At 42.1% G+C, this 67,627-nt stretch overlaps 11 protein-coding genes across 22 annotated transcripts in view; 6 read left to right on the top strand and 5 right to left on the bottom strand.

The window, feature by feature from the left end:
• Nucleotides 1–4,051, top strand: part of LOC109523422 (breakpoint cluster region protein-like) — a 64,107-nt gene extending 60,056 nt beyond the window's left edge. The window contains exon 23 of the mRNA XM_019882562.1: nt 2,452–4,051. Coding sequence (XP_019738121.1) covers nt 2,452–2,541 — 90 coding nt within the window. The 3' untranslated portion in view covers nt 2,542–4,051. The remainder of the gene's footprint in view (nt 1–2,451) is intronic.
• Nucleotides 4,052–6,958: 2,907 nt separating this feature from the next.
• LOC109523434 (adenosine receptor A2a-like) lies at nt 6,959–12,325 on the top strand. Of its 2 annotated transcripts, none has more exons than XM_019882588.1 (5): nt 6,959–7,354; nt 8,712–9,061; nt 9,360–9,491; nt 10,541–10,644; nt 11,200–12,325. In XM_019882588.1, the coding sequence occupies exons 2-5, from the start codon at nt 8,862–8,864 to the stop codon at nt 12,039–12,041; spliced, it is 1,278 nt and encodes a 425-aa protein (XP_019738147.1). In that variant the 5' UTR covers nt 6,959–7,354; nt 8,712–8,861; the 3' UTR covers nt 12,042–12,325. The 2 variants fall into 2 exon arrangements, with proteins under 2 accessions (XP_019738147.1, XP_019738148.1); XM_019882589.1 differs by having other exon boundaries at nt 8,676–9,061.
• A 2,229-nt stretch (nt 12,326–14,554) lies between these two features.
• On the top strand, nt 14,555–16,869 carry LOC109523435 (small nuclear ribonucleoprotein Sm D3). 3 transcript variants are annotated; one of them, XM_019882590.1, is made up of 4 exons: nt 14,555–14,683; nt 15,523–15,662; nt 16,062–16,254; nt 16,644–16,869. In XM_019882590.1, the coding sequence occupies exons 2-4, from the start codon at nt 15,537–15,539 to the stop codon at nt 16,706–16,708; spliced, it is 384 nt and encodes a 127-aa protein (XP_019738149.1). In that variant the 5' UTR covers nt 14,555–14,683; nt 15,523–15,536; the 3' UTR covers nt 16,709–16,869. The 3 variants fall into 3 exon arrangements, with proteins under 3 accessions (XP_019738149.1, XP_019738150.1, XP_019738151.1); XM_019882591.1 differs by having other exon boundaries at nt 14,556–14,680; nt 15,521–15,662; XM_019882592.1 differs by having other exon boundaries at nt 14,563–14,601.
• A 774-nt stretch (nt 16,870–17,643) lies between these two features.
• Nucleotides 17,644–29,253, top strand: LOC109523431 (calcium/calmodulin-dependent protein kinase kinase 2-like). Of its 7 annotated transcripts, none has more exons than XM_019882580.1 (18): nt 17,647–17,730; nt 17,825–17,953; nt 20,247–20,541; nt 20,816–21,133; nt 22,296–22,343; nt 22,972–23,025; nt 23,193–23,244; nt 23,334–23,467; nt 23,837–23,873; nt 24,016–24,037; nt 24,132–24,220; nt 24,433–24,632; nt 24,799–24,852; nt 24,925–24,998; nt 25,096–25,183; nt 25,318–25,449; nt 25,748–25,845; nt 26,755–29,253. In XM_019882580.1, the coding sequence occupies exons 3-18, from the start codon at nt 20,308–20,310 to the stop codon at nt 26,825–26,827; spliced, it is 1,707 nt and encodes a 568-aa protein (XP_019738139.1). In that variant the 5' UTR covers nt 17,647–17,730; nt 17,825–17,953; nt 20,247–20,307; the 3' UTR covers nt 26,828–29,253. The 7 variants fall into 7 exon arrangements, with proteins under 7 accessions (XP_019738138.1, XP_019738139.1, XP_019738141.1 ...); XM_019882585.1 differs by lacking the exon at nt 17,825–17,953 and having other exon boundaries at nt 17,652–17,730; nt 20,247–20,322; nt 20,418–20,541; XM_019882584.1 differs by lacking the exons at nt 17,647–17,730; nt 17,825–17,953 and adding an exon at nt 18,301–18,357 and having other exon boundaries at nt 20,247–20,322; nt 20,418–20,541.
• A 1,956-nt stretch (nt 29,254–31,209) lies between these two features.
• LOC109523443 (oocyte zinc finger protein XlCOF6-like) lies at nt 31,210–35,516 on the bottom strand. 3 transcript variants are annotated; one of them, XM_019882612.1, is made up of 4 exons: nt 34,810–35,516; nt 34,246–34,304; nt 32,470–34,146; nt 31,210–31,469 (listed from the first exon to the last, which is right to left on the bottom strand). In XM_019882612.1, the coding sequence occupies exons 1-4, from the start codon at nt 34,928–34,930 to the stop codon at nt 31,407–31,409; spliced, it is 1,920 nt and encodes a 639-aa protein (XP_019738171.1). In that variant the 5' UTR covers nt 34,931–35,516; the 3' UTR covers nt 31,210–31,406. The 3 variants fall into 3 exon arrangements, with proteins under 3 accessions (XP_019738171.1, XP_019738172.1, XP_019738170.1); XM_019882613.1 differs by lacking the exon at nt 31,210–31,469 and having other exon boundaries at nt 31,484–32,557; nt 32,810–34,146; nt 34,810–35,513; XM_019882611.1 differs by lacking the exon at nt 31,210–31,469 and having other exon boundaries at nt 31,484–34,146; nt 34,810–35,515.
• Nucleotides 35,517–35,938: 422 nt separating this feature from the next.
• Nucleotides 35,939–38,734, top strand: LOC109523444 (gastrula zinc finger protein XlCGF57.1-like). Its single transcript, XM_019882614.1, has 2 exons — nt 35,939–36,605; nt 37,154–38,734. Exons 1-2 carry the CDS (start codon nt 36,482–36,484, stop codon nt 38,413–38,415), a joined length of 1,386 nt encoding a protein of 461 aa, XP_019738173.1. The 5' UTR covers nt 35,939–36,481; the 3' UTR covers nt 38,416–38,734.
• A 413-nt stretch (nt 38,735–39,147) lies between these two features.
• On the bottom strand, nt 39,148–53,698 carry LOC109523421 (neurofilament heavy polypeptide-like). Its single transcript, XM_019882561.1, has 6 exons — nt 53,642–53,698; nt 47,098–47,556; nt 45,874–46,304; nt 43,262–43,820; nt 41,862–42,227; nt 39,148–39,516 (listed from the first exon to the last, which is right to left on the bottom strand). The coding sequence occupies exons 2-6, from the start codon at nt 47,404–47,406 to the stop codon at nt 39,205–39,207; spliced, it is 1,977 nt and encodes a 658-aa protein (XP_019738120.1). The 5' UTR covers nt 47,407–47,556; nt 53,642–53,698; the 3' UTR covers nt 39,148–39,204.
• On the bottom strand, nt 40,193–55,954 carry LOC109523446 (histone H2A-like). The gene is made up of 2 exons (XM_019882616.1): nt 55,950–55,954; nt 40,193–40,824 (listed from the first exon to the last, which is right to left on the bottom strand). The coding sequence occupies exon 2, from the start codon at nt 40,820–40,822 to the stop codon at nt 40,436–40,438; it is 387 nt and encodes a 128-aa protein (XP_019738175.1). The 5' UTR covers nt 40,823–40,824; nt 55,950–55,954; the 3' UTR covers nt 40,193–40,435.
• On the bottom strand, nt 42,573–43,988 carry LOC109523445 (histone H1-like). The gene has a single exon (XM_019882615.1). It carries the CDS (start codon nt 43,859–43,861, stop codon nt 43,232–43,234), a length of 630 nt encoding a protein of 209 aa, XP_019738174.1. The 5' UTR covers nt 43,862–43,988; the 3' UTR covers nt 42,573–43,231.
• Nucleotides 45,717–46,297, bottom strand: LOC109523448 (histone H2B-like). The gene has a single exon (XM_019882617.1). The coding sequence runs from the start codon at nt 46,242–46,244 to the stop codon at nt 45,870–45,872; it is 375 nt and encodes a 124-aa protein (XP_019738176.1). The 5' UTR covers nt 46,245–46,297; the 3' UTR covers nt 45,717–45,869.
• A 10,278-nt stretch (nt 55,955–66,232) lies between the features above and the next one.
• LOC109523439 (collagen alpha-1(XXVII) chain B-like) overlaps nt 66,233–67,627 on the top strand; it is a 69,991-nt gene continuing 68,596 nt past the window's right edge. The window contains exon 1 of the mRNA XM_019882605.1: nt 66,233–66,786. Within this exon, the coding sequence (XP_019738164.1) occupies nt 66,734–66,786 (53 nt within the window). The 5' untranslated portion in view covers nt 66,233–66,733. The remainder of the gene's footprint in view (nt 66,787–67,627) is intronic.

Raw genomic sequence — 67,627 nt, 5'->3', positions numbered from 1 at the left:
TCAAATCTAAAGTGCACTCACATTCGTAAATGAATCTCTTCTATTATTTTCTTCTCTTTTCATTCTTACTGCTATTTTTTATTTTTCTTCTCCCTGCTACCGCTATTTTTATTTTTATTCTTCGTGGCAGGGGTTCACTTTGGCCTGGGGAGTCAAGTTCAGCATATGCTTCAATGATATGTGGCGCCATCTAGCGTCGTGAATGAGTATAATGTCTAGACCCCGAATATAAGACGACCCCCACTTTTTCAGTCTTATTTCAATGCAAAAAACACCGTCTTATATTCGGGCCAAAACTGTATGATTGATTGTTGTTTTGTTTTTGTTGATTTTTACCGTATTAAATTTAATCTCAACATAAAGAGTTAAATCAATCAATCGACCCGGATGTCTTTGTGTGATTGGTAGATCACAAAGACGTCTCTGTGATGATGAGCGAGATGGACGTCAACGCGATCGCCGGCACCTTGAAGTTGTACTTCCGAGAGCTGCCGGAGCCGCTCTTCACCGATGAACTCTACCCCAATTTTGCCGGCGGCATCAGTGCGTTGACATTTCGTCACTTTGAAATGGATAATTACGAGAGGGGGGAAAAAAAATATGGTTGATTTGTGATTGTCTTGTCTTTTGCAGCTCTGTCTGATAGCGTTGCCAAGGAGAGCTGCATGTTGAACCTACTGCTGTCGCTACCGGAGCCGAACTTGGTCACCTTCCTTTTCCTTTTGGATCACCTGAAGAGGTACGAATTCAATGTCGTTTGAAAAAGACACCGATGGTTTCATTTCGTCCTTCATGCTAGCACGTAGTTGGGCTGGACACAATTCAGAAAAGAAGCGTAAATGGATTTGATGCACACAGTACTTAATTACAGGAAATTTGAAAGTGTAGTCATTGTTTTTTTTATTTTTTTTTTAAATTAACATTCAAATCCAACTCAGATAAAACAAATCGATAAAATTGTAAGCACTTTGAAATGGATTTGAGAGCAGCACTTCATTTTCCATAATACCTTGCTTTATCCAAATCTTTAAAATGGCCGTCCAAACAATTTCGACATTTGATTAGCGCACACTCATTCTCACTCAATTCAATTCCTCTTCCTGTATTCCAAATTCACTTCACATACTGCGGGGCGGCGTCAATTCCGCCTCCAATTTCCTTCCTTTCCAGTCACTTTGTCATTCCGATGTTTTGAGTACGCTATAATTCTCACCTCAGTGGTTGGATTTGGTGCACAAACAATCAAAGTTCAAAGAAGCCCATACATACCTGCTGTGGAGTGGTTAGCGGATGACATCTACAAATTATCTTCTGGTTACCATGGAGATTGAGATGAATAAAAAGGCCTGAGCGTCATGTGGGCGTCGGTACAATTTGCAGAAAACGTCTGGAGTGGAGGGTGCCAGGCCATCACTCGTCGAAGTCGACCGCACAATGCATTGCCGCCCTATCACATTATCAGTGTGACTTTGCGTGTTTCCTCTTCTGTCTCAGGGTGGCAGAGAAAGAAAGCGTCAACAAGATGTCCCTCCACAACCTGGCCACTGTGTTTGGCCCGACTCTGTTGAGGCCCGCCGAAAAGGACAGTAAGATCCCGACCAACCCCACCCAGCCCATCAGCATGGGGGACAGCTGGTCCCTGGAGGTCATGGCACAGGTCAGCAAACCCACTTTTGCCGTTTTATCTCCTCACCGGTGAGGAATCTCTGAATCATGTGACAAAACGAAAGAAAAAAAAACAACAAACAAGCAAAGCTCTTGAAGAGCACTTGCCGACGGATGCCAACTACGCCGCCATCTTGGAAAATTTTTGGACCGTGACAAAAAAAAAAAAAAAAAAATTCACCTTTACCTAACGGCAAAATTTCTAAACGATTGTGATTCATTTTCCCGTCACACAGCAACTTTATTTTTGGATCATTGTGCCTGTTTTCTACCAAGCAGTATAGTTGTTCTTTTTTACATTACAACTTTGTTTGTGCCATTGACTTTTTTTTTTTTTTCTGCTAACATCACAATGACTTTTTATGACTTTTCTTCTTGTTTACGTTAGCATAACGATTTCTTTAACATTGATTACCGGTACACTTTTTTTTCTGATCATCCTGAGGATATTTTTTGTTCTTGTAACAGCAACATTTTTTTCTACTAACAGTGACTTTTTTTTTTCTTTTGCATGTTTATTCCCATAACTATAACTTTTTTTTCATAACACCGAAAGACGTTTCTCGTACCATAATTTGATAGCATTTGGACTTTTTTTTTCCTCACTTTACAGCTTTATTTTGATATTTTTTTATATTTATTTTTATTGTCGCAAAAAAAATAATAAATCCCCCAAATCCCGTTTTTCCGTTCAGATTGTTACCCCTTTTCATATTTGTGTTCATATTTCCAGTTAAATATTCCGATTTTTAAAATTTTTTTTTACCCACAAACTGCATTTTACAGGTCCAGGTGCTGCTGTATTTCCTCCAGTTGGAGACGATCCCCACTCCAGACAGCAAACGACAGAGCATCCTTTTCTCCACGGAGGTATAGAGAAAACTTTGTTGACCTTGACCGTGATGGAGCGACGGACCGGAAGGACGTGTGGCTCCGAGTCAGCTTTGCTGTAGTACGTTTTTGAATTGACTACATCCCGCACCGCTCGCACAGCCTTGTGAAGGATTTTTTTTTTAACCTAACCACAAGAGGATGCCATTGAGCCTTTAAACCCGAGCCTCCGAGCGTCCATACATTCTTGGGAATCCCATTTTCTTCCATCTACATTCCTGTATTTTTCTCCATATTAGTCACAGGAAAAGAAAATCTTGGAATGGCTTGTTTTTTTATTTGGTGGGGGTGGGGTCAATTGTCAGACAATGGTCAAAACCTTGACAAAATGTGGCCGTCCATCTCAAACTTTTCCAGACTTCATCTCAGCATATTTTTTTCCCCCCAAAAGGATGACAGGAATCAAGAATTGAACACAACTGTCGAGTTTTGCCAAGCCTACAGTAGTCCTCCACTCGTTGTACTGTAGCTGAAGTCCAAGGCAGCAACTTGAATGACTTTGCGAAGGAAGATGATGATGTGAAACTGTATTCCTAATGGACCACAATTTCACTGCCTGCGGTTTTGTGTCCAACCACAAAGGCACGTTATCTCTACTTGTGTCTCCCAGTTAGCTTAAATATCCGGGAAGCAATATATTTTCTATCACGCAAATTTTCCCTCCTTGTCACATTGGACTTCCTCGTCAAATGTTGCCCATGTGTTTCTTGTTGTACATAATCTTCAAGTTTTTCTTTTCACGGGTATGATCTTCAGTTGTGAAATGTAATTTATTGCAGGGTCCTGGAGAAGAGATTTTTTTTTTCTATGTGTACATGAAGCGGTTTGATGTCGGCGGGCTGCTGTGAAGAAGCAGGAATTTAGCCTCGTTTGTTTGTTTGTTTGTTTTTTGATTTTTTTTTATACTGCCGTTCTGTGCAGCCTTTTGGCGGGTGCAACGTCGTGACATTCACATCCCAAATGACGTCGACTTTTTTTTCATCGTCTCATTTATGGTGGTAGAAGCGCATGTCACAGTTTTCCGGGTCCATTTTCGTTGGGTCACAGGCTACCTGTACGATTGAGAAGCGGATTCACTTTTAAAACTGATGTGGTAAATAGTTTTTCATGATAAAACACGGTGAATGTATGTGTGGATCAAAAATGAAACTCTGCGCCGTTACGGCATTGTTAAATAACGTGAACAAGTGTGTAGAGGCGAATCTTGGAGACATCTCGTCGCTGGTCGGGTGAAATCTTTACATCTCCAAAATGACTACGTGTCAGTCATTGACTCAGTTTAACATGCGGAAATGAATCCACGTACAAACTTACACCGGGAAAAAAAAAGTCCCTGACGGGTTAAAAAGCCATTTAAAATAGATCTACAATTTTATTTTAGATAAAAAATGTTTTTTTCTTGTATTAGACCCTGGCACTAAAATGTCACTGTAGTAAGTCCATGCATGCAGGCATGTTCTTTATTATGTTGTACTTAACAAGCCCATTCCATGACAAAAAGTCCTTACATGCCTATTTACATTTTTTTACTCACACGGTTGAAGCTACAATTGCTAAATTAACATTTCAGGTTCCAGTGCAGAGGTCGTGAGTTCGATTCCGGCTCCGGCCTTCCTGTGTGGAGTTTGCATGTTCTCCCCAGGTTTTTTTCTCCGGGTACTCCGGTTTCCTCCCACATTCCAAAAACATACATGACAGGCTGATCGAACACTCAAAATTGTCCCTGAGTGTGAATGCGGATGGTTGTTCGTCTCTGTATGCCCTGCGATTGGCTGGCAAATGGTTCAGGGTGTCCCCTGCCAACTGGCCGAAGACGGCCGGGATACGCTCCAGCATTCCCGCGACCCTTGTGAGGATAAGCGGATCAGAAAATGGAAGGATCGATGGATGTTATTTATGGGGCGGCTCGGTGGGCAACTCTTATGTCTGCCCCACAGCGCAGAGGGGCACGGTTTGATTCCAGGCTCCGGCCTTTCTGTGTGGAGTTTGCATGTTCTGCATTGGTTTTCTCCAAGTACTCCCCCATTCCAAAAACACGCGTAGTACGTTGATTGGACACACTAAATTGTCCAAAGGCGTGATTGTAAGCGCGAATGGTTGTTTGTCAATGCGTGCCCTGCGATTGGCTGGCGACCAATTCAGGGTGTAGGATGCTCGATGACAGCTGGGATCAGCTTTCGCAAGTGGATCGGATGATGGGTGGATGAATATATTTTTTTTTCTTCATTTTACATACACATTTTAACTTATTTTTGTATCCAGTTCTCATCAACGAAAACCTGGCCCATCTGTATGTTTAAAAAAAATCCAATGCAGCCCTTGAGCACAGTTTTTTCTCGCCCTGCTGTAAACATATCATTTATCTTCACCACATAGCAAGGGGAATTATGGAGACATATCTCGCATTTCTGTGCTCTAACTTGACCGTTCTAACATATCAAAACTAGAAACGCATGGATGTGAATGTACGACATACCACATCGGCCATTTTGTCACGCAATCCGAGTGGACGAGAGCACAATTGCAGTCGATTTCACCTCCACGAGCATTACGACGTGTTCAATGATGCCGCCCTCGTTTACTAGCACATATTTTGGCCTTGCGTAGCACATGTACACCGTTTTCACACCCGCGTCGGAAGACAAGACAGCGGCATCCGTCCCTCCGTCCCGATTGCCTTCACCGCTCTGACCCTGTCGTGCCTCAACGCGGCTTTTTGTTGAGCGAGACGCTGACAGCGGAAACTCTCCTGTTGCCTTTTTACGCCGAAGACAGCCACACGTTTTTTCACGACTAAGACAGGACCTTAAAAGAAAAAGAAGAAAAAAAATCAGTCTTAGTTCCGAACGACCACCCTTATTCTCACGCTGATGCTGTAAATTGATCTCTTAAGTATTAACGGGACAAAGGATAGTAAAATTCTTGTCTGTGTCCTTACTTTAGCTCCTTTTATGCCTTTTTGACTTGTATTTATTGAAGCTTTGTTCGAGTCTTGGAATAGAACGTCTGCTGGGTCTATTTATTTGTAATATCTTGAAGGAATAAATTAATGTAAAGGTCAAGTAAAGGGAGTGTACTTATTTGGGAGTGTCACTGTCTGTTGAAATGACTGAAGTTCGTCACTTTTTTTTTCTCACCCGCCTGCCCCCTGCATCTTCTTTCACGTTTGCTTTCCATCTCCCTTTTTGTGACTGTTTGTCATTATTGATCTCATGGTCCTGAAGCGTCGGTGTACGAGCAGCACTTTACACACTGATGTTGCTGCACATGCATTCTGACCTATTTTCTACCGCAGTGGTTGTCAAAGTACCGCTACGGCTTAGCTTCCCGAGTGCCGACATCCAGGCCAATTAAAATACAGTCGACGGAAATGTTCATAAAAAATCAGGCAGAGATTGTATTTCTTTATTCTTTGTTTAATTGAACCAAATTAAAAAATAATAAGTACTATAAATAAATAAAAACAATTTGAAGTGGACGGTTAGAACATTTAATTCAGTGATTCTTTAACATACCACTAGAGGGAGCCCACATACCAAAAGTGGTCTTCATATCTCACTTTTGAGAATCACTCTTCTTCTCTAACTCAGTTAACGCAATATAAGTTCATTTTTAGAGTCCACAGAAACAAATTTTCAATGCTCAGATTTTGTAATATTAAAAAGAAAAAAATGAAGCCAAGATAAATCATTTCAAAACCTTTTAAGAGGCGAATTAACCCTTTCTTGCACCCTGTAACCTGATGACATAAGTTGTCCGCTGTAGTAACCGCTATCGCTGAACTGGTTAAAACAAATAAATATGTGACTGCAGAAGTGCGAAGACCCTCTTATTCCTTAGGATGGGGCTGTGTTCAGAATTAAACTGTTACACTCAAACTCGTATTAATTGGGAGTCAGCAGACACCTGCCACTATTTAAAATGCCTCTGATTAACCCAAAATAAAGTTCGGATGCTCTAGTAGTCTTTTTTTGTTGTTGTTTGTTGGTGTTTTTTTTTTCAGGATGCACAAGCTTTTTTTTCTTATATTTAATTAACTGTAAACCAAAACTCTATATATTTTTTTTTCAGTATGCAGTCATTGGAAAGGACATTTTTAACATGCCTACTTTTTTTTTTTTACTTCAAATGAAGCATTAGAGTTCATGTGTTATTGGTGTGTTTTCTCTCTTAGTGACACATAGGCGCACACGCTACTTTATTGTCGCGTTGTGAGTGGGGGACATCGATTGACAGCGCAGAGGCAGATCCACTTTATCAGGATGTGCAGGATGTCTTTATCATTTCCTCCAAGCCAACAGCCTGCATGAGCATTACCCATCTTGTGTGTGTGTGTGTGTGTGTGTGTGTGTGTGTGTGTGTGTGTGTGTGTGTGTGTGTTTTCTTTTTCTTTTTTTTTGGGCTGAAGCAGTCATCTGGAAGATGTACAAACAAGAAAGCTTTCCCCTGGTCACTATAGTTTCACTTGGCGCCTGAAAACAGCACACTCTCTGAAGGGGAATCTCACGTAACTTTACATCATTCCCGTTTACATAGAATGGCACAGACTGTTTTTTTTTCCCTCCCCCCACCCCCCTCCTCATTGTAGGATTCCGAACCGGCTAGATCAAGCATTTTTGTCATTCCTCTAGGATCTGGGAAGGATTCTGACGTGGGAACAAAAGGCAAAGTAGGACTTTGGTCCAGTGTATGTGTCAATTAGGATCAGCGCAGGGGTTTACCGTGTGGCCACCAGGCAGTGGAAGGAGAACAATGAATGGAAAACGTGCACAGAGGATGCAGCCGCCACTGAACACGGGTAAGAAGTATTTATGCGTATGCCAATCAATTAATAAATTCTTGCCAAATGGACTTCTGGACTGAAATATCTCGATACAATATATGGCGATTTTGATTTTTGATGATCACAGATTCCACAATTCTTAATCTCAAGAATTGACAATTTAAATATAAGAAACAAACTAAATAAATTTTTGATGTAGACAGGAGATAGGGAATGGCCTTTGGGGAAAAAAAAGTATTTCATGAGTCAAAATGATTCAACTGAGTCATTCACTCTAAAATTAGTTGGGTCAAAAAAATAAACCTAGTCAAGTCAAAAATGGATTGACCAAACTTTTTGAGTTATTAATTTGCCCCAATTTTTGGGGGCAATTGTATTCCAATTTTGTGGGTTGCTTAGAAGAAAGCAATCCACAAAATTGGCTTGCTTTGTGGGTAATTCATTTCACCAAACTTTTTGGGTTAAACAACCCAAAAAGTAGTTGGTTCCTTTCTGACCCAATTTGGATTACTATTTACCCAGCTGTTTTTAAAGTTTTGTTATAAATGCACCTGTAATTATTTTTTTTTAAATACACGAGTACTTGAATCAAACTATTCAGCTTAGTCAACAAGTGATTGACTTGTTTTTCACGATACCTGAACACTTTCAGCCTACATGAGAAGGGGAACAAATATTTTCTCTTTGTGAGAACATTTGACTTCAGTAGTACCGGTAAATTATTTTTTGTAATGTCAGGATTCTTCCTTGTAATTGACAATTGATGTACTACTGTATTACCTCTTTAAAAATATTCTCCCTTAATTCTTATATGTGTTTCCTCAAAAAAAAAAAATGTATTTCATTATTTTATTCTCGAGTATTTTGTTTTTCTTCCATGTGTCCTTAAACTTGATGTAAAAATCCACTCCGTTCGACGTGTTATTCTTCGCACTTTAACAAATACGTAATGTCGAGTGTGACTTGACACGGCGTGGAAAAACACGTCTGGACAGACTCTCACTCTCACCTCACCTTTGCCGCATGAAGTGGAATTTAAACACGGTACAATAATAGCACAAGAACTTTCACATACTGCCCAATTTTTTTTTTTTTTTTATTGTGTCATTATCAGTAAAGGGGAAGGGTCGAGAATGATACTGTACGTGTGTGTGCGCTGAAGTTTCAGGAAACATGTTCCCAGAATAAAATAGATGTATTGTCTGCTTTAGTCTTGTGTGAGAAGCAAACTGTTCCACCCTGTCACGGAGAGATAGATGGCTTTTAAATGTGTGTGTGTGTGTGTGTGTGTGTGTGTGTGTGTGTGTGTGTGTGTGGAAACCTGTTGTTTGTACAGGAGCTCAGACTGTGTTCTCTCTGCTTTCCTGGCTAGATCACCGCCCATGAATTCGTGGCCAAAACCTCCCCGGATAGAAAAAAAAAAACAGGTATGGGCGAGCGTGCCCGCCGCTAACGCTTCCGACCTTTATTGCACATGTAACCGTGGGATGCCAAGAAAGGCGCAAAAGAGGACAGCAGAACCATGCTGAAGAATTACCACCTGGTCTACATTGGCCTGGAGCTGGCGATCGCCTGTCTGGCCGTGGCCGGGAATATCCTGGTGTGCTGGGCCGTGTGTCTCAATTCCAACCTGCAGAGCATCACTAACTTGTTTGTGGTGTCGCTGGCGGCGGCCGACATTGCTGTGGGCCTGCTGGCCATCCCTTTCGCCATCACTATCAGGTATCATTGAAACGATTTGCGTTTGTTTGGGTGGATGTCAAGCTTATTGCAGGTTTTTTTACCGAATCGAACCAAAGGCGATGAATATTTTTTTATAGTGGACTATAGTCGACTCAAGGTCATCGATGAATTTCATTTAAAGTCATGTATTTCGGCAACGAAAAACCAATATGGATCGGAAAATTGGTTTCAATTGATTTGAATAAATCAAAGCGAATGGAATCATTCCGCGTGAAAATGAGTCCTCTTTTTAAAATAATACAGAAAGCCTCATTTCAAAAAATGCATGAAACACCAGTACTGGCTTTTGCGCCGACTTCCACGGATGCCTTTTCATCGCTTGCTTCGTCCTGGTGTTGACCCAGAGCTCAATCTTTAGCCTGCTGGCCATCGCCGTGGACCGCTACATCGCGATCAAGAACCCGCTCAGGTAAGACGACACAAGAACAAGTAGTTGCAACTTTTAATTAAAGCAGCACCACCAGTTACTTTTCTATTAGATACTATACTATAGATTCTATACTATTATGGTATACTTTACCCATGATCTCTGCACTGTGAAGTGGGATGTTCTAACTCGTCGACCACCGTGCTGCCCTCTATTTTGGTTCGTCTAGAAGTAGGAGTATTTTTTTTTTAAATCATCCCTTTAATAGGTCTTTTCCCATAAATTCACGTGACTTCTCATGTCAGGTGAAATCCCGTCACGTGCGTGACTAGCATATCAAAACAACATGGCGGAAGCGCTGAAATCACCGCCCACAAGCTTGAAGGCAGCTGCCTTGAAGATTTTTGGTTGTAAAAAATTTAAAAAATAGCAATGAACTGAACTGATTTTCCTTTCCCCTAAAAACAAAAATAATTTAAATGTAAATGTCTGTGAAAACAAGCCTAAGGAAGCTGCATAAATCAATAGCAGGCCTGATATTGTTAAGAATGTTATTCTTTCACAATGGCACACCACTGACTTGAGCTGTTTAAACGTGCTTCATTAAAGCCAGAGTACAGTACATTCTTCCACCCTGAGAGGATATTCCATCTCGCATAAGCCACTGCAGGTGACTTATTTGCATAAGCGGTTGCATAACAGCTTGTTGTTTTTTTATTTTGCCTCTGGCACCAAAACCTCATCAAGTTAAATCTCCATTAGAACTTTTAAAGGGTTTCTGCAGCCTAGTGACCATGGTTTCATACGCAGGGAATATGTTAGGTGTGTGTGTGTGTGTGTGTGTGTGTGTGTGTGCATAGACAAAAAAAAAAAATGTGCCATTCTAAAATAAATAAATAAAACCTAAGACAAACTGAGTCCAAAACCGTAAAACATTCACTGGTATCCCACAAATGCTCATAATGTACAACAAACCAACAGTATATTACTTTTTTTTTTTTTTCAGAAATGTACCCCTCACGACCCAATAATAACTGGAAGAATATTGTCTTCTCGCAAAGCAACATTTGTGTTTGTCCTCATTTTTTCAGGTATAACAGCCTGGTAACTAGCCAGAGGGCAAAAGGTATCATTGCATTTTGCTGGCTCCTCTCAGTTGCCATCGGTCTGACCCCAATGCTGGGCTGGAATAAAGGTACTTGGTTTTCATGATAGAATTTAAAAAAAAAAAAAATCTGATTGAACTAATATTGAATGTAAAATAGATTGGGGGGAGAAAAATCAGAGCTAACTGCTCGATCTGGTGGTGACGTGTTCCCTTATTTCAATGTATTCAATTTCCATGAACCAGAGGCTAGTTAGAAAAATAGCTGTTGGTTTCTATCGTCCTCCAATTTGGAAAGCGTACCTGTTAAAAATAATCACAATAAAAATAAAACTTAGAAACAAACACGCATAGGAATTTGTCATTTGAAATGATGATGATAATATTGTACCACATCACAGATTATAGATCCAATCCTCAAACCCAAAAACGTATTTGCTTGATCTGGGTCTTCATTCACAATGCAGATCGACAAATGCAAACCCTAACTTGTCTTTAAAGGGCTAAAAAAAAGACATTGGCACGGACGGGCCTTTTGAATTTAAGCGCTCATCCATTACGTGTGTGTTATATGACAAGTAAGACAAAAGTAGACTACTGGTACGCCACGACCAGAATTCTCATTGACTTCCCTCTTTGGCACAGGATGGAACTCCACCACCGCTTCCACCAGCAGTTGTCCCGAAGGCTTGACCGAGTGCCTCTTTGAGGGAGTGGTTACACTGGACTACATGATCTACTTTAACTTCTTTGGCTGCGTGCTGCTGCCCCTGGTGGTCATGCTGGTGGTCTACGCTCATATCTTCATGGCTGCCCGGCGCCAGCTCCGTCTGATGGGCCTCAAAAAGGTGGCCCCAGCTCCCTCTCGCGCTGAAAAAGAATCGTCTTCGTTTCGCTCCACCCTTCATAAGGAGGTGCACGCTGCCAAATCTCTCGCCATCATCGTGGGCCTGTTTGCTTTTTGTTGGCTCCCCGTGCACATCATCAACTGTTTCAACTACCTGTGTGACAGCTGCCAACGTCCACACATCTGGGTGATGAACATCGCCATCATCCTGTCCCACGCCAACTCCGTCGTCAACCCCTTCATCTACGCCTATCGCATCCGAGAGTTCCGACAGACGTTTCGGAGAATTCTCCACCAGCACATTCTCGGCCAGAGGGACAACCGCTGCCTCTGGGTCGGGAGCGGCGATGGCCGAGACACGAGGAGCAGCAGCATCAAGCGGACTTCCTCGCGCATCAGTAAAGATGATTCGTCGTGCGGCACCGTGGTCAACAGCTACGTCCTCGACTCCAGCCAGTGGACGTCGACGTTGGGCACTCTACCAAACAGTTGCATACCCAATGGAAACCTAACAACACAGCAGTCGGAAGGGACCAACAGTGAGGAAGTGAGAGACATTGGAAGCGCTATTTCCTTTGTCAATGTTCAAGCTCTCTCCTACATACAGACCCACTCGACGGAATTGACAGAAGTGTCATAGACACAACACAACACGTCTTATCTAATGCAGACGATACAAATATTGGGACTGGAAATAAAGGAAATAGGATTTATGCATTCCAGGGCAATACCGCAGCCATCATGAAAAACACATCAGAGGCAACATCATCATGAAGGACTTTTGAGACTTTCCCATTTCATCAAAAATCTGAGGGTTTTCTATTGAACTTCATATTCATTCATGTGATGTTGTTAGAAATACATACCAGCATGTACTTTTTGTCAAATAAATGAACTGCAAGCAGATAATGTACATGCCAACGGCAGAATATGTGAGAATGCTGACAGGGTGGACAATGACAGAGTGGACATTTTGGGCAAATGTTTACATTTCACCAAAGTTATCTCTGCCGTCGGTGCTTCACCAAAGTTTGTAAAACCTAAAAATAATAAAACGCTCAGTCTTCATTTTGATAAGATATGAGTTAGCAGCTTCACAGATTGACGCCACGTACGGCATTTTACGTTATTTGAGGAATTGAACACCTGAAAACATAACCACAAATCGCCCCTAAATCATAATACCAATTGATACGTATGGTGATTAAAAATAAAAAATGTAAAAAACACCAAAACAGCCAAGGCGGAAATAAAATTGAACAATTTTGACTTTGTCTAAAAAAATTCAGGAAAATATCTACCAAAAAAATCAAAAGAAAATGTCAACCTACTGCATCACATTGTATCATCAATTGACTTTCTTTATTAGCAACTTTCACAAAGGGTTGCGGGCGGAAGAATTTTCTGGCTGAGATGCATCTGTTGTATTGTCCGTGAAATTATTTGGGGGAGCCATTGGAATGTCCCCTCCGGCAGCTTCACAGATTGACGCCACGTACGGCATTTTATGTTATTTGACGAATTGAACACCTTAAAATGTAAACCACAAATCCCCCCTGAAATCATAATGCCAATTGATACGTATGGTGATTAAATATTAAAAATGTAAAAAAACACCAAAACAGCCAAGGCGGAAATAAAATTGAACAATTCTGACTTTGTCGAAAAAAAATTCAGGAAAATATCTCCAAAAAAAATCTAAAGAAAATGTCACCCTACTGCATCACATTGTATCATCAATTGACTTTGTTTATTAGCAACTTTCACAAAGGGTTGCGGGCGGAAGATTTTTCTGGCTGAGATGCGTCTGTTGTATTGTCCGTGAAATTATTTGGAGGAGCCATTGGAATGTCCCCTCCACCGTCTGGCAGTCAATCGAACCCCCATCCCCACTTTTTTGCACGCCAATGGCCTTTTCGTGGTTCTGATGTGCATTCCCTGATGTCAATCAGCAGAATTATCTGTTGCAATTTCAACTTTGTGCAGTCTGAATTTTTGGGTTGCATTCAATAAATGATGTATGTTGTCCATGTTGCATTTTACAAAATGTATTTTTCTCAAAGCCCGACTTGTTGATACAACAGATATTTATCGACTTTTTTATGAAGTGTAAATAAGTCAAGTTGGGGAGCATGCAATGTTTAAAGAGAAGTCATCTGTTACCAAGGAACTTCTTAAATTGCAACAATTTGACGAGTGATTTGATAACTGCTAGGCAACATGTTGACACTTAACAGTTTTTTTCCCCACATATTATTCACCAGTACAGCCAAAACAAAGGGCTTGTTTTATCAGGTCAAATATGAGACCATATGCCTGCAACGGGGCGGCTTTCTGAGTCACATTTGTAGACACAGACTCCAACGAAAAAGAGACACGCACACACACAGCACACATCAGATTGCACTACAGACCACTCAACGAGAGGTGTTTACAGAGCAGCCCTACACTGACGCCAGCTTTAGAACTTAATGCAATGGAAATCAAATGTAGTCTTATTTGATGATCGCTTTTATTGTGCCATTACACTTTTTGTTTCCTCATTAAAAATCCATTGAAAGTCTGGCATTAAACAACATTTATGCGCCTCACAGGGACACGTTTCCCGGGAGTGACACACGTGACCATCTTGGTTAGCGCTGCAGTACAGCATATGCAATATTTCTATGCTTTATTCATTTCTTGCACTCTTAAGATATACACTCATACTCTTTAGTATAATAATTTAACTGCTGAAATTGACACTGGCAAATTTTTCACATTTCCCCCAACAAACTTTCTAAAATTAACAACAAAATATGTCCCCAAACCACATCGTAGGTCGTTTTTGAGCAAACATTCAAGATATGTAACATATCGTACATGTACTGTAGTTGGTGGTGGTTTGAGATTTTGGCCCTTTTACTCAATACTGCCATCATCTGTTAGGTAATGCTGCTCGACAAATCTTAAATCTGAGTAAAGGTCATTTTGGATTTATAATGTGCATTTATTAATTGAGTCAGATACAGAACTATATTTTTTTCAGTTGTGTGCTGTTCCATTATAAAATAAATCAGTGTGAAAATCAAAATGGATTCAGAAGAGGGTAATGGTTTAAAAAAAACACAAGTCCCACAATGCACTGTGCTACTAAACCGGAAGTATTTCAAAGTGCTGGGAGGTGCATTGTGGGTGGGCGGAAAAAGGCTCCAAAAGACGTAAGCGACCGACGAGTGCACGTTGCTTAGTCTTAGGCTAAAACAACAAGTGGAACCTTGTTTCGAAGCAATAATATTCCAGGTAAGAGCAACACAAAAGCTGTGAAATAGATTACGAAATTATTTTAATCTAATTAATGTTGTGTGTGTTTGGCTGAATGAGCACCCGTTGTAATTCATTGCATCTTCCAACATGGCTCCCTCCGTTCATGCTCGAGCTGCTAAAAGATTTACCATTCGCGTTTAATTTAATCGAATCATAGATTCTGGTTTGTGTTCATGAATTTAAATCCTTAAAACTTTTTTTGGGCCTGCTCTTTGTAAGTTTATTACTTTGGTTGAATTCAGTGTTCGCTAGCCGGTTGTAGCCAATTAAGCTAACCTAACACCTGATGGCGTCACATAGTACCTTGTGTTGGCGTTTTAATTAAAAGACCAAATAGCGTGCACAAATTACCATTTTTCAACATCGAATTGTGAAATTGAAGTTCGTTGCTGTAATTAGTTTGCATCTTTTGCAGCGACAGCCGAGAAAAGCCATTCGTTTTCACGAAATTGATTGACGTTATACAAAGACTCGACACTATGAGTTACCCCTTTAGTACAACTAATGTGAATATTTGAGTTCGATGAAGTCCGAAAATCCTAGTTCAGGATTAACCAACAAATGAATCATAGGAGTGTTAGGTTTCTGCTGTTGTCGACTCTTCACATTTGTTGTCACCATGAAACAGCATACATTTACTCAATGAAGTAAGGATGTTTCCACCTGAATGCCAAAAAGTAACAGAATAAATATATTGCTGTATGTTTTCCTTGTTGTCACCATGAAACAGCATACATTTACTCAATTGAAGTAAGGATGTTTCCCCCTGAATGCCAAAAAGTAACAGAATTAATATATTGCTGTATGTTTTCTAGGAAAGTAGCTCAAAATGTCGATTGGTGTGCCCATCAAAGTCCTGCATGAAGCCGAGGGACACATTGTGACCTGCGAGACCAACACTGGAGAGGTGTATCGAGGCAAGCTTATTGAGGCCGAAGACAATATGAACTGCCAGGTGATGCAATGCCACATCATGCTGTTCTTCCTCATAGTTTGTAGAATTAGTTATGCCAACTAACTTTGAAAGCAAGAACTTAATTGAATGAACCGTTGGCTAATTCAAGGGAGACATGCACAAAATCAGCATGACTTGTCTAATCCCTTAACAAAGCCTATATTTTATTTACCTTCAAGACATTTCCCGTGACTTGTAAATTTGAGCTTGTTGTTTGTTCATCTAACTAACTTTGAAAGCAAGAACTTAATTGAATGAACGTTGGTTAATTCAAGGGAGACATGCACAAATTCAGCATGACTTGTCTAATCCCTGAACAAAGCTTATATTTTATTTACCTTCAAGACATTTCCAGTGACTTGTAAATTTGACCTTGTTGTTTGTTCTTCGGCTTCACAGATGTCGAACATCACGGTGACCTATCGGGACGGGCGTGTGGCCCAACTGGAGCAAGTGTACATCCGGGGCAGCAAGATTCGCTTCCTGATTTTACCGGACATGCTAAAGAATGCGCCCATGCTGAAGAGTATGAAGAATAAGAACCAGGGCTCTGGTGCTGGGAGAGGCAAGGCAGCCATCCTCAAAGCACAAGGTGGGTAACACTCTTGGAAACCCCAGTCAGAGGTACCACGTTATTGGAATTGAAGATAGTGGCACGAAGTGGACAGAAATAGGATCTGCACCACACATGCATATTTTAAAAGAGAAAGGACTCCCACTCCCCCTGATTTTTCTCCCTACAAGCAGAAACCTTGTAAAGTCCTCAAAGGGCCAAACTAACCTTCAGAGAGAAAAAATATATAATGCAATAATTATGTTTAAATTATGATTGTGTGTGGATTTAATATGGGCTTTTTACGGTTCCTCTGTGGGTTTATTAGATGCTAGAACTGAATCGTGGGCTTGCTCAAATGCTCCGGTGGATTGATTGTTGCACAGTGCTGTTGTCACTTGCCAATATAATTCTTTTTTTCTCACCAGTGGCCGCAAGAGGCAGAGGGCGTGGTGGAATGGGAAGAGGAAATATGTTCCAAAAGAGGCGATAATTGTTGCAGCCTTTTGCTTTTTGTATAGTTGGTTTGTTTTTGTTTGTTTGGTTTTTTTTTAATCCACCCACCTTCAATTGGTGATCTTGTTCTTGATCGTGCGTGTTGCAATGTATTGCTCCAAATTCATTTTTTAATGAAAAATAAACATTTGAAATTGATATTCTCTTGTTTTTTTTAACCGAACTGAACTTGTAATGTGTTTTTTCTTTTTCCCTTTAAAAGAACATTTCCATCAAGTCACTATCTGAAATTTTTGACTAATTGACTTTTAATTATACAGTACATATGGTGTATAATACCTAATACCATTTCTTCGCTCGCCTAATATCGCCTATTTTTGAAAAATAAAAAAACACGACAGAAGGATAGGGCAGTTGCCTTGAATTCAGCTTTTGTGAGTTATCAAGGTCTGGGTGACTTCGGATCCACACGTAAGTAAAGAAAAAGCACTCTTTTTAGCAAGCTTTTATTTTTTGGTGTTGTCTCAGCACTCTTTTTAGCAAGCTTTTATTTTTTGGTGTCACACTAAGTCAAACATGACGTGGACTATTAAGCTATCGAATGCGGGGTTGCAAATGAAACGCGCACCAATGTTTCTTGGACAAATGATGTTGTGTTCTAAGACTCCAAAGTGCAAAAATAGTTTGGTGTCGGAAGGATCTGTGATGAGGCATTTCAAACATTTTTCTTTGCGTTTATTGAAGCGATTAAGTTCCTTTGTTTACGTCGGTCATATCACATTTTGAGGTTATGAACGATGAAAAGAGACGTTTTTTTGTCTTACTACTGCATAAGTGCGCAATTAAAACGTGCTTTTGTCGTTTTATCTCTTGGAACGGAGCTTCGTCGTAAAACGAGGAGGCCTGGGATGACTCTTTGGAATCGACCTGCACGTTCCCATTGGGCCACGAGGGGAGCCATTGGACCACCGATTGAAGTGGAGATTCCCGAGAGCCAAGTATAAAATTTAGGTCATAAGATAAACAAGATTTGTACAGAAGCCAGCACAGTCTCTCTCGGTGGGCGTCGCTTTATTTCGACTTACTTACTGTCCTCACTCCCGCCTCACTCTCTTTTTCTTTATTTTGTTTTGTCTTGCGAATACTACTTAAGCGTTGTGAGGCACTTGCTCCGTCACATTGCTCGACTGCACTTGGAGCTAGCTGTCACATCTCCACCGCCTCGGATGGGGCGAGACCACTTCATACAATTTCACTGTGTAGGCCGAAAGAACACGACAAGGTAATCTTTTATTTTCCAACCACGCGCGGCCTTTTGCTTCCGAGTTTCTCGTCGCTTTGACACTAGCATCTTTGCCTCCCGTGTTAACATCTGGAACCTCGACCGGGGGAGGCAGCGTCTGCTAACGTTAGCCGAGTTAGCCTAGTGGGACGTTTCGGGTACGATACTTCACAATGAACTATACTATACTCACCATTACGTACAATATATGCTTGTTGTTTAATTGACATTTAGAACAGCTCACCCGGATCAACATTCGTTGCATTATTAAGATAATTAATGGAATGGTTTATGTCGACTTTAATTTGTGTTATTGAACCTAAATTGGTCGTGAGAAAGAGGAGGGCATTGAACGCATCATTGTATCACACGCTAGTGTTGACGTGCAATGGAAACATTCTACAGTATGATCTACCAAAGTATTCACACAGCTGATGTTTTGTAATCCAGTATATGCATTCGTTGTGATATGCTAACAATTACCAGAATACATGTGGTCGAAGAGAAACATTTTTGCGATCTATTGTTGAGGTTTGATTACTGATCAATTCAATTTACTTGGAACAATGACAGTTAATGACCTAGACTGGGAATCACTTCAAATGTGTTTTATATAATCTTAAAACTGTATAAAAATAGTTAATTAGCAGTTATAGTAACATTAGTAGATTTTAATGAATGAATTTACTCATGTTGTCGCCAGGGGATATTTTTTTCTTTTTACCCCCCCTACACATAAGGGGTGTTCGTTCACACGGCAACATTTGCTCCGGTGCAGCGCAGGGGCTGCGCCAATAGAGCGTTCACACGTGCAAAGTTACACCGGTGTAGCCCCTGAAAACAGCTTAAACCGGAGCAAATTTAACCCTGCACAGCGAGAGATTAAATGTACACACTTCCAGTCATGTATGGTTTGTTATGACATTTATTCAGCTGTGATTACATGTTAGTGTTTAAATGAAGTTGGTCAAGGATGCTCATCCGTCCATTTACTGCAGCTTATCCCTTCCATGGATCACTCTCAGGGTCGCCTTATGTTGATCTCATAATGAAGCTGTAGATCCTCCTCTCATCCAGATGGCCTCTGTGTGTTGTACATGTATGTCTTTAGTACAGCGTCCGCGTGCTTACGTTTCATGCTGCAAACTGCATCTGACTTTGTTCGCCACCCTCACACAAGTTCCGCTAATCAACCTTACTCCCCTGTTAGAGAAGGTCAGGCCACGTAATTTTTGGGAGAATAAGACATTAAGTAGACCATCTGGAGCTGGGCAGCAGGTACTTGAAAAGGCTTGAATCAGACGGTTTTCTTCAGATTTTTCCATTTCGGTGCTCTGATCAGAGCGGATCAGTAAAGCTCAAGGCTTCAGACTGATTTTCATATCGTGATAGTTGCAGCCTTTTTTTTAATGTATTTTTTTTTCAAAATCATCACAAGGTATTGTATCAATGTTAGCTATTTCAATGTAGCCTACCATCGATAAAACGTATTGTAATTTCCGTACAACTGGTCAAAGATAGCCACACAATAAAAACTCAATAGTGACCACTCACGACCAGACTCCAGGTCCATCCTGGCTAATGGTTAGCCAGTTAACAGCCATCCTCTCACGTAAGGCTTGAGAAATGGCTACAAAAAAATACATATGTAATTTTTTTTTTTTTCCCAAGGCAAGCAGGTATTGTATTGATTGAATGCTGTGGTATCGTGTGCTCTCTTCAAATCGGATTTGTTACAGTAGCCACTATCGTAACTGTAGCCCTTGTCATCCTTCTCTTGGATATTGTGATGAATGACAAAGGTCTTCATTTTGAGAGCCGTTGGAGATGAAAGGTACGTATGTGGAGGAGGCTGGAAAATAACTCGTTGACGCACTGGAGTCAGAGGAGAACTGAGGAGGCGGATACAGTATAGCCACTTAGATTTGAGAGCGGTCCAGATTTACATCGGTGCTTCTTAGCGTCTGCGAAACCATATCACAGCCTGCTTGCTCAGAGCTGACATGATATCAGCCAAATAGCAGAGACGTGTCCAAGTTAACGGCTCAACATCCCATTTGCAACGGATGGATGGAGAAAGTGGAATCTTCACAGCAACCAAAAGTATTTTATTGTATATTTTATGAATACCAAAATTCAACAGTTTTCAATGTATTTCAAAAAGTTCAACAATAATTGCTCCACCTTGAAACACAAGCTGGCTGACGTCAAAGCACACCTGCGAGTGCTACTCACTTTCCATCCCTGATGGTCATGTGTTAGCATATCACCAGATGTTTGTGTTTTCTCTCAGTCTTTTTTTTAGGCGTCATCCCAAATGATGGACCAGTTGTCAGCGTTTGCGAAGAGGCACCATGTTCCCCTGTCACGTAAGCGCCTGGCCAGCTGCTGAGCCCGTCGCCTCCTGCGGCAGTCATGCACCAGCGGCGCAGCCTTCACAATCGTTCCCCGATCTGCTGTGCAGCTGTCCCGCGCCACCGTTGAGCGCCCACTCCAAAACACCGTCTTCGGACACCATGGAGTCCCTCATTGTGGTCACAGAGTGCGAACCCCGCAGACCATTTGGGGCCCCTGGCGGGGAGGAGGAGGTAGGCTTTAACACACCTAACATCTTACATGTCTCAAGAAGTACAGTGCGATCTCAAAAATGAAAGGCACATTGCATCAAGCAATTCTGAATTCCACCAGAAATGTGTTCGGTGGATGTAAAAAGTCGACAAAGTTCTTCAAATGCCAGGTTTAAAAAAAATAAAATAAATAAAGCCAAGATATGTCTTTTTTTTTGTTTGATTGTTTGAAGGCTTCTGTCTGTTCAATCGAGATTTCTGTTCTTCACTGTCCACTTACTTCCTCACTACTCAGGTCGAAGAAATGGACAGCTCCGAACCGCCGCCCCTGCCCACTCCGTCGTGCGACCTTCTCTCTCACACAGTCGGCCGCTCGGAGGCACTCTTGCCGGCCGGCGAAGAGCAACGAGCACGGCTGAATCTGTCGGACAGGAAACTGTCATTGCAGGAGCGCTCGCAAACGCAGATTTCCCCCTGCAGTTCCCCGGGACTCAACGGCCGTTACATTTATCCGTCGTTACCGTACTCCCCCATCACATCACCTCACTCTTCTCCACGCTTGCCACGCCGGCCCACTGTGGAATCCCACAGCGTCTCCATCACAGACCTCCAGGTATGGCAGAAATTGGCACACTATTACCATTTGATGGATCGGATGTTTGTTCGTCTCTGTGTGCCCTGCGATTGGCTGGCAACCAGTTCAGGGTGTCCCCCCGACTACTGCCCGACGACTGCTGGAATAGGCTCCAGCACGCCCGCGACCCTCGTGAGGATAAGCAGATTCGAAAATGGATGAATAAATGGATGGCCCTCTGCATTCGCCAAAAAAAAAAAAAAAAAAAAAATGGCATTGTTTTTAAAGCATGATGTCGCATTTTAAACCCCTGCCCCAACTCCCATCTTCATTTGTCTCGAAAGCAGCAATGCCACTGGTAAAGAGTGATCTTTGTGGATGCAAAGGTAAGGATTTATAGTCGGTAGACATTAATAGCAAATGAATGAGCTGGAAATTGACATAGAAATTGACATTATAACCCCCCCGACCCTCCACCCCTCATCTCCCGTTAGTTGAGACTTCCTTACCCAGTGATTGGCACAACTAGTAGGCGCCATGTTGTGATTTCTTTGTCGATTTGAATGATTTAACTGCTCTGTCAAACAGACACACCTTTGTTTAAAAATGCAGATAATGGGGAGTTTGTCCTGTATTTTATACTCGGAGCACTTGGAGTCCGCCGCCTGGCTCATAACACTACATTTAAAAATAGCATCTTGCTTAGTCACCGTATCCCTCCGTGGCGAAGTATTCTCTGTAGTCTGGCTTCAGATGCTTCTCAGCAGTGTCTTTGTTCTCATCCGTCTTTGGCACCTGCTGTTTAAAAAAAAAAAAGGGAAAAAAAAGGCCGCAGGACAAAATGTTCTACAAAGCTGCATCATAAGTCTTGTCTGTGGAATCGCAGACATGCCGCATAATAAGCCGAAAATGATTCCGTCAACTCTTCAGAGTTGTTTCAGATTTGTTCCATTTGTGAGGGCGGCTCAGTCCGTGATGTTCCAAATGCTTGTGAACCTTGAATTCTTTTCTCTCTCGAGCCGTCGAAGGCATTTGATTGACGCAAAGCAAGCTTTCATAGAATGTCCTTGCTGATCACATTTTATAAGGACATTTTTTAAAAGCTTTTTTTTTTTTTAAATGCATCTAACTGCTGCATTTATGAGAAAATCAAGCATGTTCTGCTCCTCTTTCTCTCCTGTCTCTTTGGCTGCTCCTCAAGGACTGCGTTCAACTCAACCAGTACAAGCTGAAAGACGAGATTGGAAAGGTATCGTTAAATTTTGTTCCCATCCGCCAACTCCTCTGTCACTTTCCCCCCTCTTTTTCTGTCAAGTCACGTTCATCGCAGAGGACAGGCAACACGCTCTCTGACATCCTCCTTCCCAGATGTCCTCATTTCGAGAGCTGCGTGTGATCCAGCCGGTCCACTGCAGAGTCGGAAGATACCACGAGGGGCTGGTATAAATAGGACTCTCAAAAGAGTTGGGCTGGACTCTGCGGATCTTGCTTGTCAATGTAGATTTACAGCACTGTAAAGTGGAAATGGGTCTTGATTTAAAAATAGTGGATGTAGATAGTGGCATGCATCTAGTCGCATTCATGAGCTTTTTTTTTAACCTCCATTACTATTAGGTGTCATAGATGAGAGCTCTACAAAAAAAAAAAAAACTGCACTATACCAAAAATACGCTCGAGAAACGTGTACACTACTCGCTCCAGTGAAATCAACGGACTTGTCAGCCCTCTCACATTCCTCCATGTTTGTGTATTTGATCTTGTGCGCTATTCTTTGCGTGTTGTTTCCCATAAAGCATCGACAGCTGCTCCATCTCATGTCATTGGCTCCTGTTACACTTTCTGTTTCTCCTCCTCCTCCCCTTCCCGAACTACTCCAGGGCTCCTACGGCGTTGTCAAGCTGGCGTACAACGAAGACGACAACACCTACTATGTGAGTCATTCAAACGCTTGACACGTACGCAACGCAACACGGATGCAACGTGAACGTTTTGTTTTCACTCGCTTCGTGACTTTGAAGGCACAATTCTTCCAAAAATTATACTTTAGAGTACCCATGTTGATGGTGTGTCATTTTTTTTCTCCGTTTAATCCATCCAGGCCATGAAGGTTCTGTCCAAGAAGAGGCTGATGAGGCAAGCAGGTTTCCCACGTAAGTCCGCATCCAGATAGCGTCCATAACTCCTCAGCACATTCTGATGTTGTTTGCTACGACTATCGATGTATTTTCTCCCCATTCAGGACGACCGCCACCTCGCGGTGCCAGAGCGATTCCTGAGGGCCCCCCTCAGCCCAAAGGGCCCCTGGAGCGGGTCTACCAAGAGATCGCCATCCTGAAAAAGTTGGACCATTCTAACGTCGTCAAATTAGTAGAGGTGAAGGACACTTTGATTGTTGGTAAATATTATAGTCCGAATACATTGGTAAATATGAAATGCTAAGGATGCTATGACAAAAAAAATAAATAAATCGTGGGGGTTGAGAGGGAGAGGGAAATCACTTGTTTTTCACAATTTCATTGGATTAAAATTTGTCAGAGCCATATCCGAAAAACACATTGTGTATCATACATAAGCCCGAGTTGACATTTCATGATATGAAAATGTTATTTAATGTCATTGGGTGTCATGTTACGTTATAAAACAAAGACTGTTAAGACTAATTCTATTTATGGGCTGAATGCATTCATTGTGTGTGTGTTGTGTGTGTGTTTTCATTTTCATCTCTGTGTGATTCGGTGCCAGGTTTTGGATGACCCCAGTGAGGACCATCTGTACATGGGTATGTCGTGGCCCCGACAACCTTACCTTCTGCGCAAGACAGTACATGCACATACATACAGGATCCATATAAAATTATGATGATTTTTCCACTTGACGGGACCGCAAATCATTGCTTTACTAATCACGTGTTTGTGTTACAGTGTTTGAACTGGTCAAGCAAGGGTAAGCTTCAGCCTCTCCTTTTATTTTTAACGGTTGTGACACCGGAGTGAATTCAATGTTGTTAGTTTTGATTGCTAATCGCGTGTGTGTCTAGGGCTGTGATGGAGGTGCCGACAGATAAACCCTTCAGTGAGGACCAAGCGCGCTTTTATTTCCAGGATCTGCTCAGGGGAATCGAGTATTGTGAGTCCCCACACACATCCTGGTTTTTTTTGACCCAGTCTCTCACTGCACGTTAGTTTGAATGACATCAAACGCCCCCCCACCCCCTTTTTTTTTTAAACATACATTGAATGCAGTACCATATAAGCAATTACGATGAATTTATCTACATTGTGAAGTCTGCAAAATTCATGCCGTCACGTGGAGGATAATGTCACATTCCGTTTTCACAGTGCATTATCAGCGAATCATCCACAGAGACGTCAAGCCCTCCAACCTGCTGGTGGGAGAGGACGGCCACATCAAGATCGCCGACTTCGGCGTCAGCAACCAGTTTGAGGGAGCGGACGCTCTCTTGACAAGCACTGTGGGAACACCGGCCTTCCTCGCCCCTGAAACACTGTCGGAGACCAGGAAAAACTTCTCCGGCAAGGTAAAGTAGATGGCAGATGACTCACGGGCGCCCTCTGGAGGTGATGGGCAGTAATACAAGATCATTTCCTGTTGTAAAAAAATAATAATAATTTTAAAAAATGCAGTTATCATTCATACAGTCTGGTCTCATATACTAATATGCACGTTGTTTAATATTCCTACAGGCTTTGGATGTTTGGGCAATGGGTGTGACACTTCATTGCTTTGTCTTTGGATCGGTGAGTTAGTGCATCATTTTAGTGAGGATCGTTTGAAACCAAAAAGTCTGTTTATTTGTTTTCCATTTTCAGTGTCCATTTATGGATGAACGCATCCTCAATCTGCATCAGAAAATCAAGACACAGCCAGTGGAATTACCTGAACAGTGAGTTTGTATTTTTATTTTTTTATTTTTTTAACAGTGGCTTGTGTGGTCACGTTTCCAATGAAGATCCAGTATAAAAGTCATGTTGTCTCAACAGTGCCGACATATCAGATGATCTCAAGGATTTGTTGCTCAAAATGCTGGATAAGAATCCCGAAACCAGAATATCAATTCCACAGATTAAGGTAAATAAAATCTGAACGTTTTACTGATAACTCTGCAGGACTTCAATCGGATTATCATCTTTTGTCCGAAGTCAGTTTTCGTGTTGTTTTCTCGGACCCAGCGGAGTATTTTCGATTGCTGATTTTGTGTTCAGGTGCACCCGTGGGTGACGAGACACGGCGCAGAGCCCCTCCCACCAGAAGATGACAACTGCTGTACGCTGATTGAGGTGACTGAGGAAGAAGTGGAGAATTCAGTGAAACACATCCCGAGCCTGGCAACAGTGGTACGTACGCCACATGCATCCTTGTGGCTCACTCCATAAACTGAATGATGGACAAAATACAGCCTGATAAATTTAGGCTGTGGATATTTTTTGTTTTCAAATTTACATCAAAGCGTTTTCGGGAAAGAAAGAAAATTAACAAGAAGAGTCCAGTTGCCTTGATTCAGCTTTTGTGATCACCTGGTTGACTGAGAAGCTACACATGAGTATATACAATGGTTCCCTATCTCGTGGTCCTTGTGTTTTTTTGTTATTGTTTTTTTTTTTTAATTCATGCAGTGCTGTATTCAATTGTCAGATTCTGGTGAGAACCATGTTGCGAAAGCGCTCCTTTGGGAACCCCTTTGACTGGGCACGGAAAGAGGCATGCAGTAACTCGTGCACTTCAGGACAGACGTAAGGACACACACTCACATGCACACACTCAAGTCAAATATTGGACATCCTTGTATCACTAGCCACGTGTGATACTGCAATAGTGAGTTCTAGATAAACGACGGGACCAGAAGCGGTATTTCTCAACAGTTTCAAACTTTTAAGAGTGACTTCTGAACCGAGCAAAATGTCTTCGCTCACCCAAAGAGCAGCATCCCGTGAAACGATTTAACAGAACATGAGACCATGCGTCATGTAGCGCATGAAGGCAAAATTGTTTCACTTCATTGAGCTCTCGCCACAATTTTGAAAAGCATGACAGAGTTCACTTTTTGTCTGGGAAATCATCTGCTTAGTCCTCGGTACCTCCAGTAGCACCATAGCTTCTGTTTGCTTTTTGTAGAAATGTAAGAAATTCAGTGCCATCCAAGCTTTGATAAGACAGGACAAAAGTGTCCTTTGCTCGGCGGACATAGATCTGACTGTTATCCGCATAGCAGTGGAAGGAAATACCAAATTTTCTTAGGATGGAACCTAAGGTCAACAAATACGATGAAAACAGCAGGGGCCCCAATATAGAACCCTGAGGAACACCATACGACAGAGGGACAGAGTGGGACTCGGAGCAGCCGAAAACTGCCATTGCCAGTGATAACCGTCCCACGGTAATGTTCTTGACAGAAATGTGAAAATATGGAAAGTCCAAATAAATTGTTCTGGAATTGAATTTTTTTACAGAACTTTTACAGAAAATCTTGTCGTTTTATCCAATTTTGTCCCTTCATCTTGTCCAAAATCTGGCCAAGACCCTCGAGCGCTGATGTCTTTCCGTCGTGGCTCATTTTCCTCTGCGCGCGGTTATGCAGTCCAAACATCAGCTGGTGGCGTTGCCTCACTTGTCGTTGCATGGCTGTGTGTGCACTCCTAAAGGAAGCAGCAGCCTGCAGACAGTATGAGGAACATTGAGCCGCCCTATGTTGGAGAAGACGAGGCTCTTTCCTGATGCAGTAGTGTGTGTGTGTATTCTTCACAACATCCCTTTCATCGTCACTTTTCTACTTTGTACTTTTCCGGGGAGGTGGAACACGCGACGGTGAGAAAACGAGCGGGGTCGTTTATAAGGCAAGAGCGTGCTAACAGTCCCCTTCTCTTTGCATGCGTCTTTTAGCGTTAGCATGCTCAGTCTCAGGCTTATGTGTGTCATATGCTAGTTTAGAGCAGCCCCCTCCCTAAAATTCTTGCTCCTTACTTGACAACTCTTATCAGGTATGCTGGGAGGGTTGGGCGGTGGTGGTGATCACGGCACACACTTTTAGGAAGTCAGGGATTAGTTCTCGGTCTTCACCACCACCTGAAGTTTAAAAAAAAAAAAATCACTCTTGCGAATGAGTGGTACCATCTCATGTGACATATTGTATTGAAAGAAGTATGGCAGGGAGTGCTGAATTGTTTACTGACTGCATGTGTTCCTTGTGGATTTCGAAGCTATTCGACTTTTTTTTTCTGACATTCCATTTACTAACATTTAAAAAGCTTTAAGATCACTCGGTGTAGTGCTTTGTGAACAATCAGACTCTTCTTCATTGCTCCATACAAAAGTGGAGAGTTGCAAGGGGCATAGTGCTTCTGTTGAATCTTTTTGGATGAAAGGAACTTCATATAGGGGAGGGTCCCAAAAGTCCCCATACATTTTTTTTTCAACTATTCAGATTCAGATTCACTATGCGCACATACACTCCATTGCAATCGCTGTTTCTTTTTTTTAACGTATTTTCGATTCACCAATCCTCAAAGCCGGCATTTTTTTTTCCTTTGGTGGTTCAACTATGTTCATCCTCATTGGTTGAGTTTCAAATTGCGCATCAAAGATTGATTGACAGGGACGACATGATTGAAATTTTCATTTTCATGGCGCACTTTTGAACAAAACTGGAGCGGAAAGGTGCAAAGGGACTTTTGGGACACGCGTTATGTATAATCTCTTTTTGATTCTGTCGTGTTTGTAATGTTTCAACTACACGTTAGTCCTCCAATCATTTGGAATGATGACACTCTTGCTTCTTGAACCTCAAGTGAAACTAGTGAATGTTCTTATTTGTGTTTTTGTATGTAAAAAGAAAAAAAGCACTGATGTTCATTTACAATTGCACATTTTAAAAAGACACCCAAAAAATTAGACTGTGCATAAGTTTTTTATTTTATGTAAAGCAACTGGAAAAAAAAACTTTGACTACATTTTGAAATAGGTAATGCATCTGAAGTTTTTTTTTTACACAAATCAAAATCTATGCATGACATATCTAGAGGAAAAATTACAATGAATAAAATTTAAAAAAAACAAACAAGATGTGCCATGTTGGGGGTGGAATTTCTAACTAATATTTATTAGCTGTGATTTTTGTGAACCTTTTTTTTCACATTTTGTTCGCTTCGTTTCTGTTTTCACCGCATTAGAAGCAGATGGAATTACCGGATGTGTATAATTAACATGTCAATATTATATTTAATGCGCCTACACAAGAATTATTTCAGCACTAATGTGTGCTCAATGTACACGAAAGGGAAACTTCTTTCATATTACTCTGTGCTGCGAGTCAAATTTGTATTCTTTCTTTTTTGTTGTTGTTATTTGTTTTAAACATGAGCACTATGCATTAGTGTTTTTTTCTACTCTTAGTGCAATTTACGTTTTGTGTCAAGTGCGAGCACTACAAAGGAGTTATTTGGGCCACAATGGATTTTTTTTGGGGGGGGGGGATAAAAAGCCCGAATCTTATGACTATGAAATCTAGACACTTTTTAGATTCTGTCCGAAAAAGATTTGATTGTGAACCCTCCTCCTTCTATCTATCTATCTATCTATCTATCTATCTATCTATCTATCTATCTATCTATCTATCTATCTATCTATCTATCTATCTAATCTAATCTAATCTCCTCATGGCCCGAATACTCAAATTGCTCAGAGTGCAATGGCTCACAGCACAAAACAATGATAGGCTGCTGCTGCTGCTGCAAGTAATCCTAATAATGATTCGTGAGAGATATTCCAAATATACTCTCCATTATCGGTCATGTTAAGTAACAGTGAAGGTGAAAATTTGAATGTTTTTGGCGCTGATGAATTGCCAAACAGTATTTTAAACTTGTTTTATTATGAAACATTTAGAAGTAAGTAAGTACTACAAGGAATAAGGTCATGGCTTTAATTTCAACGTATGAAACTATCAGTAAGTTTGAACTATTTCATAAAAAAATGAAAAATAAAAAAAGATAAAAACTATATGGGTATTTATCTCTTCAAAGTGCATGCAAACACAATTATCCTCTGTAATGTCAGCATGAGACGCCCTTGGCAACGACAACAGGACTTTATTCTACACATACTGTATCTTCTTAAATGTTTGAATAAAAATATGACCACCTTTACTTTGGCTCCATTTGGATTATGTAATGTTGTGAAGAGGCGGCACATTGTTCGACTGGTTAGCACGCCCACCTTACAGTACAGAGGTGCAGGGTTCGATTCTGCCTCCGGCCTTCCTGTGTGAAGTTGGCTTGTTCTCCGTGTGCCTGTGTGGGTTTTCCCCACATTTCCCTCCCACATTACAAAAACATGCATGACTGGAACAGTCTAAGTCAGACCCAGGCATTTTACGGCCCGCGGGCCCTTATTGCTCTCACTGACAGTCGAAGAGTTGCTTGGAATTAAGAAAATAAAACAATAGTACTTCCCAATTTTTTGGTTTATTGGATATAAGAAAAAAATAAAAACTACTTTAAAAATTTTGCGTAGTGCGTGGACGAAAACAGCACGACTTTTACTTTGAAACCTGCTTACGATGTCCGTGCGTCGTTTACGTACAGGTACAGGTGATTCTGATTAGTTTGTGGTGAGCCGGTCGCCGCCTTGAAGGACTCGAATGTGACTCGGCATTACGCGACGAAACATGCGGAAAAATACAGACTTGGAGAATTTGACTGAGGCTGGGAAAGCGCAGTTATCCGAGGTTTGGCATGCGAAGCTAGAAAAACAACAAGGCTATTTGACCGAGCACCACGCAACCTGTGAAGCGGCAATTAGGAGCAGCTTTGTGATAGCCCACAACATCGCTTCGAACACCCAAGCCATTTTTCGGAAGGGACTTTGGTGATTGGTGGACTATGCAGCGCTACTATGCCCGGAGCAACAAAAGAAGCTCAACAAATCCAGGTACAGACCCTCTCTTACTGATGAGCATCTGTCATGTGCTGTTATGAGTTATGTTACATTATTACTGGCATGCGAAGACATTGTGGTATCTTCAAGGAAAGTTACAATCTGAAAGCGTTGTGGTGTTCATGTTCCTGAAAAAGTTACAAATGTTGCACAATTACAATTGTTTTGCTTAATTGGTGTGAGGTGTGGATTCACCAGAACATTTTCTGTAGTCAGAGAGGGGTAAAAATATGTCATTTATCATGGTTTGATGAAACTAAGGATGAACTTTTTAGCCATAGAGTGTGAACCCCCAATATTCATGGGGGATAGGGAACAGGTCAGCCTGCGTACAGTACAGTTGCCTGTAGATGTATTTAGCATCGCCTTGGGCTCTCCACCCGATAAATCGAAACATTACCTTTCAGAGTCAAAGTTATATTGACAAGACTTGTAAATTAATAATTCCTCAACTCATTCCCAAGTGCAAATCAGTTTTCAAAGTAGGGTTAGGGTTTCAAAGTCGTTTTGAACTCGAGTCCCACTTCTGTTCAAACTACTGTAGTTTCAAACGGTCGCCATCTTCTGGCCTGTATGTGAATTGACGTCGGGGTGACAACTTCTGGCCATCTAAAATCAATATCGAGAAATTTTTCGCGAACTAAAATGTTTGTCATTTTCCATATTTTGGGGGGTACGGACGTCACGGAAAGAAAGGCATTTGAAGAGCTGCACTTTATTCAGAGCCACATCCAGTGACACTTTTTCAACTCACCATAAAGAATCAAAGTTTCATGTTTTATAGCACGAGTGCTAATTCTTAACACTTGTCCACAGGACACATACTGTATTAGAAAATACTGTACGATACAATAGATGAAATTCAAGGAGGTCGACAGAAAACAAGAAAGTTGACTATTTACAATATATGGCATTGTAATATTAATTTTTACGCTGGAGAACCCAAGAACCCTTTTCTTCTTTGGAAAATTATGAATTATACATTAAATGACTGCTATAAATTCACTGAACACCAAAATGTATGTGGGGGTTTTTTTTTCGATTTTAACCCTTTATTCCCTAATTTAGGATTAGGGCGAAATTTGACCCTTTGGGATTTAGGGATATCATTTTCGAAAAATCAGAATAACAAAAACTGTCAATAAACTATTTAAAATTTAAGAAAATAATCAAATACAGAGCTACATTGAACAACATATATATTTTTTGTTTTATTTGTTGCATTTTAGAACTGGATTTTGAATGTACAAACACACTTTAGCCAATGGAAACAAGAACACAGGGACAAAATCACTGCTGGGAAAAAAAAAACAAAACAAAACACCATTGGTCCTTCTTATCCAAAAATCTGTCACACCTCTCACTAGACATTGTGATCGTCTTTGAAACAATTTCTTTTGTGGTTAATGCAGAGAGGTACTGCACATTTTTCAAATTCACCACCCTCACTTTCATGCGGTTGAAACAATTCATCCGAATCACTATCGCTGTCCAATTCTGCGCCAAAGTCACTATCATCAGCTTCATCTTGTTCCAATACTTGTCTTACAGTGTACTTTCTCTGTTGCTTTCCCTGTCCTAAAGAGCAACTGGCCATACTCCCTGAAAAGATATAGGTATTTATTAGTCCCTGTACCTTTTAGTTGAGTAAAATACATTACCGGTACACAAATGAACGAATTTCAAGTCTTTAGCCAAATACAAGACTGTCACCATTCTCTGTGACATAGTCACCAGAACCAATGTGGCTGACATTTTTTACCCCATTTCATACAATAAAATACATGCTGATTCATATCGCGCTTTCACGACAGCTGCAACTGTAACAACGCGCTGAACAAAACAGTTAACATAAAGTAAAATAATAAACACAACATAAAACACGGACAGTAGTGCAACCCTAAATATACACCCAAACTGTCATTTTTGACCCATTGTTTTTTGAACTAGCTTAGAGTTGCTAATTGCCCTCGGTATGTCTTTTTAAGATTGACAAAGCAGTTAATAAGTTTGTCACCAGTGGGTTTTTGCATTTATGTGAATTGCTCTGTGCAGACAATTGTTGGCCACAAATTGAGCATGGAAAGTGTTCCTTAGCGGTGGGCATTATTGGTTGTCTTCTTTCTTTATTTTTTTTTTTTAAGTTCTGCTCTATAATCGTCGGCTTAAACTGAACAGGCAAACGGTTTATTTCGACTGTGCGTGATTGCATGTTTTTTTAAGCTGTAACTTGCGGTGAAATTGTGACCACAAACTGAGCAGGGAAACGGTTTCTATCCAGTGTGGCTTCTTGTGTGATTCGTTAAGTGTTGCCGTCGATAGAATCGTTGACCACAAACTGAACAGGGAAAAGGTTTCTCTCCAGTGTGGATCATTGTGTGTACTTTTAAATAATTCTTGGTAGAGAACCTTTTACCACAAATTGAACAGGCAAACGGTTTCGTTCCCGTGTGTGACACTGCATGTTCTTTTAAGTTGGCCCGCGTCGAGAAATTGTGACCACAAACTGAGCAGGGAAAACGTTTCTCACCAGTGTGAGTTCTTTTGTGGATTTCTAAAGTTCCCCGGAGAGAGAATCTTTTACCACAAACTGAACAGAGAAAAGGTTTCTCTCCAGTGTGGCTCATTGTGTGTACTTTCAAATAACTATTGGTCGAGAAACTTTTACCACAAACTGAACAGGCAAACGGTTTCTTTCCTGTGTGTGACATTGCATGTGTTTTTAACTTGGCCCGCGTCGAGTAATCACGACCACAAACTGAGCAGGGAAACCGATTCTCTCCAGTGTGTCTTGTTGCATGGATTTTTAAGCTGGAACGAGTAGAGAAACTTTGCCCACATACTGAGCATGTGAAAGGTTTCTCACCAGTGTGAGTTCTTTTGTGGTTTTCTAAGGTTATCCGTTGACAGAATCTTTGACCACAAACTGAACAGAGAAAAGGTTTCTCTCCAGTGTGGATCATTGTGTGCACTTTCAAATAACTATTGGTGGAGAAACTTTTACCACAAACTGAACAGGCAAACGGTTTCTTTCCTGTGTGTGACATTGCATGTGTTTTTAACTTGGCCCGCGTCGAGTAATCACGACCACAAACTGAGCAGGGAAACCGATTCTCTCCAGTGTGTCTTGTTGCATGGATTTTTAAGCTGGAACGAGTAGAGAAACTTTGCCCACATACTGAGCATGTGAAAGGTTTCTCACCAGTGTGAGTTCTTTTGTGGTTTTCTAAGGTTATCCGTTGACAGAATCTTTGACCACAAACTGAACAGAGAAAAGGTTTCTCTCCAGTGTGGATCATTGTGTGCCCTTTCAAATAACTATTGGTAGAGAAACGTTTACCACAAACTGAACAGGAAAACGGTTTCGTTCCCGTGTGTGACACTGCATGTTTTTTTAAGGTTGCCCGCGTTGAGAAATTGTGACCACAAACTGAGCAGGGAAAGGGTTTCGTTCCCTTGTGTGACACTGCATGTTCTTTTAAGTGTGCGCGCGTCGAGAAATTGTGACCACAAACTGAGCAGGGAAACCGTTTCTCTCCAGTGTGTCTTGTTTCATGGCATTTTAAGCTGCAACGAGTAGTGAAACTTTGCTCACAAAATGAACAGGAAAAAGGTTTCTCTCCGGTGTGGATTCTTGTGTGTACTTTTAGGTTGCCCCGTGAAGAGAGACTTTTACCACAAACTGTGCAAGGAAAACGTTTCCCAGTGTGCAAGAGAATATGTTTTTTCAAATGGGACTCGTAGCCAAACGTTTTCCCACATCGAGAACATTTCCAGCCTTTGCTGTCATTGTGACATGTCACATCACCTTCAGACTCATCAGTGTCAGGAGTGTGGGACTTTGTGTCATCGCTATCTGATACGGGAGTGAAGCGGCTGTCTGCGTGTGATCCTCCACGGTGCTCGCCATCACCTTCTGTTTTCATGGGCTGACTTGAGCTGCAGCTTGAAGGTTCTGTCCATCGGTTCACCTCATATTGACCTTCATCTTCATTTTTTAATGGGACAGCAGTCATCGGCAACTCTGTGAGATCCTCCTCCTCCTTAATGTATGGGAAGTTGTCAAGTTGAAAGGCCTTCAGGTCCACCACCTCCTTCTCCTCCTTCACTTCAGGGAACTCTGGCTCCTTCTCCTCCTTTACTTTGGAGAACTCTGGCTCCTTCTCCTCCTTTACTTCAGGGAACACTGGCTCCTTCTCCTCCTTTACTTCAGGGAACTCTGGCTCCTGCTGCGCAGGACTAGCATTTTCTTCACTGATGTCTGCAGGACACAATATACACGTGGTTTGTCTGTTGTGGCTTTAACTTGTGAATTTTTCTTAAGATTTAAGTCATCAGATGGGCCAGAGAAAAACACATTTATATTCAAAATAATAATCATGACAAAGTAAAGCGCTGTAAAATAAATACCCTCCAATTCCAAGACTAAGACGGGTACGGATAAAAACATTTTGACCACGTGGTTTAAAACCACACTTTACACGGCCCGCTAAAGCAGTCAGTGTGCCTGCTGATTTTTTTTTTCTTTTTTTGCGATGTGGCCAGTGACAAAACCAGAGTTTGTCACTCCTGCAGAGGGAGCCCGTATCACAAAAGTTTCAGAACCACTGCTCATTCTAGGCTGGTTATGTATGAATTCATCTCCATGTGAAATACACAGCAAACATTCAAGCATTTTAAATTGGAAATAAAAAAAAATCGTGAGCTGTGCACCACCAAAATAAAACGATTCTAATTAGTCAGTATTGCCCAAACAGGAGACAAACCTGCTTTGTTCACCGCTTGAGGGTGCTTGCAAACAGCATCCAGCAGTTGACGTTGTTGCTCCTTCTCTTCTTGCTCTCCATAAAGCTCCTCTTCGTACTTCTCGGTCTTTACCGTGCGCATTTTCACACGAATACTGACGGCACTTTAAATTCGCACTTGACGTCTGCCGACCTAATTTGTCGAGAACAACCTCGTCTCCTTTGTTAGCGGCTAGCGAGCTAAGCTAAACTAAGATAAGTTACGCAAGGCTGAGAAACTTCGACGAGCATCGAGAGTTGACTTTCATCGGTCACAAAGGTGTAATAATGATGTGTGATGTCAAAATATTGACTGGTTTGAGCACGTTCAAGACGTACGATTTAGCAAAGCGGCTGTAGTTGAGTAGAAGAAAAAAAAAGAACGGAAAATGTAGATTTGCAACGAGGTATCTACGGCAACTCCAATTGGACATAATTAGTTGAATCAACACACGCGGCGACATATTTAAAGTAGAATAAGTTCGAAACTATTCTTTAAACTTTAGAAAATACAAAAGGGAAGTCGCAACCCATACAAAAAAAAACTAATTTTAATTGGACAGCATTGGAGAAGAATAATCAAATCTCAGAAAATAACAGCTTGACATCCCTGAAATAGCTAGAAGTATGCATTTGGGGGTCTTGTACATGATTGTGGTGAACGTGATTTGCAGTGACAGGACGCTATATATGACATTTTAATTATAGTATTTAGTAAAGTCGCAGGCGCAACGAATCAAAAACCAATATTTGGTTCACTATTTTGCTGTGATTTCCATCCATGAGTTGAGAGAGATAATGGTGCGGAAATTATCCAGTTTTGATGTGTCAGAAACTTATAACCCATTGTTCATCAACTCCGTTGACATCAAGGAGCAGACAGAGCAAAATTAAATGCCCTTTCGCTGGATGGTATAAAGTTGAAAGATAAACGTTTCGTGACACTCTTATTCTGTAGCACTCCACCGGATGTAGAGAGATGAAGGTGATACGGAGCGTATGCGGTTTAAGGAAACTTTGAGATTTATTTGTATTCGCCAAATGAATATAAAAATAAACGTGCTGTTGTGACATCTGTTTGATAAGATTTTGATTGGTAGGTATGTATGTGGCATACAAAACAAAACAACTCATTTTTTGCGTCACTCTTATTTTGGAACACTCCGATGGACACAGAGTTCGAAGGGACGGTCCACGCTGTGCGTGTACTTTAAGGATTAAAATATGTGTCGATAAAAGTTATCCAGGTCGATATAAGCAAAATAAGAGTCTAAAAATTGTTTCACCAATGTCCTTCGTTTGTGTTAATTCGAATGCTCGGGACACGAAGTTTGTCCAAGTTGTTTTGCCGTAGATTGCACCTTGCAGCGCTACTCTTTGCAGGCTATGTTATTTTCTTTTTTTACGTAGCCACGTGAGCTTCATTAAATAATTCTTTCGGAATGTACTGAACCCTCAACACTGGGCGTCCTAAACTACTTTATTGCATCATTGTTACATCTTCCTGTGTGGTTAAAGTCGTCCTTTTGCTCTTTGAAGCGTCTCGGCCTTGCTTAGCTTGCTAGCCGCTAACAAGGAAGACGCGTTTGTTCCGGACACATCGGCTCAGCGCAGTTCAAGTGTGAAATAAAAGTGCCGTGATTTACGTGTGAAAATGTGCGATAGAAAGGCAGTCAAGTACGGAGAGGAGCTTTGTGGTACACGAGAGCAGAACGGGCGACATCGTCAACCGCTGGACGGTGTTAGCAAGAAGCCTGGAGTTGTGTTGAACAAAGCAGGTTCGTCACCCGTCTAGTCAATACTTCTTAGCCATATTTTCTGTATTTATTTTTAAGGCAATCTTCGTGTGTGATGTCACGGTCAATATAACATAATGGACATCCCAACATGTGTGCTGTGCATCTGATGATGTCACCCTGATTAGATTTCAGATTCAGAAAAGTTGGTGATTCTGTCAGACGACTGTTTCTTCATTTTGTTTTTCCATCCCTGATATACAATTTACAAGCAAATTTGCAGCTCCACAATGTGTTTAGCCACGTTAGCTGGCCACCCATAGTTTGTAAGCAGTTGGGATGGCCCGAAGTATAACACACACAAAGCATCCCTTTCCCATCAAATTCATTAATAAAATGCATACTCGCTAACATCTGAAGCGTCCTTGTGACCCGACACAGTGGCCTACTGGCCAACATTTCTGTGACACCGGATGTATTATTTATTTATTGTTAATCTGGGGGGAAAAAATTACGGGTGTGACAAGTTAACATTATCAAAGTTACAAGAGACTGACTTTACCAAACTATGTCTGTCTTGTGTCCCGAAGACATCAGTGAACAATATCTTGGTCCTGAGTGGCAGGAGCCAGAGTTCCCCGTTGTGAAAAAGGAGGAGTTAGAGCTCCCTCATGTCCAAGAGGAGGAGCAGCCAGAGTGCCCCAAAATAAAAAAAGAGGAGCAGATGCCAGTGTCAATGAAGGAGGAGGGAGATTTCACAGAGTTTCCAGTGACTGGTGTCCATTTGAAGACTGAAGATGAAGGTCAGTCTGAAGAGAACAAAGGGGCAAAGCCACCAAGCAGCAACTCCAGTCTACACGTGACAACAGAAACTGATGCCGAGCACTGTGGAGGTTCACAAGCAGACAGCCGGACTGGCAACAAACCTTTTGATTGCTCAGTTTGTGGTAAAAAAATATCTCAGAATGTAAGCTTATACACAAGAACTCAGATTGGTGCGATACCTTTTGCCTGCTCGAATTGTGGAGAAAGACTTTCTTTCAAGGGAACCTTGAAAAACCACTTAAGAACCCACGCTGTTGAGAAACCTTTTGCCTGTTCAGTTTGTTCTCAAAGATTTTCCATAAAGTGTAACTTGATTCAACACACAAGAACCCACACTGGTGAGAAACCTTTTGGATGTTCAGTTTGTGGTCGAAGATTTTGTCAAAAGGGAACCTTAACCATACACACAAGAACCCACACTGGTGAGAGACCCTTTGCCTGTTCAATTTGTGGTCAGAGATTTTCTCTAAAAGGTAACTTGATACCACACAGAAGAACCCACACCGGTGAGAAACTTTTCTCATGCTCGGTTTGTGGTAAAAGGTTTTCTTGGAAGCAAAGCTTAACTTTCCACACTAGAACCCACACTGGTGAGAAACCTTTTGTGTGTTCAGTTTGTGGTCGAAGATTTTCTCGAAAGGGAATTTTGAGACAACACACAAGAACCCACACTGGTGAGAAACCTTTTGTCTGCTCAGTTTGTGGCCATAGTTTCTCTTGTAAGGGACACTTATTAAGACACACAAGAACCCACACTGGTGAGAAACCTTTTGTGTGTTCGGTTTGTGGTCAAAGATTTTCTTTAAAGGGTAACTTGATGCAACACACAAGAACCCACACCGGTGAGAAACCTTTTGAATGTTCCGTTTGTGGTCAAAGCTTTTCACTAAAGAAAAACTTGAGACGACACACAAGAACTCACACTGGTGAAAAGCCCTTTACCTGCTCAGTTTGTGGTGAAAAATTCACAAATAAGGATAAAACCAAGAGGCACAAGTGTGCTGGTGAGAATAGTGGTGATCTGTGAAGCTTTCGCTGATCTCATATTAGCATTTACGTTTAAAAGAGTGTACAGAACACACATCATTCTGGTGCGCATGAGCTCTGTTGGGCGGCTACCACCGAATGAAACATCTGTGTACTTTTAGTGGATGTTGAATGTTTCATCAACCCGCAAAGGGGCTACAGATCTAAAATTAGCTGCCAGGTATGTGGCACGTTTGCATGTAAATGCCTATTAATATGTACCATTGTATGTTAAATAAAATCATTTCTTAAAAAATTAAATGTCCATCTTTAATATTGAAGGTAATGAGAATGGGTGATTTGTAATCAATATGATTGTTCCTAATCTATATTGCAAGTACTTTGAAATAACTCCTTTTTGAGTAATGAATATCAATTAAGAGATACAGAATCCAATATGCACATAATGTAAAAAAATATCACCGACAGAGGGCGCCATAGATGGCGCAAGCAAAAGCCGCGGGGGAAAAAAAAAATCATGAAATGCATAACGCTCTCATCGAACGTGGAAAGTCTAGCGCATTTTAAACAAGGTACAGATTGAAAGTGTGGCCACCAAAAGTCCCCTTACATTACCCAAATGTTATGCTGTAAATTATTTTGAGATGAAATGGACAGAACAAAAAACCGAATCAACTGTATTCTTCCTGAGCCAACAGCACGGATTTTTGAGAATGAGTGCGACAAGCAACCAAATTCATAATGAAATGGAATGTACACTTATTAGAAGTCCTTGAGTGGCCCTTAAAAGGACCGTTTTTGTCGTACGATGGAAGGCAGACAGATGAGTTTAACCGCCAAAGCCGTAGAGAGTACGTCCCTGTCTCTTCAGAGCATACACCACGTCCATGGCGGTGACCGTCTTCCTCTTAGCGTGCTCGGTGTAGGTGACAGCATCGCGGATGACGTTCTCCAAGAAGACCTTCAGCACGCCACGTGTCTCCTCGTAGATCAGGCCCGAAATTCGCTTGACTCCTCCGCGACGAGCAAGGCGACGGATAGCGGGTTTTGTAATACCTTGGATGTTATCACGGAGAACTTTGCGATGACGCTTGGCTCCTCCTTTCCCCAGTCCTTTTCCTCCCTTTCCACGACCTGACATCTTGTACTTTGGTGACTGTCGATCTGGACTTGAGCGATTACCGCGACTCTTTCACAGAGGGCGTTCTTATTTCAAAACGACGGACCTGAAAGAGGACAGCCCGGGCATTTTGCCAGGAGTGACGTCACTATGGGCAGGCCCTTCCACATTCAACTCGAGTTTAGTAAGCGACAGTATAACACGAATATTTATTTTTTGAACGCAGATTGTCAATTGATCTTTGACTTCATTGGAAAATGTTCCCGTGACATTTACTTTTCTGTTTTCAAGATGAATGTAAGGCTTTAACCGCAAACAAAGTTGGTCCTTTTTGAACATAGATGAGGAGAAGCGGTTCGGAAAAAGAAGGAATCACACGAAATGCGCCAGTGTAAATACACGTGGTATAATTACATTGAACAAACTTGTTATGTAGTGTATTGTTAGACACACGAAAACGTGAAACAAAGACTTAATTTAGATGAAGACAGTCACCGTTAATGATTTTCCCTCAAACCAAATTCTGCTGGCTTTGACGGATCTGTATTAGATTCACTACAATGACAGTGCACTTTGAAACTACAGTATGTACTTGTTTGAGGGGTCATTTATTACTTATGAGCTTTGCGAACATCCTAAAATTAAAAACAATTGCTATGGGAACGATGTACGAGTTGAGTAGTCAGCCTTTTTTTTGAGAATCAAATTTCTCACTTTTTCTCGTGTAGTTCATACAAGCATAGCGTGTCCATATGGACGTTCGTTTTGAATAGCATCCGTTAATTTGTTAGTCCTAGTTTAAGCCGCTTGGTTGTTTTTGTGTACCGTTATTGCGAATATTTCTGCTTATAATCTGATCAACTCATGTGGAATTATACTCTTCAAGAAACAAGTGGTTGGCTCTTAAAAGAGCCGTTTGGGGAGTTAAGATAACGAAAATTTATTTGGCTTTGCCAGCCTTCTCGGTCTTCTTGGGAAGAAGCACAGCCTGGATGTTGGGCAACACGCCACCCTGTGCAATAGTGACACCGCCGAGAAGTTTGTTGAGCTCCTCGTCATTCCGGACAGCCAGCTGCAGGTGGCGGGGAATGATCCTGGTCTTCTTGTTGTCGCGGGCAGCGTTGCCGGCCAACTCCAAGATTTCAGCAGTCAAGTATTCAAGCACAGCCGCCAAGTAAACCGGTGCGCCAGCACCTACGCGCTGGGCATAGTTGCCTCTGCGTAGAAGTCTGTGGACTCTGCCCACTGGAAACTGGAGTCCTGCACGAGAGGACCTAGTCTTGGCCTTTGCTCTGGCCTTGCCGCCGGTTTTGCCACGTCCAGACATATCTGTAGGTCGAGGAGATGAATGGTTGAGATGTCCTCAATGCTCTGTCGTAGGGGTACTTATACATACAGCTGCCGCTCACTCATTGGCCAACCTGCTGCGGGGAAACGGTTGCCCAATCAGCAAAGAGTTACATTTGCTGTCGCTCTTCTTTGTGTAGGCTTCTTCGTTTTAGCCTGTGTACAAGGTGAATCGTTGACATAAGTACATGATCAGCTCTAAAATAGAAATAATGCAATTTTTACCTTCTAAAATTATTAGTCCGACAGCCACTCCTTCGCTCCTGCTGTCTTGTATATTATAATCGTCATTCCATTAAATCGGTGCTATTTGTAATGACCTCAGAATAAATTGTAATGCGCTCAAAATAAACTTGAATTTATTTTTGCAACCTGATTACCTTAACATAGACATATTGAATCCCTCAAAATGTGTATTGGTCCATCTCCTGATAAAGTAATATTGCCCGAAAATCAATTGAAACGAAATATATTGGTGTGAACATTAATTATGAAACAGTTATGTATGTGTATACATAATAGTATACCGCCAAACTTTGTGTAAAAATGTGGAGGACCAAGTGTATCTTGGTGAAAAGACGTTAGCCATTTGAAAGGACAAAAATAACTTCTACCTTTGATATAAATTGGATTTATGCGACTCTGGACTGTGATGTAGCCTGTGTGACTTTAATGATTTGCCTGCCATGGAATATACTGTATTTTGCTTCGTGCTTTATGTTGTGGACTTACAACAAAGTGATTTTTCTCGTCAAAATTCCTGAAGCAAGTCAAAAATGATTGTGTTGTGCGAGCTAAACATGGAAGCAAACAGAAGCACTAAGTCATAAAGCTACCGATGAAAGCCGAATATCTCATCAGTGGTGTAAACATTGACACTGGGCAATATGGAGGAATGCTTCATTTAGGTGTCATTGTGGTGGCTCTTAAAAGAGCCGTTGTGGTGGTCAGGAGAAAGCCTAAGCCCTCTCGCCTCGGATCCTACGGGCCAGCTGAATGTCTTTGGGCATGATAGTGACCCGCTTAGCATGGATAGCGCAGAGATTAGTGTCCTCAAACAGACCCACCAGGTAGGCCTCGCTAGACTCTTGCAGAGCCATGACCGCCGAACTCTGGAAGCGCAGGTCGGTCTTGAAGTCCTGAGCAATCTCCCTAACCAGGCGCTGGAATGGCAGCTTACGAATCAGAAGCTCAGTCGACTTCTGGTAGCGGCGGATCTCGCGGAGAGCCACAGTCCCAGGTCGATAGCGATGAGGCTTCTTGACGCCACCGGTGGCCGGCGCGCTTTTTCGGGCTGCCTTTGTGGCCAGCTGCTTCCTGGGGGCTTTGCCGCCGGTGGATTTGCGAGCAGTCTGTTTGGTTCTTGCCATGTTCTTCACGTGTTGCTACAAGGAAAGGATATCCAGAAGACTGCGAGCTGCGGATTTTATGCAGGCGAGAGAGCGCTGATTGGTGCGTTTGAGAACAGCCCGCGCGAAATCTGCTTGGCCACTGAACGACGTCAACTTGAATCAAACCAATCAGCATCGAGTACAGCCGACCAATGGCTTTCTATACAGTGAAAAAAGAAAACGATTTTGCGTTTTGAAAGACTTTTTTCGAATCAAACATAATTACATAGAAGACATGCGCCCTCATTTATGAATTGACTTGACATTTCGCCAACAGTAAATGAACATTTTACTCAATGTAGTTTGCTACGATGAAGTGCGAAGCGATATTTCATGTTTGTGTATCAATCAACACAGCCATTATTTTGAGGTTGACCGTATTTTGTGTTCAGAAAAGGTGTTGCTTGAAAACCGAATTCATAAACGTGTCATATTTAGTACGATTAAAGTTATTATCGGGGTGATTTTGTCATATTAAAAAAATGAAACTGATTTCTCAACAAAGGTCTCAAAAATACACTCAATTTTATTTACAGAGCACTTTTAAAACAACCACAGGCTGCAAACAAAGTGCTAATCATAAAAGTAAAAAATAGACATCACAGTTAAGACAAGAAACGATTAACCCAAACAGTGAACACAATAAATCACTAAAACAATGCAGAATCTCATGCGAAGACAACCAAACTTTCATATTCATATTATACTTCCAATTATTTTGATGTGAGAGGAAGTAATTTCTAACATGTGTAATAAGTGTAGTAATTAACTTGTGTACATATAAACACCTGTTACACGTCTAAAAAAAATAACTTTACACACGTTTTGAACAAAGTCACCTCATGTAACATGGAATATACCTCCAAAATTTTTTCATTTAAAGTTGGTAAATGTTCAAACATTTATATATGAATCGGACGTCAATGAATTGGAATGCTCTTTATGAGAGGTGGTGGCTCTTAAAAGAGCCTTTTTATGTGACGCTGTGCTGAAGCACTTCACTTCTTCTTGGCTGCAGCTTTCTTTGCCGTTTTGGGCTTGGAAGCCTTCTTGGCGGTGGCCTTCTTGGCGGCGACCGGCTTCTTAGCCGCGGGGGCGGCTTTTTTGGGGGTCCCCACCTTCTTGGTGCTTTTGACCGGCTTCTTAGTTTTCTTTGACGACACGGACTTCTTGGAAGCTTTCTTGACGGTGGCCTTGGCCGCGGTAGTTTTGGGCTTCTTGCTCCCTGCGGGCTTCTTAGCAGCAGCAGCAGCAGCTTTCTTAGGTTTGGCGGAAGTCTGCTTCGCCTTAGCGGGTGCTTTCGCTTTCGGAGTCTTGGCATCAGGCTTCTTGTTCATCTTAAAGGAGCCGGAGGCGCCGGTGCCCTTGGTCTGGACAAGGACCCCCTTAGCCACCATGCTTTTGATGAGAGTCTTGAGGCGAGCTTTGTTCTTCTCTACGTCGTAGCCTTTGCTAGCCAGGTATTTCTTGAGAGCGGCCAGTGAGACGCCATTGCGCTCTTTGGACGCGGCCACAGCTTCGAGGATGAGTTCAGAGGCGCTGGGTCCCGGCGGTTTGGGCTTGGACGCCGCCTTCTTCTTGGTGCTGCTTTTCGCCGGGGCGGCGGGAGCTGGAGCGACTTCTGCCATTTTCTAGGTTGCTTGCTGTCGAACACAAAAATGCTGACTTTGAGTCAGCTCGCTTGAGATACAGTACTTAACCGTCACATGAGAACCGGAGAGAGTCAAGCCATGAGAACCGTGGAGAGTCAACCAGCTCGTCTGCGGTTATAGTGCGTTGACTTGTGTTTTCTGCACGCGCTTGAAACGCTAAAAAAATCACACAAAAAATATTATTGACACTCAAATTGATTTGAGGTGGTAGAAAACATGTACTGCTCCAGATTGAAGTGATTAACAGCTCGCTGGCTTGCTCTGGTTTCTCTGCAGAGGCTCCAAACGGTACCTCTTTGTTGGCGCGAGCGACGAGGCTGGATGATTTTCCTCACTTATTCATCTTCTAAAAGATTGAAAATCGCTCACAGAGCATTACACATTGTATTACGGATGACAGAACAAGTTTTTCCAGGCATCCAAAGGGCAAATTGACATATGTTGATGATCATTACGGAGCAAGTCAACGTTTTTGTCATGGCAGCAAACACACTGAACTGTTTAATGTACTGCTTCCTGCGAGCGCCTCAATAACTGTTAATATTTTGCATGAAAGCAACAATTCAAGTTTTCATCGTACTCTTATTCTGTTCTATTCAATCATATTTAAGTGCAAACGAAAAAAAAACATGCATATTGCTAGAATGGATTCAAGTAGAACTGGAGCAAGGAAGCCACAATGGTTTCTGAATGAATAGTGCAGTAAGTGCATATATGTATGTACGTTTTGTAAATAAATAGGTTTTATGTTTGTGGAAGTGATCATTTCATAACTATGTCATCCCAGGTGTCTCAATTATCATGAATTGTATAAAATACCATTTGTTTCCCTCAGTTATTTTGCTGCATACGTCCGACTCTACTACCATATATTATAAAGATAAGAAACCCTTTATTTGTCTCACAATGGAGAAATTCCCAATTTACAGCAGCACAATTACGAAAGGAATAAAGTGGAAGACAGAGTATATAAATAATAATTTACTGTTATTGTACAGGTCATTTGAATTGCTGTTCAAGTGAAGATTGATATCGTTTGAGACGTTGTTGCTAGACACTAATTGCTGTTATTTGCTGATCATATTTAAATACACATATTTTACACGTGGGGAAAAAAAACATGTTGATACAACTCGTCTTAATGCGAGAAACCCCCTTAATGGTTAGAACAGAAATAAGTTCAACTGGGATAAGTAAAGATATATGAAAACATGAGTTCAAATGAAAGTGAAACATGCCCCCGTGGTCAATTTTCAATATTTGCCCATGCTTGATTCATTTGGGTTTTTCCACAATTCAGCAAAGAGCAATGTTCATCTTCTATACGTCTTAAATGTATTATGCCTTTGGTCAGTTTCAAACTGTTTTAGTGAGGTTTTTTTCTGTCCTTCCCAGTTAAAAAAACGTTTTAAACATTGATTATGCTGCTTGTGTGAAATTGTGAGGAACCATAGGTGCAATGTGCCTTCATTAAAAAGACAATTATAAACAGTGACACTGGTTAGACAGATTCCGTACCATTTCAAAAGGCAGAAATTGATTAAAGAACACTTCCTCGGAGCACCCCTGACTTATAAAACTCTGGACTCGTCCCCTGCGGGACATTCTATGAATCATTTTGAGTTGTTTGGAGTTTCGTGTAAATTTGCAAACATCGCTTGCACTTTGTACGTGTATTTACACACACACACACAAAATGACAGCTAATCTACAATACATAAATTATGCTATTTTTAGAGTACTGTAGTCTCTTCTCTACATGTAAAATTTAACACTTGGGTAATTCGGGTGCAGAAAAGTAATTGAGTGCAAGTAAAATCATTTGGCCAGGCATGGATATACTTTTAATTTAAGGTAAAAACCTGGTGTGATAAAAGCTCATCTTCCATCTTTTATACACACACACAAATACGAAGCAAAACTCTTTGATGAAAGGTGGGTGGCTCTTAAAAGAGCCTTTTGGTTGGGGTGTTGACGAGACAGTTCACTTGGAGCTGGTATACTTGGTAACAGCCTTGGTCCCCTCAGACACGGCGTGCTTGGCCAGCTCACCAGGAAGCAGAAGACGCACGGCGGTCTGGATCTCTCTGGACGTGATGGTTGAGCGTTTGTTGTAGTGAGCCAGGCGGGAAGCCTCGGAAGCGATTCGCTCGAAGATGTCGTTGACGAACGAATTCATGATACTCATAGCCTTGGAGGAGATCCCGGTGTCGGGATGGACCTGCTTGAGTACCTTGTACACGTAGATGGCGTAACTCTCCTTCCTGCCCTTCTTTCGCCTCCTGCCGGGTTTACCAGGAGCCTTGGTGACGGCTTTCTTGGAGCCTTTCTTCGGCGCAGACTTGGCAGGTTCAGGCATGTTGACCAAGACGATCAGACAAAGTCCAGAATAACAGGGGTGGGGGAAAGAGTCAGAGTTCTTATAGAGACGTATATGCAAATTACACTCTGCCACCGCCACTTTTTGATTGGCTGAAAGAATCTCGGACCTTACTGGGAGCCTTCAAGCAAACCAGTAAAGGCGATTCATGATCACGTGGTCAAGTCCTTTGTTTAATTTTTCCAGCCTACGTTTTGAAAACGACGTAGTTTTATTCCAAAAGACACTTGTTCACGGGAAGTCCTTAATATGGCAAACCAAAAATGTAAGCACGGCTCCTTAGCCCATACATCTAACTGCTGCATACAGTCCATTCCACAGTTCCACGTGAGGAAAAAAAAGAACAAAATCGGCGGGACAAACGGAAATAAAACTAATTAAAATATATCGCTAGTTAGAAAAATGTATATGTTAAAAATAGCGAAATTAGACTTAGACCTGTTCGCATCAGATGCACTGATTATATTTTTGACTAAACTTTACAATTGAATAAACAGTTTTGCAAGTCTTGACCATCCTACGGAGATATTATCGGATTTGATAAACAAAATGTCACTTGGAAATTGTGCTGCTGCACGTTTGATATTTGTGTATAGCATTCAAACAGACAACTGCAATTTGATGCAATGGACGAGCATTTATTTTGTAAATCGCAGGAAAACCCAATATATCATTTTGAGTTTTCACAATTCCTGCAGATTATATTTAGTGGACAAAATTAAAATTGTAATGAAGGTAACGAATGCACATGGAATGTTTTCCCTTTTTCGAACGTGTATGTGGTCCTTAAAAGGACCGTTTGGTTTTGCCGATGGACCGGTACAAGACTTTAACCGCCGAATCCGTAGAGGGTACGTCCTTGTCTCTTCAGAGCGTACACCACATCCATGGCAGTCACAGTCTTCCTCTTGGCATGCTCGGTGTACGTGACAGCGTCTCGGATGACGTTCTCTAGGAAGACCTTAAGCACGCCTCGGGTCTCCTCGTAGATGAGGCCAGAGATGCGCTTGACTCCGCCGCGACGAGCCAGGCGACGGATGGCGGGCTTGGTGATACCCTGGATATTGTCGCGGAGAACTTTGCGATGACGCTTGGCGCCTCCTTTCCCCAGCCCCTTTCCTCCTTTTCCGCGACCAGACATTTTACACTACTGACGGAGAGCCTTAGTAATGGTAGCGTAACGCCAGCACCTTGTATTCATTGAGAAACTGAGGACGTGTTGGAAGACAGGGGTGGTCCTTTTCTTCCGGTTCTCTCCAAGTTGTCGTGGTTGGGCCTTTATCGCCACCTACTGGAAAACACATGCATAACTTCCCCAATGATGCGCGCGCAGCCAGATTGAACGTATCCCTACGTCACATGAAACTGGTCTATGTGGAGCGCCAATTGAGGAGTGGGGGTGGAGCCCTGGCTGCCAAGCGCAGATCTTGAAGAGGCTAATGCTCAACTTTTGAGTGCGCCCACACACTCAAATTGCGCGCAAACGACTCCAAATGACTCCATAACGCGCTTATAACATGGTTCTGGGCAAACTTGTTTTTTTTTTTTTTTTGTTACAATTACGCTGAGAAAAAATACACACACACACCATGAAAATCCCTTTCATTCCTTTGGGGAGGACGTTTTTGGACCCTTGGTCCGGCTCTGAGTCACCCACGGTGACGCTGGGGGTATGTGCGAATCGGTCTCATCTTAGTGCGTCCAAGGTTGTTTTCCATCGCATTTTGCCGAAATGTGGGCGGATTTTTTTTTACCCCGAAGCGCCTTCTAGCGACTGACCCAAATATAACCTCAACCATCCAGAGAGTGCGTCCTCTTCTGGGTACATTTGGTACTGCAACCACCATTCATTTATGTCTGGAGGATTTCTTTTGATCTCAACTTTTGAACCTAACGACCTCGACATCATAACCAAAGTCGACTCTACAATTTTCAAGGCCCCTGACCATGCTGGGCTTGCTTCCGTGGCTCTTCGACCCACTGTTCACCCAGAATGGACATAAAAATGACAGTTACAACACAGAGTCAAACGTCAACAATCCACCCACATTAAATCCAACCCCATTCTGCTTGGTTTTCGAGCTTTTTCTGAACTTAGTAAACACAATAAAAAAAAAACAATGACAACCGACCCCCACGCTGAGGTAAAATCAAAAGAATTCAATATATAGTATGGTAATATGTGATATGTTTCTCTTAACAAAACCTATTAAAAAAATCCCCCCCCCCCCAAAAAAAGAATATCCGATATGACAGGGGCATAAAGATAAGCCACAAGATAGCGACGGAACATTGCACTCTTCTCCAGTGGAATGGAGCACACAGTATGTAGCGTGTGACATAATGTACAGGCCAGCGTCACTGACTGTCTGGGCTTCTGAAGTCCAGCAGACTCCAGCCATCCCTCAGCAGGTGGACTGATTGATCAAAGCCAGAACTGGTCAACCACGCATGTTATTATTAAAGACTTTTCTGCGTTGTGGCTACACTGCAACGACTTTTGAACTCTCATATGATGGAGACATCTGCTAATCATCTCATAGGACTCCATCATCCATGCCCCGCAGGCTGTTGCAAAAATATTAGCATATACCAGCATTGACAGGAAGTCAGACAGATGCACACGCTCAGGAAATTATGTAAAAGATGGCTCCATATCGCAGATTTTTAGGGGTTTCTACAGTATACAGGAAAGTGTGAATAGAGTTGCCTGTCTTCAGTATAATTCCACATTCTGCCGAAACATGCTGAGCAGCACTGAGCTCTCCTGGAAAAGATGACGTCTAATTCATGGTGAGAAGAAGAAGCAGAGAAGGTCCCCAATGAACCACCATTAAGCCATTAGTAATAGTAGTAAATGCCATGTCTGTGTGTGTGTTGTTGCTCCATGTGTGCTAAAGTAGTAGCTGTTTGAAGGTTTATCATGACTATGCTAGATTCCATTAGCCCATCAATGGTGTTTTGCATGTTGTGTTAGCATGAAGCTAGCAGACTTTTGTCAGACAAAATCATATGGTTAGGTTGAACGGTGCTTTTTAACAGCCGCACATTGTGTGTGTGTGTGTGTGTGTGTGTGTGTGTGTGTGTGTGTGTGTTTTGTTATCGTTGTTGTTTTTTTCCCCAATTTTGCTGTTGTTCGACAGTGGCAGTTTTGAACAACAAAAATGTACAATATCTTCATCTCAACAATTAGAAGAGTTGAAAACTTAAAAGTTACATTTCCATAATATACCCCACCAAGTAAAGTTTGATTCTGAAACAAATTCATCCACTTACTGGAAATGATCCATTTTTGAAATAAATATGCACAACCATTGTTACTCTGAGTGTCACGTGACCAGGTGGTCTACCAGAAAGTGGATTTGGACCGCAAACTGTTGACAATTACAAGAGACAGTAAGTGCCTGTGTGTGTGTTTAGAGACTGGGGCTTGCCGTGTAATAACTGTGATTACAAAAAGCTCGTCCCTTGATGAAACCAGCAACTTGATGTGACAATACAGAATGCGTCTGTCCAACCCCAGCGGACGGACGCACTTGCGGTAGATATCCAACGGGGGCGCTGTGGGGGTGGATTTACGGTGCTGTCCTTTGGCAGGAGCGATCCTGCAATTTGGTCTTCATCAAGGGATCTCTGCGGACGCCGAAAATTATATCCCAATGGCACGATCGCTACTCTATACGGTTTGATAGCATTTTTAAACTCAAGTTAAAACGTCAGCATTTTTACTTTCCAAACCCAAACAGCCCGTTGAAGATGTTTATTCTTTTCAAATAGAAAGAACTTTGACTCACATTCGTTGTTAAAGAGGATGACTGTGAAACTACACATACATACAAATCAAAAGCAGATATCAGTGGCGGTCAGTAGATTTGACCTTGATGTGCGGCCTGCGTGACATATTCCACTTCATATATATATATACACTGTATGGATGACATAATTTTTTTATGGGGGGGAAAAAGCTTTTTAGTATTCACGTGAGCTGCAGCTGTTTGATGTGGTGGTCAAGGGAGGTTCACTGTGTCCTTACTTGTCTTTCGTGTCTTATGTGGTTCTTTTTATGAAGACAAAGTCCGTGCTGCATTCAAGGACTGTTACTATTCTAAAGTGGCAGCCCAAAAAAAACGTTTGCCTCTTTTAATTACGTCTTTCAAGTCAATGTACTCTGTGTTTGTTCTAAATGGAAAAGCATCAAGGCAGCCAGGTGGACTAGTGGTTCGGTTCTTTTGGAGATTTGTGCGTGCGTGGCTTTTGTCCGACTTCCTCTCCCAGTTCCAAAAACAAGCATGTTAGTAGCTACCATGAAGACTAGGTATGAATGTTAATGTGAACGCTTGTGCATCTCTGCGTGTCCTGCGACCGCTCCAGGGTTAATTTACTTTTCTTTTCACAAGTGTGTGCGTGTCCACAACGCTGCTCTCCGACCTCCAAAAGCTGTTATATAAGTGTCAGTGGAGGTATGCATGATCCGCCACTTTTGTAGCTGGCATAGTTGCACACACTCATGCGGAGTTTGAAGAGCGACGCATTGTCAGAGCAAATTCATTTTTCTATTTTCAAATGTGCACCCAAATTAGCACCTTGGAGCAAATAGCTCAAAGTATGATGCAGCTCAACTCACTTCTGCACCACGTATGTATTATTATGGTTCCAATTATAATTCATCTTAATATAATGTATTACGATTGAATGAAAATGGGAACTGCTGTACTTTTCTATACTATCATTACTATTATAATAACAATAATTATTTGATTTTTCTATGATAAGGGCTTGTGTTTGAATAAATACCTTCATGACAACAGCAATCCTTAGATCATTATAAGAATCATAATGAAGACTAGATCTTCTTTTTTCCCTCTTCTATTCTATTTTTAGCAACATAAAGATCAACTTCCTGTTCATATTGACACAAGTAATGATCACATGGCACACTTATTTTATTTTAGCTGGGAAAAGCAAAAAGTCACAATAAAAACAACTTGACTTTCACCAGATGAGGAATATATTACTTAATGTCAGCAAAATGATTGGCCAATTGAACAAGAAAAATTGACTTGGCGCGATTTCTTAAAATGAGTAACCTTAGCTAGCCAAAAAAAAAAAAAAAAAAGTAACGGTAATTGGTTCAACATCAACTTTTGCAGCGTGTCTCGATGATCCCAAAGCTGCTCTGCTCCATATGTTGACCGAACGAAACAGAGAGCATTTGAACCGTCTCGGCGGCCGTATTTTCTTTTCATCATCGCGCGCCCGAGGACTTAATAGCGTCGATCAGTGATGGCGTGGCGGTAGCAGGGGCACAGAAGCTGCCTTTCGCCACGTAAACAGATGCGTGAGTCAACAGCGTGACTTTTGCCAGAGGAAGGAGTTAAAAGGCCACACTTTCATGTGGCGCCTAAATGAAGCCTTTTGATGGCGACGCCAGTCAAACGGGCCTCAGTGAGTCTCCTTCATGGGGCCAAATCCCGGGACCCCGACACAGGTCCACTGTTCTCACTTTCAAAAGTGTGTGTGTCTCTTTCCGACCTGTTTGACTTTGTGCAGGAAGTTCAGTTAGCACTTACAGGTAGGTGTGACTCCTACGATATTAATTAGCTTTTGTATAAAAGGCCTCATTTAAAGCGGAGCACGCATCCGACATCCAGGACTGGACTCTGCTATCTTCTATATTGAACTCTTACCACAGGTTGGAAAACTGCCTAATCCTGGAAGATTAAAATACAGACAGAAAATTTCAACTATTTGACAATGAACATTTTATTGAGCCACCAAGGACAAGACCGGACTGTCATTTTTGGACTAATTCACTGCCTTCACAGTTCTCAGCAGTTTTAGAGCAATTTGACTGATCCTTCACGATCCATCAGAATATTGTGTTCAGTGACAATATGAGCATCGAACCTATCAAAATCTTTTCTTTCAACAGAAAAAAAATGGCTTCCACCTTTCTCTGTCCTTTAGTAATCATCAGTAGTAGAACATTGGTTGGTTTTCACTTAAAACAGAGGAGCCTGACCAAAAAGCAAATGCACTTCAAACAAACTGGCAATGATGTGCCTACACTGTCCATTCATAAATAACGGAAAGCATGTAATTTCATAAAACACCTCATCTCTGAAATGCGCAGAGAGCCTCATTTTAGGGGCTCGCAAACTCCGCCCATATTCGGACTTCCTGAATGGAGCGGTCAGCGGGTCGCCCGCACGGTCGCCTCAGGGGAGAGAGTAAGTGTCCGTGTGTTAAAGTATGCTTCAAATTAAAGTAGAACTGAGTGTGCAACCTCAGTTGCGCTCCTCAAACTGTAATGGAAGTAAGCATGGTGCGGTGTCCTGTTTTTAGATTAAAACTGCGATGAAAATTAAGGAATGAATGTAGAAATCTAATGAGTGTGCGTGGTGAGCGACACGGTCACCGTCATCGTGTGCGCGGAAAGTGAGAAGAGCGCATTATTGCTCACGCGCGCAGATAAAAGGGAACATTGTCTCTGTTTTTGTCTACTTTTTGGACTACATTGCGGTGGCCGTGACGCACTCTTCTTCTCTGAGGCACATTACAGCTTCTGAGTTGGAGGCGCTAGTGAGCGATGTCTGCCGTCCTGTGGTTGTCACCGGTATTACATCTTTCAATGGCTAAGCAACCCAATTTTTTTACGTGAGATTTGTAATTAATCGAGCACGTGACTAGTTCAGTCTGAGCATCTCTAATGCCCCTTGCGAGTGTTTTCGTTTTGTATTTGATTACTTCACCGGAGCAACACGTAGCTGAAGCTCACTATTAATTCAAATTTGCGTTCGCAACACGAAGCAAAGACCAAGCGACAGGTACGAACTTAAAAGAAATCTGAAGTTGGCACACTCATAAGCCAAGGTGCCACTATATTCAACAGTATTTTCTGGTACCTGAAAATATACTTAACTTCAGTCAGTAAGTATTTGTACTTTGTGACTTCCTGCCCCCGACCACAAAACAAATTATCCTAGAGGCTCTTTTTTTCATGGCATAACCCTTTCAAAGTGTCTTAAAGTCAGTTGAGGAGATCCAGGCGCAGATAAACGGAGTGTCCGGAGGCTTGCGCTTCAGACTCCAGCTTTAGACAAGCCTGTCATTAAGGTTGCCTTTTAGTGGGACAAGTGTGGCGTTCGGAGCCACAAGGCCTCAACTCGGGACTCGATCGTCTTTGTGTGGCTGCTGGCACCCAAAATACACAGCTGGGGATTAGTCAGCACGGGCTTGAGCAGTCTGTGTGTGTGTGTGTGTGTGTGTGTATAAATTATTGTATATACTCAGAGAAAAATATAGGACACCCGTCGGTCGGTAGCTACTAATTTTCCTTCTGTTGCTCGACAGTTCTATGTATCATGGAGGCTCACCGGTCGTAGTTTGCTTTGCCGGTTCACATGGAAGTACAAACCACTTTAAAGATTTTGTGCATCGGCTTGCGCCTTTATGATGTTTTTCTAATAAGTGGCTTTTGATTACAAGAGTCTTTGATCCTGTCGGGTCGAGGCTACATCCTGCATGGACAGCAGATGTCCACAAGAGGGCGTATCCTAACCTCCCAGAGCCAAGCTCTGGAGCTGCACTGGTGTGTGTGTGTGTGTGTGTGTGTGTGTGTGTGTGTGTGTGTGTGTGTGTGTGTGTGTGTGTGTGTGTGTGTGTGTGTGTGTGTGTGTGTGTGTGTGTGTATTCCGTTGCATGCAACCACTTGACAAAACAAAATTGACTAATTTCACCAATTCAATTCTATCATGATGAGACCCACAAAAAAGTCTCAAGGCCCCATGTTGGAAACTGAACAGGAAGTCAGCCATTATGGTTCAAAGTGGCCCCTTCAGTATATTTGGATCGATATCAGGTGTCCTTCAAAGACAAACTAGTCTTTTAGACTTTTCCCCAATTCCTACCACATTTGAACCACATATACCACACCGTTTGAGCTTTTGTCGCTGCGTGTTGGCAGAGCATGGCAGCAAAGCTTAACGACTCGCCATAAAACACAAATCTCAGCTCCGTTTGGACAGATCTGGACCAAACGTCGTGTGTGTTTTAAAGCAATACCCTCATTTTCATTACATCCCCTTACAGGCAGAAATTATGTCCCCGATTTGGCGTATCTCCCAAATATTGTTTTCCCCAGACTGCGCTTCTTACAGCTTTTCTTTTTATTTTAAGTTTCCATTGTCGTCCACATTTCCATCGCTTCTTTTGTCCGTTTAAAGCAGCGGTGTCACAATGCAGCAGCCGCAGTCACCGCGCTGGGCTCAGAGGGCTGTCATTTACCTGATAGCACAGAATCAGGGGGATATAGAAGCAAAAAGTAAGGGTTCTAAAATAAATGAGGAGGCGGGAAAGGAGCAGTTGAAGCAGGCCAGACAAAATGCCTTTCTTTGAGAGATGAAGTGTGAGGGGAAATTGCGGCAGATAGTGCTTGAAAATATAGCGAAGAGCGCAAGAGAAGCATCGCTCGGGTTTGTTTGAGCATCGTAGAATAAATTCAGGTTTTGAGATGTAACGCTGATGCACAGAACGAAGGGGGCTTATCTGAACATGCAAGGAACTCTAAATGTTTGGCGGGCCCCGGCGCCCCGCTTGTTGACTGCCACTGGAAATGGCACCGAAATAGACGGTCTTTACTGGCTCCGTTACGCGCTCCGCAGAAATAACAGAGGCGCATAGAGGCTGCATTCAGTCGTGTGATGAGCCAACGTGCATGCGGCACAACACGTGCCCCTCGGTAGGCCAACCTGAGAGATTGTTTGTCTGAGTGGCGCTGCGCTTCTGTGAAGACCTTTTCTTCCATTCGCTTTTCAGGGCGTATTGTTCAACCTTTTGGGTACAGTTTTTAATCACAGTATACAAGTTCTAAACCCAAATGAGAAATCCACGATACGATCGCTGTCAGTAGGAATCCTTGCATTACAAAAATCACAATTTTTCTGGAAAACAAAAAGATGCCATTTTTTTTTGAGTTATCAACATCTTCTACCCAATGGAAACAATAGAAAAAAAAACCCACTACTCGTTTTTCCCCTCCCACATGCATTAAACACATTCAAAGGAATTAAAACACACCTCTTAATACTTAGTATTCCTTTGGGCTTGATCTCACCCTCTCACTGTCACGAAAAGGGAGATTATTGTATAACATCACTGTGAGGAAAAAAGGAGAGCTCCAACAGTTCTTCGAATAAGATTTGTCACTCCCAGGTGAAGAATAGAACGAAACATTGCATAGCCCAACACCAAAATGCTCAACCAAACCACATCATTTTGTGGCACTAAAAGTCCACTAGCCCAATGCTAATGTATGAAATGCCATGGATAGGCTAATAAAAATGAGCATAGATAGAAGGGGCTAACTTAAAATATACGGCAGGGTCTCCTAAATGATGTCAATGAATAAAATGAATAAACAGAATTTAGTTTGAATAGTTCCTGCAGTCCAAAAACAGAAGGTCCTAGTTCGGTGTTAAAGTTTTCATGACTTGCTATAGCGCAGTCCTCCGCCAAGACCGAACCCTCTTAAATCTTTTTAATCCATACATACTGTCACGGACATGTTGCCGATTTGTGTAATAGAGATTCATGCATTTTTAACGAGTAAATGTGGAAAATTCTCCCAAGGAATTGCGCACCTTTATCTGAATGTGCACCATAAGCAGCCCGAGAGCCAACAACTTAAACAAGTGTGCCTTTAACTGTAAGCGTTCATGGAAACTCTCTAAATGAATGCAGACATGAGTGATTAGGAAAAAATGAGAAAAATAATAGAGCGTGAGTGAACGAATCGATAAAACACCCAAAACGGTCTTATTCGGATTACCGTCTGAGTCGTTTAAAAAAAAAAAAAAAAAAACTGTTATCGCGCGTAATGTATTGGATGAGAAATTGGCATTGTACAAATAACGTGCAATAAAAGCAGTTTGGGTTTTGAAAATGATGTGATGGAACCTGATGATGTGCCGCTTAACTTTGTCTGAGTTTTAAGGAGCTCAACAAATGATGCCAGATTCCAGCACTTATCGAGTCGTAAAAACACTTGGTGAGCTTTTTACAGCCAGCCAATTATGCTGATTTCAGTCAATGACGTACTCTACACATGGCTTTTGTCTCTCTTGTGCCATAACACAAAAACGTACTCCCATTTCCAAACGGAATCAATTTGGGAATGCGGCTACCGAATTGTGACTTAAAACACCTCCGGAGTAAATGTTTGGTGGTACTTTTGATCACCAATAATAAGCATATCTTACAAAGCGACAAACATGGTTGTAGGCTGGTCTAAACACTGTTGGCGGGACTGAGCTATATTGGTGTTTTTTTGGCAAAGACTTCAGTCACACCCACAATCACTTTATGTCAACAATGGGCCTGTTTAGTGAACTTATCAGATTTCGAGTTCATCCTCACAGGCCTTTGACAAGTCAGCAGTTTTCCTTCCTTCTGATTGGTCGGTCTGAGCAAAACGTGTAACAAGCCAAATCCATCGAGCAAAAGAGGTCTGTCGCAGTGTGCATGCAACTCTTTTGAGTGTGTATTTTTGTTTTTGTCATGTCCTTGGAAAAATATTGTGTCGTTGTATAGTATCGATGGGGGTGGTTTTGAGGAGCCAATTAAATCAGGGCCACGAAAAGGCCCAAGTACCACATGTACCACCTGCCACTGACTTTACTTTAGCTAAATTAAACCAAAGTCGACCTTCTCGCTTTTTTTTTTTAAACTATAACTGCTGATTATAATCAAACAGCTCTCAAATTTTCCCCTCATCAACGTCATCGCAATTTGTTTCCATTTTATTTCCGTCTCTGCCGTTACCTAATCAAACGCACTCGGGACTGAAAAGTTTTTTGTTTTTTTTTGTGAGCCCCTGGGCTTCTTTTGAAGAAAGAGCACTGAATGACGGGCATTCTTCCGTCGCTACTTCTGCTCCTTTTTAACATCACAGAGGCCTTCCTATCGCTCGCCAGAGGAAATGAAATGTTTATTGTGCAGTCCTGAGGGCTTTCGCAGAGGACTGGTGTGTTCTTAGTCTTAACGTTGAGGATCTGCTTTTTCTCGCTGGATGACTCCAAACGTGGGTTCCTCTCTCGTAGGATGGAGGAGTGAGGATAGGGGTCTTGGAAATGGTGTGAAGGCCTACCTGCCCGTCAAGTGCGTATTAGTACACACCGGTGTCACAGTGCAGGCAAGGATCCGTTGTGAGGATGGTTGTCATTAAACGGGAAATTCTTCCAATTTCCTGCAGTGGGACGTCCCCGCGCTCGGAACCATCTGAAAGTCATTCTCAGTGACCTGGAACACTGGACAGTTGGCATTAGACATCCAAGTGTAATCTACTGTACGGTACCATACAACCCGCAAAAGGTGAAACATGAAGAGACGATGAACCGGAGCTCTCGCAGAGAAACTCCTTTCTCTAATTACCGTGGTTTTACTTTCCGTACGTAACTTTTCGTCTTGTGACATTCAGCTGTCGGATTGATATCATAAGATGGTAAATCAGACTCAATTAGGCCCCGCGACTGAACAGCATTTGGGGTTCATTCAAAGTGTGGTTAATGATCTTTCCACCCTCGAAGGCGCCGCTCTATCCGTCCAAACCTCAAGACAACGCATCCCACAGTGCTTATTTAATGAGAACATGGGACAAGCTGTATTTTGAGCAAGGCAATACGCTCAGTAATCAAGTCACACTTTGACAGAAGGCATCAACAGCATTAACTACATAATCTGTACTTTAGTAGATGTACAGATAAAACTCAAACAAACTTAGTTTTACTCTTTTGTTACCTGGCATGGAGATTAAAAAGAATAACTGGCGAGCCCATCAAAAAGTCTTAAATCTTATCTGTTGCCTGAAGGTTTATAACACCAAAACAACTTTGCTGTGTGTTAGCTTTGCATTGTTAGCATTAAACTAGCTGACTTTGGCAAGGCAAAATCAAGTGGCTGTGCATTTCTCTCGGTTTTCTGTTTGGTCCGACACTAAACTTCAACTGGGAATGACAATAAACAGCTTGTATTTTTCACTATCTGACAAACTGAGGTTTGTTTAGTGAGTTGAGTTCACTGCGCGGAGTCTCAAATTTCTGTTCGCAAGTCAAAGCAAAAAATAAAAATAAAAATCACCTCAATGACGGCTTGTATTTGGAAAAACGGGACCTGAAAAATGTACTTCTGAAGAGTAACAAAATACATGCTTACGTTCTGGAAGTATACCTTTGCCAGGGGTGCTGGGGAACTACCTTAGAGACGTATATAAAGCCCTCCTCATGAAGAGGGGGGGAAAAAAAGTGTCTCACTCGCAATTGACGGAATGCGGGATCGTTGTGTGCGGAGAGGAAGGTGGGAGCGAGGGCAGTATACGAGACATCCGAATGAAAGACCATCTGTTTGCAGGGATGTGGGGGTCTGAGGGAGTCACACTTCCTGACCACTTCAGAATTTTGTCAGAACCGCGACGGCGCTCAAGCGACCCCGCGCCCCCCCCCCCCAGAGGGCAAATCATCCTGTGCCAACACCCTGCTGGTATTGTCATAAATCACCATTTTGAACACTGCGATAAAAAGTGGACGGATTAGCTTGTATTTCTCCAAGGGCTCAGGCGTCCTCTCTTTCCGCTGAGGGGCGGCGAGTGAAGGCAGAACACAGAGCCTGGTGTAGGACGCAGGTCCACGGGGGGAGTGGATACAGCATCATAATGACCAAGCCAAATATTTGTCTAGTCTATATTCTGAGAGCATAATGAAGTCCTTTTACACAAGGCATCGCTGGAATCCGGACAGTGATTTTCAGGCCCAGGGAGGAGCAGGTTTCACTCGGCCTCGCTGTTTCCATGTCGGCCTCTCTCATGTCAAGAAAGGAGAATGAGTCAAGAGCAGTGCTAGGTCAGTGAAGAAGTAACAAAGTATTCGTACTTTGTTACTTCTTCCCTGACAGCCATTTTGAAAGCAAAAGTATTTTGACTTACACATCATATTCCAGTGACCCGTCACAACATTAGCACCAAACTTACCAAAAGAAACCCAAAAAATTTTTAGGTTTTTATCTCTCTGGGTTCTCTACAATCATCATTACAATACATACTTGATAAATATATACATCAGTATGTAAAAAGATGGATTCCGGTTGACAAATTGAATGAGCTAATTATGTCATAGGTTCCATTTAAATACTGTATCACACTTTTGAGAGTATAGCAACTTGTCATTAATGATATGTCAACATCCAGCTGCATATTTTTCTAACGGAGTTGCCATACATGTCACTTAAATATAGCCTGTAACAACAAGGCGGATCACTTATGTGACCTTTCTGTCTTGTGTGCATCATTTTGCAGAGCCTAATTTAGTCAGCAAACTTCCGCCACCCGTTTTTACCTTAAAGTGTCTCCACACAGCTAACATAATGTAGCTCAAGCCGGTAAAATGGTATCATTGTTGTAGTATCGGAGCATATTATTTTCTGTCGGAGTATGAGTAGAGACATACTGTTTTGGTAACAGTGTACCTCTAGTTTTTATTTTTGGACTTTAGTGCTACACATTGCTGGGTGTACCTTTTTATTTTACTTTTCCATGAATACAGGAGTTGAATCAGCACTACTTTTACCAGAGGGTTTTTGACAGTCTCTCTATTTCTACAATACTTAAGTACAGAGTATGAGTACTTTTGCCACCACTGATCAACCGGACGAATGGGCCGTGCATGGCGCCGTTTGACCGAGAAGTCATATTTAGTCAGGAAGTGAATTACATGTTTTAGGCGCGATTTCATCAAATTAGACGTTCGCATACCATTGCACTGATCTATGGTTTTGGGAGGAGTCTCAAAGGTGGAATTTCACAGCGTTCCAAGCAGCCCATTGCACTTTAACGGAGAGAAACACACATACGTACTTGTATACATTTATCCAACCATGCCTGCATGCGCACACAAACCGGCTATGTCGACACAGTACATCTCCTATACGTACACTCGTACAGGTGCGGGCTAACTTCCGTGTGTGTTTGCCCCTTTTTGATGTTGCCAACTTGGTCATTTGTCAGTGCTCGACAACGCTCGCCAAAAATGTGTCTGCTTCCGCTACCCGGCACAGCCGCCCCAAGTGCTTTGCTCGAACATATTCAAGTGGAAATGGCACTTCCAATCAGCCTGAGGAATTCGATGAACTCGCAACGCGAAAGCTGTTTCGGAGATCATAGCATGTCAAAGCAACAAACTTGTATTTTTTTTTCAGCCGCAAATGACTTTTTGCTCACCGAGAGGGCATAATTATCAGCGAGTTTTCTTCCACGCGAGGCCTTGAGACGAATATCTTAAGATTGATGAGGTGAAAAACTCCCTGTGTCCGCTTTAGCCGTTCACATGATTTCAAGATGGCGACCCACTGCCAAGTCATCACTTGTTACATGTTTGACATATCAGTCTTCCGATTTCATAAATGAAAACTTTAGACACAAATGTTACTTCATCTGGGAAAGTGTAAAACTGATGCCAAACAAATCATTCGAGTGAACCCCGGAGGGACAAGTTGAAAGTTCCAAAAACATGTCGGCCACTACTCCAGCTCACAGCGAACGTACAGACTTCCAACAAAGCTTTACAAATTTATTCAAGTACAAATTTAGTCAAGGAAATAGGAAACGGTGCACCAGTCAAAGTGCAAAAAAACCCAAAAAAAAACTGACTACACAAGGCTAACTTGTTTCGCTTCAGCCTCTTCCGTAGGTTTGAGAGCCCCAGCCCTATAAGTGCTCATCTCTTTTTTTTTTTCCCCCTCGGTATTATTATGAGAAGTGAACATATTCATTATGGTTGTGGCACTGCCACTGGGTGGCTTTGGCCTCTGGTGTGTCAGTGCTGGAAATGTTTGTGGTGAAGGAATGACAGGGCTCCAGAGAAGCAGGGGGTGGAGGGAGGGGACGCAAAGGATTTAGCATACAAATGAAGCAAAGTGTCCAAGAGAAGGAATGAGGCAGGTCGCAAGTTGCAGGGCACGTGTTGTCATCTTCATCATAGAGGCCAGCCCAGGGCTACACACCGGCGCATTCCTGCTATGAACGGTCTTCTTGTGTGCCCAGAGACGCCGGTGTCTGCTTGACCGCTACCACCCCTGTAACCTCTGCCTCTGGCTCGGCATGAAAACACACCGACGCACACTGAGCGGGGCTGTCTTTTACCGTCTGTTTATTTGTCCTGTGACGGCAGCTTGTTTTACGTCAACACTCCAGAGCTAATCCAGCCAGCGTCTCCTACGAAGAAATTTGGCTTGGGCTTGTGTATGAAAGTTCCATTCGCCGGGCCATATTTTCCAGCTAACAGGGAAGCTGGAGACTAGCCGAAGTATACTGTACTGTAGTTGTGTGCGATTCTGCAAGATGTGATATCAATCCAACACAGAGTCATTTAGTGGCCGATATCAGTATCGACACTCGCCAAGGACAATGCATTAAAAAAAAAAAAATCAATTTTTTACTTTCACGCTGCAGAGACCCTGCCAAAATTGAAAGTGGCCACACCAGCTTTAAAATCCCCGTCCACATGATTGCTGTCACGTCAGACTCGTTACTTTTTTTTTTTTCCCTCGCTCTCTCATCTTTTCTGTGTGATGTGCATGCACTCACGGCTGACAACAAGGCACTCTGAAGCTCCCTCGCCAGGCTACTACCCCTATCCATGCGAAGGGAGCCAACTAATTGGATGCAATTGCTCCGGATCAGGGCTCAAGGCGCTAAAGTTCTTCTATAGTGGAGGGGCGACTCATGCCAAGGACTAAGTGTGTCAAATGAGAAAATATTTAAGGCTATATCGCCGCAATCGATTGCTGCATAAATATCAGCCTTCATATATGTTTTCAGCAATTGTTTTTAAACGATAAATCCCTGAATACACATTGCAGGCTACTTAAGAGTTTTTTCCCCCCCCATCTATATTCTTGTCACTGGAATCTGGATGCCGATTTTCAGGTCAGAGGGAGCTGGTTTCACTCCAGGTTGACTGTCCCGGTCACTCTCTAAATGTCAATAGAAGAGGGTGAGTCAAGAGAAAGAATGGACCATGCATTGTCCTGTTTAACCGATGATAGAGTAAGTCATACTTGGTCAGGAAGTGAATTACATGTTTTTAGGCGCAATTTCATGAAATTAGATGTTCTTATACCGCTGCACCGATCCACGCAGAGGTGGCAAAAGTGCTCCATTGTTGTATTTAAGTCAAAGTACAGATTCTTATGTAAAAAAGAACTCTGGTAGAAGTCAAAGTACTGATTTAACTCCGTAAATAAAACCACACGTTTAGACTCTGTAAAGTAATTTAGTACAGAAGTGAGAATAAGGGGTGCACATTGCTGTTAATGTGCGTCTGTACTCTGATACTAGGACACCGATACCACTTTACAAGGACATACTAAACAGGGACACCACCGCATAAGTAAAATTCTGAAGCACAAAATTCAAAACTAAAAATGACTATTTACTGTCAGTGGTATACTACACCGGTTTTGATCATTTATTTCAATGAAAAAAAACCCATTGTAGTTGTGTGATACTGTCTTATTTGTTGTTGATTTAATAACAAGTAAGTGCACGGAGAGTGGATATTGTGAGAGCATCTCTGAATGTCTGTCACCATCAGTGTATATGTTGTTTGTGTTTTAGGGGTACACATGCTTAATTCGTGATTGGATTATCGGGGGAACCTCGGAACAAACTCTCTTCAATGATTCCCTAAACCTCCAAATTTTGAAAACCCCTGATATAGTTTTCTCGGTACATTTTTTTTTTCAAAATAATCAAGACTATATCGAGTCATGGTTTTGCACCGTGGCAAGAATTCCAAGAAAAGCCACAAAAGCGCATGCTGAGCGACACACAAAAACGCTCGAGTCAGAATTCTTTCCGAGCACCCAACCCAGAACCTGGTGCCGCCCCTTTAAATTGTGTATAAAAGGTGATTAAATTGAATGTTTTGAAGTCTAAATCTGCCACAATTTCCCCCGCTCATGAAGAGCTTCGGCTTCTGGGAGCAATTTGAAACATGCTACTTATGTAATGTCAGTGACACCCAGATAAATATAAACCATGAGAAACATGGGTGCACCCAAAGACGAGAAGCCAGTCTTGCTAATGCTATGTTGGCTCTTTGTGTGCATGTACGGCACATGAATGAAATACACATTTCAGTAGTGTGGGTGTTTTAGTTTGGTGTATGTTTAATAAAATTTTTATGTGACAATGTTTAAGTTATGTATGTGAGAGAGCATTTCAGTACTGTGTGCGTGCATATAAAAGTGTTTCAGTAGTGAATGAGAGTGTTTCAATCTATGCACGTAAGAGCATTTCACTTGTAAGTGCGAGTGTTTCAGTAGTCTATGACCTCGCTTCAGTTGCATGAAAAAGCATTTCAGAAGTGGGTGTGAGTATTTGAGTAATGTGTAAGAAGGCCTTTCAGTAGTGTGAGTGAGAGAGGGTTTCAGTTGGGTGTGTGTGGGTGTCTATAGATAATTTGAGTAGTGTGTAAGGCGTTTCAGTAGTGTGTGTGTGCACGAGTATTTCAGCACAGTGTGAGAGTATTTGAGTAGAGTGTAAGAAAGCATTTCTGTAGTTTGTGGGTGAGCAAAACATTTATACAGTGTAAGCGTTTTAGTAGTGTGTATGGATGTTTTAATAGTAAATGTGACCAAAAAAATCATGTGTATGAGAGTGTTTCTGTAGGTTTTTTTTGTAGTATATGAGACCAAATCAATTTTATGAGGTTTGTGTGAGAGTTATTCTGTTGAGCGAGAGTGAAAAAAATGACCAGTGTGTAGCACTTCAGCAGTGTCAGTAATGTGTGTGATAGTGTTACAGTGGAGTGCGAAAAGGTTTCAGCGGTGCGTGTGATAGTTTTAAGGTCAAGTGTATGAGAGCATTTCAGCAGTTGTGTAGGAGAGTGTTTCAGTAGTGCATGTAAGAGGTAATCTTGAATGAAGTCCTTGCCGGCCCATCATAAAAGAGCGCACTTGTGCCGTCCTCGCAGTCTGCAATTTGGTGCGGAGGCGTGGCCTGCTCGCCATTGGGCTGTGTCGGCCCTGCGCTGCAGTAATGACCCCTTCCCTTTGGGGAGCGTTTGATCTGGCCTGCCTGTGTGCCTATTTCGGGAGCGTAAGGGGGGCAGGAAGGTGGGATAAAGGCAGCTTTCAGACTTGGTGCCAACCACCGTAATTAAGCAGCTTTAAGGGGTGGCAGCGAGCGCGCCGGCAACAGCCAACTTTGTAATTTAGACCAAAGTGGGGCAGAGCCCCCTCGGCCCATTTGTAGTACCAAACGCAAGGTAAAGCGTGTGTTGGTAGGGGACGTTAATGACTTGTGTCCCTCCATGGCCTTGGGCTTCAACTGCAGAGTGGACACACGTTGTCCAAAATGAGTCGCCTTTCCTCGGACCCTTTTGAGGATCCCTCATGTTGACTTTGAAAACTAATTCACAGGGTGTATGCTGAACAAGATAACATCACCACATTTAAGAAATTGCCCAGTTTTCCACTTCATTTTGATTGAATTGCATTCCAGATTTATTTTAGAAATAATTTTGCCTCATGAATAGGGACAATTTAGGAGACCAAGCCCATGTTGTATTTTAAGACAGCAGTGGGCCGTGAGTCACAGGGTTCAAACTCGAGGTCCGTTCCCCCAGACCCCAAAATATGGTACAGCACTGACATGACCTCAAACTGAACATCCCTCAAAAAATGGTGAAATGTTAAGAAGAAAACTGGTCAGGGAGGCTCTGATAAGCTGAAAGCAACACTTGAAAGAGCTGCAGGAATATCTGGGAAGTAATGGCTATTTAGTGCACGTGACAACAATCTCCCATGTTCGGGAGACTTTATGCACACACATATACACACTTGTATATTGTGTGTTGTGAGACATGGGGGTCACCAACGTCATCAGGCGCACCAGCTAGCCTCCAAGGACCACGTACGTGCCTGAGGGGAAATTGTGGCTGTCTAGAAATGTTGTAAGAAGCGAGTATAAACACTGGCAGACATGAATGATTACTGTCTTCACATAAATGAACATCATTAATTCTTCATGATATTATTAAAGGTCATTTGAGCACATTTGTTATTTCAGACGTGTGTATACAACTGGTAGCCATTCGCAGTAATCAGTACCTTGGAAGGAGCTCTCCGTTTCAAAAAGGGTGACGCCTGGATTAAGCACGTACATATATGCGCAAATTTGGTGTGAGTGTGTGTCTGGGTGTGGGTGTGCGTGCACAGTACACATACGTAGTAAACGCATACACTGTACACACACTCATAGTAGAGGAAACATGCTACAAGTTGTTCTACTCGTGCTACAAATGCATAATCACCTCATCATATTGTGATACAAACACAACTGGACTCGCATTTGACTGTAATGTATATATTCGAACAGCAAATTACATTTGAGATCAGAAAGCATGGAAAATAATGACGATGAAATAATTGAAGTTTTCAACTTTTCAATTTGCGTTGGTGAAATAATGCTTGTGAAATTTGCTTCAATTGATTTGGAAAAAATTACCACTTTGGTCCCGACTTCCCATGGAAAATTAAAGGAACACATCTATTGAGCAAAATGAATGAAGTCAGCTTTATTTAGTTTTGTGGAACGTAAGATGATGTAGCGGGCCAGATCTGGCCCATGAGCCTCAAGTTTGGCACTCGAATAAATTCTCAAATGCCTTCAACATTAGCTAGTTATCTCCGAGGATAGTACCTCACTTGCTCACTTTTTTTCTAGAATCACAACAATGAAACGAGTAGTCCGCCCCAAAAAAGTTCTGTCTTAACCAAATAATCTTTTGGAGAGAAGTTTGACACACAAATGGCACCCTGTTGAAATGCTAAAATGGACCTTTTTTAGCCAACCATTTTCTTCTTTTTCTCCTCCTGCGGTTTATCCACCCCCCCTCCCTCCAACCCCCCATGATGTGGCCCATGATGAACTCCCCCTGGAGAAGAAGAAGAAGAAGAAGGAGGAGGAGGAGGAGGGAGGCAAGCAGTTGCATCTCGCCGCCGCTTGGCCGTGAAACTCGACACCTCGACGGTGACCGGAGCCGCGCGGACGGAGCTCCCGTTTAAAAGGGAAAGCCATGGGAGGAAGGCTCCTTACTCCGTCACCACCCCCGGCAGGCAGGCAGGCACACACGCACGCACTCCCTCGATCCGGAGCAGCCTCAATGAATGAAACACTGGGGAATATCCACACGCATGCCAGCAGGGAGCCTCTGTGTCCACACGGATTGTATGTCGGCCTTGACAGGCTCTAGTCAACATGCGTTTTCCCTCCTGGAGTTTCAACCCGAGCAGTACCAACGCCTGACTGACTGACCGACCGGCCGCCGGTGTGTCTTCTTCATGCCCGCCCTTGCCAAGGAGTCACGCTGTGATTGACGGATCAGGTTTTTGACTGCCAGGACAAATGAATACAAATGAATTTAGGCACCCAAAGGAGAGATTGCAAAACCTCTCATCTAGACACAAAGTAAGTTGTTTGCATGGCTTTTTTTGTGGGGTTGGGTGAGGGATGGAGGGGGCGAGGGGGGTGGCGGGTGTCCCATGTGGTGCACACCTGGCAGAGGTTCAGCATGGGGATGGGACCACCAGAGAGGTGGCAGAAGTACTCACTCTCAGTACCTAACTACCAATAGAATAGAAAAGCTATATTGTCATTGTAGAAGTGCATTGTGCAACTCCAAGTTTGGTGGTTAAAAAAAAAAAAAAAAAGAAACAATTCTGAGGAATGTAAAAATAAATAGCAGTGACACGTTAAAACATTTGTAAAAAATAAAAAGAATAACACAGGTTCTTGTACAAAAAAAAATAGCATAAGTAGAAGTGCTGACTTGCCTTCTTCACTGATGGATAAAGTGCAGACTGAAATGAATCATCGCTGACAATCATCCTTTTTGAAAATTATGCACAATGAAAAAAACCTTAACTCGTATAGTTCTCGTAAAAAAATACTGCACGGAGGTTTGCTGTCAGCTCAATTCTGACAAGGTAATCTGCACTGGACTGACATCAGTTGCTGCATGAGCAAGTAAGTGTTGGCGCTGCTACATTAGCTTATGATAACTATTGGGGGCGAGAAAAAAAAAACTCTACTCATTTTGAATGCCAAAAGTTGATGGTTTAAAGGGTGCCGCAAGACAAAGTGCGTTTGCCATGAATCAGTCTTGGAGCGAACAGAATCAAACAGATGGGGAACATCTTCTTCACCTCATCGAAAACTTAATCAATCAAGATGTGTAAGGAACGCAAAGAGAACGAGGTGTTTATAAATGTAGGGAATCACATTTAAAGTCTTTTGAAAAACGCATACT

This window comes from Hippocampus comes, unplaced genomic scaffold (assembly GCF_001891065.2).
Source record: "Hippocampus comes isolate QL1 unplaced genomic scaffold, H_comes_QL1_v1.1 scaffold437, whole genome shotgun sequence".
Lineage (NCBI taxonomy): Eukaryota > Metazoa > Chordata > Actinopteri > Syngnathiformes > Syngnathidae > Hippocampus > Hippocampus comes.
The sequence above is the reverse complement of the archived record's forward strand: the minus strand, read 5'-3'. Positions and strand labels throughout refer to the sequence as shown.

Bases quoted from the DNA above. Each gene is read 5' to 3' on its own strand.
- LOC109523434 (XM_019882588.1), top strand. From the start codon at position 8,862: ATGCTGAAGAATTACCACCTGGTCTACATTGGCCTGGAGCTGGCGATC. The intron at 9,062-9,359 runs GTATCATTGAAA...ATGAAACACCAG, and splicing joins CCTTTCGCCATCACTATCAG to TACTGGCTTTTGCGCCGACT. The intron at 9,492-10,540 runs GTAAGACGACAC...TCATTTTTTCAG, and splicing joins GCGATCAAGAACCCGCTCAG to GTATAACAGCCTGGTAACTA.
- LOC109523435 (XM_019882590.1), top strand. From the start codon at position 15,537: ATGTCGATTGGTGTGCCCATCAAAGTCCTGCATGAAGCCGAGGGACAC. The intron at 15,663-16,061 runs GTGATGCAATGC...TCGGCTTCACAG, and splicing joins AAGACAATATGAACTGCCAG to ATGTCGAACATCACGGTGAC. The intron at 16,255-16,643 runs GTGGGTAACACT...TTTTCTCACCAG, and splicing joins AGCCATCCTCAAAGCACAAG to TGGCCGCAAGAGGCAGAGGG.
- LOC109523431 (XM_019882579.1), top strand. From the start codon at position 20,308: ATGTTCCCCTGTCACGTAAGCGCCTGGCCAGCTGCTGAGCCCGTCGCC. The intron at 24,221-24,432 runs GTGAGTCCCCAC...CCGTTTTCACAG, and splicing joins GCTCAGGGGAATCGAGTATT to TGCATTATCAGCGAATCATC. The intron at 24,633-24,798 runs GTAAAGTAGATG...ATATTCCTACAG, and splicing joins GGAAAAACTTCTCCGGCAAG to GCTTTGGATGTTTGGGCAAT.
- LOC109523443 (XM_019882611.1), bottom strand. From the start codon at position 34,930: ATGCGCACGGTAAAGACCGAGAAGTACGAAGAGGAGCTTTATGGAGAG. The intron at 34,305-34,809 runs GTTTGTCTCCTG...TGTGTCCTGCAG, and splicing joins TCAAGCGGTGAACAAAGCAG to ACATCAGTGAAGAAAATGCT. The intron at 34,147-34,245 runs GAGGAGAAGGAG...CCTGAAGTGAAG, and splicing joins CAGAGTTCCCTGAAGTAAAG to GAGGAGAAGGAGGTGGTGGA.
- LOC109523444 (XM_019882614.1), top strand. From the start codon at position 36,482: ATGTGCGATAGAAAGGCAGTCAAGTACGGAGAGGAGCTTTGTGGTACA. The intron at 36,606-37,153 runs GTTCGTCACCCG...TGTGTCCCGAAG, and splicing joins AGTTGTGTTGAACAAAGCAG to ACATCAGTGAACAATATCTT.
- LOC109523446 (XM_019882616.1), bottom strand. From the start codon at position 40,822: ATGTCTGGACGTGGCAAAACCGGCGGCAAGGCCAGAGCAAAGGCCAAG.
- LOC109523445 (XM_019882615.1), bottom strand. From the start codon at position 43,861: ATGGCAGAAGTCGCTCCAGCTCCCGCCGCCCCGGCGAAAAGCAGCACC.
- LOC109523448 (XM_019882617.1), bottom strand. From the start codon at position 46,244: ATGCCTGAACCTGCCAAGTCTGCGCCGAAGAAAGGCTCCAAGAAAGCC.
- LOC109523421 (XM_019882561.1), bottom strand. From the start codon at position 47,406: ATGTCTGGTCGCGGAAAAGGAGGAAAGGGGCTGGGGAAAGGAGGCGCC. The intron at 46,305-47,097 runs TAAAGTCTTGTA...CGTCTCTATAAG, and splicing joins CCCTCTACGGATTCGGCGGT to AACTCTGACTCTTTCCCCCA. The intron at 39,517-41,861 runs GTCACTATCATG...CCAAAGTACAAG, and splicing joins GCGCTATCCATGCTAAGCGG to ATGTCAGGTCGTGGAAAGGG.